Source organism: Oryx dammah, unplaced genomic scaffold (genome assembly GCF_014754425.2).
Source record: "Oryx dammah isolate SB20612 unplaced genomic scaffold, SCBI_Odam_1.1 HiC_scaffold_13, whole genome shotgun sequence".
Taxonomy (NCBI): Eukaryota; Metazoa; Chordata; class Mammalia; order Artiodactyla; family Bovidae; genus Oryx; species Oryx dammah.
Window position 1 is genome coordinate 51,630,152 of NW_024070197.1, and position 69,520 is coordinate 51,699,671.

At 51.3% G+C, this 69,520-nt stretch overlaps 2 protein-coding genes across 6 annotated transcripts; both read left to right on the forward strand.

Annotated features, from left to right (window-relative positions):
• Positions 1-782: 782 nt before the first annotated feature.
• FBXO31 (F-box protein 31) lies at positions 783-42,980 on the forward strand. 5 transcript variants are annotated; one of them, XM_040253946.1, is made up of 12 exons: positions 783-1,150; positions 13,549-13,620; positions 16,717-16,803; positions 23,248-23,316; positions 23,828-23,904; positions 28,718-28,885; positions 29,458-29,532; positions 34,228-34,337; positions 35,036-35,189; positions 36,040-36,407; positions 37,639-37,863; positions 41,524-42,980. In XM_040253946.1, the coding sequence occupies exons 1-11, from the start codon at positions 802-804 to the stop codon at positions 37,859-37,861; spliced, it is 1,752 nt and encodes a 583-aa protein (XP_040109880.1). In that variant the 5' UTR covers positions 783-801; the 3' UTR covers positions 37,862-37,863; positions 41,524-42,980. The 5 variants fall into 5 exon arrangements, with proteins under 5 accessions (XP_040109880.1, XP_040109879.1, XP_040109882.1 ...); XM_040253945.1 differs by having other exon boundaries at positions 37,958-41,779; XM_040253948.1 differs by lacking the exon at positions 23,248-23,316 and having other exon boundaries at positions 37,958-41,779.
• Positions 42,981-48,202: 5,222 nt separating this feature from the next.
• Positions 48,203-60,734, forward strand: CUNH16orf95 (chromosome unknown C16orf95 homolog). Its single transcript, XM_040254075.1, has 7 exons — positions 48,203-48,250; positions 48,669-48,723; positions 49,448-49,588; positions 53,879-54,025; positions 54,871-54,907; positions 58,206-58,416; positions 60,408-60,734. Coding segments are annotated over exons 1-7 (612 nt in total). The 5' UTR covers positions 48,203-48,248; the 3' UTR covers positions 60,427-60,734.
• The last annotated feature ends 8,786 nt before the right edge of the window (positions 60,735-69,520 follow it).

Consider the following 69,520-nt stretch of genomic DNA (forward strand, 5'->3'; position numbering starts at 1 on the left):
TCTGGGCCTTCCCAGGGGGTTCTTTGGGGATCCTTGGGGGGAGCTCTGGAGGGGGCCTTCGGGCCTTCCCGAGGCATTCTCCGGGGGCGGGGGGCGGTCCCTCGTAGGGTCTTCAGGGTGACCTCTGGGAGAGCTCCAGTCCCGTACTCAGGAGGTGGTGAGTTCGGCCCTCACAACCGGCAGCACGCCATCTACTGCCTACCCCGTCGTGTGCGCTCAGTCGGGAAGGGGCGGCCATCGTGGGTTTGTCGGTGACATTCCTTTCCCGTGCTCTGTCAGGGCGCGCGACGGGAGGCCCGCAGTCCTCAGGTGAGCGGAGGCCGGGGCCGCCTGGGACCGGTGGGGCTGCGAGGAGAGGGACCTAATGAACCCTGAAGGGCGGTCCAGGCGGGGGGCTTTCTGGCTACGCGAGCCCAAGACTTTTCGGGTCCCCCCTAGTGGGCGGGGCCAAGCCCCAGACAAGGACGTCGGCAATGTACTAGAGGCGTGGCTTAGCTGTCGGGAGGGGCGGGGCCTCTAACCCCAGGGGCGTGCCTTGGTCCCCTGGGGCGGGGCTTGGCTCTCTGACGGGGCGGGGCGAGGCAGGGCTCTCCCAGGGGTGGTGCTCGGCTTCCCCGGGGGGCGGGACTCCGCGTTCCTGGGGGCGGGGATAAAGCTCCTTGGAGGGGCGGGAATAAGGCTCCCTGGAGGGGCGTAGCGCGGCGTGGCGGGGCCGGGCTCGCCGGCCGGGCGGGCGGGGCTCGGCTCTCGGGCGGCGCGTGCGCACTGGCGGCGGCGGCGCGGCGGCCGTCAGTCGCCGGCATGGCGGTGTGCGCTCGCCTCTGCGGCGTGGGCCCGTCGCGGGGATGCCGGCGCCGCCAGCAGCGCCGGGGCCCGGCCGAGACCGCAGCGGCCGACAGCGAACCGGACACGGACCCCGAGGAGGAGCTCATCGAGGCGGGCTCGGCGGCACTGTCCGGGGCGGGGGACGACCGGAGCGCGGGCCCCTCGTCGCCCCCGCGATGCTCGCTGCTGGAGCTGCCGCCCGAGCTGCTGGTGGAGATCTTCGCGTCGCTGCCCGGCACCGACCTGCCCAGCCTGGCCCAGGTCTGCACCAAGTTCCGACGCATCCTGCACACTGACACCATCTGGAGGCGGCGCTGCCGCGAGGGTGAGTGCGCCGGGGCGGGGCCTGGGCCCCAGGGGCTTGACTGAGAGGGGCTGGGCTGGGGTCCTCACGGGCTCTGGAAGGGCAGCTGCCATCGAACAGGGATCCAGGGGGAAAGTCCCAGCCGCCGGGTGCTGCTGTGACCCCGGAGGCCGCTGCCACAGATGCGGGCGCAGGTTCCGGGCGCGGCGGAGTTCATGGGGGTGCTCAGAGAGAGGTGAGGGGGTCCCCCAGCTACGGGGGCCAGGACGCCGAGGGCAGCTACGCGAGCTGGGGCTGGGTTTAGGCCGGGGAACTAGCTGACGTCTGTGACACCCTTCTCGGTTCCCAGCCCCTGGGGGCGGAGCTGACGAGATCGATGAGGGTGAACTTGAATAGTTAGGGGAGCCCGAGGGTTTGGACGGTCTCGAGGGCGAGGACCTGGTCTGTGAAGCGGTGGGTTGTGAGGCAGGCATTGCTGGAGGGCGCTTATGCCCCGCTCAAGGGATGCTGATGTCCGAAGTGAGGGTGGTGAATAGTTTTGTAACAAATCCCCTGAAAACAGCTTTACTTAACCCACAGTTCAGGGCTCTGTATTCATTTAAACGTTGACAGATCTCTGCTGTTCACTAAACTCTAGAGGTTCGGTAAAAAGGATAGGTAAGAAGAAAAATCAAACAATGAAGGACAACAAAGGGAAAAAAGTAAAAATTCATCAGAGGTCCTTGCTATCAGAGATAAGGCACTCTTAAAATTTTGGAAAATGTCTCGCCGTACGCACATGTGGAGTCAAGTACACATTTTTCCGTAAATGGGACTGTATCATTTATGATCTCATAGAAGATTCAGTATAAAAAAGCTTCATAGTGTTCCACTGCCTGTGTATGCCACAGGCTAGTCCTTTACTGTTAGACTTTTAAGCTTGCAGTTTTTCCTTGTGCCATCGAGACTGCCTTTGTGCATTTTATAGGAATTGATGGGACTTACATGTACCTTTTAGAACTTCTGAGACTATCTTCTTGGGGTGTAACTTTCCAAAGTGGGGTTGTGGGCACCAGGGAGGCTGTGCGTCTTGATAACACCTTACATACTCATTGCCCAGCTGTTGGTATTTACACCCCCAGGAAGACTTCACGAGAAGGCCTCTTTCCCCGAATCCTCTCCAGAGGGAGGTCAGTCAGTTCATCATCTTTCTACCATAAAGCTCAGTGGTCAACCCTCAGGATTGGTCGTCAGTGGCCAGACTCTGTTTATCTGCTCTGAGATCCTGGACATGCTGCTTCCCTGACCCAACTATTATTGGGAAGTGCTGCCCCCATAGGGTGACTTGGAGGGTAAAATGAGACGATACAGATACAGATGAAGAGATACAGATGAAGATACAGATGAAGCCCTCACACCCTAACTGGTGATGGTGCTTCATGGCCATTTTAATTTCACCTCTTTCAGAGGCAAAGAGTTCCACCTTTTCATTTGCTTTGTTTTGCATTTTGTACCCTTGTGAATCCCAGATTTGTCACAGATGTTGCTTTGAGCATTGTGAGTTTCTCCATCAGTCAGCCAAACCTGTGTGGTGGTCTCCAGGGGGTTGTCACTGGGGAAACTGTAAGATAGGTAGGAACAGAGGCTAACAAGACTTGCGTGTGACCAGAAAGCTCAGAGGTGTGCCACAGAGTAAAATTAACCAGAGGTACAGCTCAGGACAGGTTCTTATAACTTCTAGTGGAAATATGAAAAGTCCTCCTGAAGATGTAGAAAGGTGTGAGGGCAGATGGAGGTTGACTAGCCTTTCCTTTCCTGCTTTTGTGCCTCTCAGTGCAGCTCTCTGGGGACAGCAGACACCGTTGACAGCTGGGTCAAGGCCTCCTCTTCACCAAAGTGGCCTGGCAGCTGGGAGAATTCTCACTCTGAGAAATTAAAAAAATGAAAGACAAACACGATAAAGCAGACGCCTTCTTAGTCATCCCCAGTAAATAACAGTTAACTCTTCTATCATATTTGCTTTTGATTTTTCTCCTTTTTTTTTTTTTTAAAAAAAAAAGAAAGCCTTCTAGCCAGCTCTCAGATCCTTCCAGATCAGCCTTGTCTTTCCCACCCTCAAGAAGCAGCCACGCTTGTGGGTCGAGTTTACTTGTATATACATACACCTGTAACGTCCCCAACATTGTATTATGGTGCTTTAGTTCAGAAATATATCACCTGTGAGTATTATGCATCTGTCAACTTGTGTTTTTAAATTCTGTCCATGTTAATATATTTCAATCTGGTTCCGACTTCTTGAGCACTGTGTGGTCGTTCATAATTTGGAGAGGCCGTGTGTGGTCCTTTGCTCATTTTTATTTTTCTCACTGCACACAGTGTGATAATGAACGAGCTCATATGTTTCCTTGGATGCAGTTAAATTTGATAATTTCTCTGAGGAATATATCCAGAACTGGTATTGCTGGGGTAGGGGCTATGAGTTTCATAGTTTTGCTAGAAACTGGCCAGTTATCTTGTGAGGGGGTGGGGGAGTTGGGGGGGCGGTGATTTTTCACTCCAGATATTAACAGGTGTGTTTTCCTCTTTGCACACCTGTCATGAGGCATGCACAGGCAAGACACTGAAGGTAACGGGAGTGCTCTGTGCTCATCACAGAGCTGCCTTTGTGGTCTGGGTTCCTTATGTCGTTTAATCCAGCATCCCCTAAATTTTTTCTGGTTTGAACCATTTGTTTCTAAAAATCTGTGCCAATCTGGGTGAGAAACAGCATCTCATTTAATTTGCAGATGGCTGATAACTCATGAAGATGCGCATTAAAAAAATAGAATTATTGGCACTCTTTGGTTTCTCTTATTCGTGTATCCTTAATCTTTGCCCATTTCCCCCACTGTTATTCTTTTTATTATTGATTTGCAGGTTTTATTTAATCTGGATCGATTTCTGTTTAATAATATGCAAAACATTTTCTCATAGTCAATAGTCCTTTACTTTCAAACTTCACTTATAGTCACTTTTGCAAAAGTTACAGCATTAATCAAAGTTATGTACTGGTAGCTTTCGGTTTAAGTAATGATTGTCATCCCAAGGTTATGGAGGTTGTCAACAGCCAGGTCTTCAGTTTCACTTGTTTGTTCTGGTAACTTTAACTTCCAGTTCATCTGGGTCCGACATTGGATGGTTGGCAGTCCCATGTAGCATTAATAGGCATCCCATAGAGTTAGTCTAATTACGACTGGAATATGTATAAGAATAGTCGTGTGTGAAACAAGTCTCATTTCTCTGAGCCCCTAAACATCCTCCATCCTGAACTAGACATTTGGTTGTGGTGGGAGATAAGGTCAAAGTCATGGGCACAGAGGCAAAAACCAAAGTGATCCCAGCCTTGGTGAGCAGGAGGTGGGTGGTTGCAGCCTATCGGGAGTTCCTGGCTCTGAAGCCCCAGGTCCAACCCTGACACTTGTTAGTGTCCTGGGAGAATGAGTGAGGCATTAGTGAGTGTGCATGTTTACCACTCAGTGTTTGTACCTTTGCTTTCTGTGTTTTAATAATCAGTTTTCCCAGAGGAGAAGACAAGAAATCTGGGAAAGAGGGCGCTGCACACCTGTGTTTTGTTTTTAAAAATTTTTTTAACTAAAAAAATTTTTTTTCTTACCCCTGCATTTTATTGCTTCTAAGAGTTTTGGGCTGTGGGCAAGACATGCGAGACAGGAGCTCTTTTTAAAATGAGAGGATGACTTGGGGGCAGGTGGAGGGTGGTGGGGGAGGGACCCTAGAAACTTAGAGTGAGGTAGCTGTTTACAGTGCTAGTGCGAATCTCACAGTTTTTCAGTGTCCTAGCAATAGTAAATCAGCAATAATAAATCAGTAGTTTTTAGAGAATTTGGTTTTCTGAGCCCCCTGTCTAATGGAGCTGTTGAATTACATAGTTTCTTTGGGCAGGCGAAAGAAAGTTGCTACTCAGAAGCCAAATATGTGCTTCTGTTTTGGGGGCAAGTACACCAAATAAGTGATATTTCCCCTCTTCTGGGAAAGCAGAGCAGCTCTGGCCTGCAGGGCGGCGCGGGGTTGGGTGTGAGCTGTGTTCCGCCTCTCTCCGTTTCCAACCCCCGCACCCCCACCCCCACCCCCAGCCGTGTTTTGATGCATCACTCCTTTGGCTTCAGTCCTCCTGCAGTTACTTGCTTGTGGGGCTATAAATAAGCCGTCATTTCTCAGAGCATAGGGCAGAAGCCAAGTCCATTCTTTGCCTTTGACCCTGACGAGGCTTTTCTTGGTTAATACTTCACTGTTTAGTTGGTGAATTTTGAAACGCTGGCCATTTTTAACACGGTTCATCTCTGCAGCACTTTGTGAGGTCTACCTAAGGCTAATGCGTCTACAAAATTCAGACTGTGATTCCAACTCAGAACATTCAAATAATAGCAAAAGATATATTTAGAAACAAAGGAAATGCTCACACGTAAAGACATAAGAGACATAAAATCAGGTTTCAACTTTATAGTATATAATTTGCCCATTTCTTCTCTTGATGGTAAGTGCCTCAGTGACCCCTGGAATAATATTTGTATAATATTTTGATCAGTTGTAAGTCTAAGGTGGGCTGAAATTCCATCATAATTAGAAATATCCTTTTCCCATAATGTTTGAGCTGTATGACAGAAATGGGAAAATCAAAAGTAGTATTCAATTTTGTATTTGCATACAGAAGAAAACACTATTTCTGTTCTGTTTGGTATGCTGACATGAAATGTGAATAATGTGGCTTTTGATAAACATGGCTGAGCTTGGAAGGATCATCCAGAGAGGAGGTGAAGTGGGCAGGTTGTTGGCTTTGGGAATTATTTTATGGTTGTCGTTAAGCAATCCCTGTTCAGCCTGGTTGTTTGGGGGGTGTGGGGTGGGTGGTGGTGTATAAACAGACTGTCCAGGTAGTAGGAACATCCCTGTCCCAACCAGGAGAAGAGGAAGCCAGGTCGCCTCCTGGACACACAGCAGGGTTCCAGAACTGGAGGGAAGCTCTTATCCTGTCCTGCTTTGCTCAGTGACAGGACTACAGGCTCTTTATTTTTGGGAGTTGCATCACGTTTGCTCCACAGAGAAACCTAATCCTTCCAGTTAGCAGAGTAGGAGGGGTACAGGAGATGCTTCCTCTTAGCGGACATCGCTAGCCTCAGAGCAGCAAGCTAGGAAGCGTGTCTGGCCCCCAGGAAGTGCTAAGCCAAGATTCCCCCTTGGCCATGTTTAACTGGACAAACATGGGTGCCTTGCCAGGAAGAACTGCTGGGCTGTATTCACTGTTTCACTGCGTTTACAAAGTGGTTACGTAATGCAGTTGAGGATCTTGGTTTGTCTTTCTGGCTGGAAGGAGTGTGTCTTTGGGACTTTGGAGGAACCACTGTCCTCTGAGAAGCCCAGGACTGGTCCAGGAGGTGGCCTGGGTTCTTACTCATGAGTCCGCATCCTTTGCCAGTGATGCCCTCACTGTCTGCCCCGTGGTGATGGGCAGGGGAGGAACCCGGAGTAGCCAGCAGGCCTGCTTGCTGAATATTAGTGGGGTGTCGAGGAGTGTCTGAAATCTGAGAGGAGGTCTGGGGGGACGTGATGGCAGAGTCAGACTCCTGCTTACCCCCAGTCTCAGGAATGGGTGCTGAGACCCAGCAGGGGTGCGTGTAGCAGGAAGAAGTGTCTAAGAATGACAAATGGGCCTCAGTGGGAGTGGGGCTCCCTTGGCCAGTGGGTGCCCGTCATGGAGCTGGACAGGGTCAGCATCTTCTGTCTGGAGGGGCAAGGCTCCTGTTGGCACTGAGGCTGTTTATCTTTGCAGAGGTGGAGCTGGTTGGGAAGAAGTCTCATTGACTGTGTAGGTGGTATCAGCTGTCCTGGGGAACTGTTTGCATTGCAGCCCGAATATTCTAAGTGTTTAATAGGAAATGCCCATGGGCTGCATCTAGGTTTGGTTTTTACATTTGTTCATCCTGAGATGCTGCTGCTGCTGCGTCGCTTCAGTCGTGTCCGACTCTGTGTGACCCCAGAGATGGCAGCCCACCAGGCTCCCCCGTCCCTGGGATTCTCCAGGCAAGAATACTGGAGTGGGTTGCCATTTCCTTCTCCAATGCATGAAAGTGAAAAGTGAAAGTGAAGTCGCTCAGTCGTGTCCGACCCTCAGTGACCCCATGGACTGCAGCCTACCAGGCTCCTCTGTCCATGGGATTTGCCAGGCAAGAGTACTGGAGTAGGGTGCCATCGCCTTCTCCGATCCTGAGATGAGCTGGCTGCAAAGTGCTTTTCCAGATATGCTACATTATTATTATTATATTTTTAAAAAAGGCATTTCATGCAGTTACAGTAACAGCTAAGAAAAGCAACAAGCTGGGGGACACACAGGAGTTTGGAACCCGTGTTCTGCTGTTGGAGGGGTGTCCTCAGAGCAGGAGGCCTGAAAGTCAGTTGCCTGAAACCCCCCACTCCAAGCCTGATGGACCCCCTCTTCTCTACCAGCTCCCATCCCTGCCTCTGTCTCCTTTTTCAGCCTCAGAAATTCCAACCATACTTTATTAAGGGTTATAATTATCCCCTAATCTAGTGCAAACAAAAATGAACTTCATTTCCAATCAGTATTACCTTTTGGTTTTATTTGGGGAACTGAGTTTATAGCAGGTGAGAGACAACCCAGCTGCATGCCCCCAGCTCCCTTCCTCCCACTGCTGCCTTCTGGGGGCCACGGCTGGGCCCCCCCAGCCTTTCTTCTGCCTTTGCTTTGCCTGGCAGTGCAGTGGCCTCCGCACTGGACCCCCTACCTGTGCCTCCAGGTGTGTCTCTGCCGGCTCCACCCACAGGTCACCCCATCTGGGCGCTTTGCTGCCTGCGCAGTGCTCCTGTGTTGCCCTGGACCCCCACCTCCGTCTCTGGAGCAGCAGGATGCCCCCGTTCCCACTCTCATCCCATGTGCCCCTCGCTTGCATCAGAGTTGGTCCTGGCTCTGTGGCCATCCAGCGTGGCAGAGCCCTCCTGAGTGGCCTTTATTGGAGCATGGGCTGAGTGCCCTGTAACTGTGGACTCCAGGACTGGTGCAGCCCGTAGAAGGATGTCGTTAACTTTGTCACCTTTGATTCTGACATAGAGTGCCTGCATGTCCTAGCCACGGGAGGCACAGATGCCAGCTCTGTTCACCTCTGTCTTTTCTTCCAGGGTCTTGGGAAGTAGCATATGACCCTTGGGTTTTCCTGTAGAGGCGAGAGAGCGGAAAACAGAGAAGGAGGAAACCATCATCCGTCCCCACCCGTGGAGACAGAAAAGGCCTCCTGCACATTAAGAAACACGTCTGTGGTGGGGGGCTTGGGTAAAACCCGGACAGGGAGGGACCTCACTGGACGGGAAGTGAGTGAGGAGGGCTGAGAGCCCCTGGTGGTCAGGTCACAAGAGGATGCAGCTTCAGTGTTAACTCAGCCCAGATTCCTGGCCTGTTTTTCTCTCTTGGCGAAACATGCGTTAAATAGATTTTTGGAAATTTCCTGGTTGGAATATTTGGAAATGGCAATTTAATTTTTTTTTAAGTTGTGGTAACATATACACAAAGTGAAATGTACCACTTTGACCTTTTTGAAGTGGGTAGTTCAGCGGTATTACATGCATTCATGTGGCTGTGCAGCTATCACCACCATGGCCAGAACTTTTCCATCTTGCCCAGCAGATGCTCAGTCCCTGTGACACAGTGACACCCCGTTTCCCCTCCCCCAGCACCTGGCACCCTCCATTTCTACCTTCTGTTTCTATGAATTGGGCCGCTCTGGGGACTTTGTATCAGGGGTACCATACTATGCTGCCCTTTTGCTAATGGGCTCATCTCACTCAGCACAGCGTCCTCAAGGTTCAGCCAGGCTGTGTTGAGTATCTGCCTCTCTTCCTTTTTAAGGCTGAGTAATAGGTAACAAAGCCTTCCTCAGCGATCAATGCAAAGAAACAGAGGCACACAACAGAATGGGAAAGACTAGAGATCTCTTCAAGAAAATTAGAGATACCAAGGGAACATTTCATGCAAAGATGGGCTCGATAAAGGACAGAAATGGTCTGGACCTAACAGAAACAGAAGATATTAAGAAGAGGTGGCAAGAATACACAGAAGAACTGTACAAAAAAGATCTTCATGACCAAGATGATGATGGTGTGATCACTCACCTAGAGCCAGACATCCTGGAATGTGAAGTCAAGTGGGCCTTAGAAAGCATCACTACGAACAAAGCTTGTGGAGGTGATGGAATTCCAGTTAAGCTCTTTCAAATCCTGAAAGATGACGCTGTGAAAGTGCTGCACTCAATATGCCAGCAAATTTGGAAAACAGCAGTGGCCACAGGACTGGAAAAGGTCCGTTTTCATTCCAATCCCAAAGAAAGGCAATGCCAAAGAATGCTCAAACTACCGCACAATTGTACTCACCTCACACGCTAGTAAAGTAATGCTCAAAATTCTCCAAGCCAGGCTTCAGCAATATGTGAACCGTGAACTTCCAGATGTTCAAGCTGGTTTTAGAAAAGGCAGAGGAACCAGAGATCAAATTGCCAACATCCGTTGGATCATGGAAAAAGCAAGAAAGTTCCAGAAAAACATCTATTTCTGCTTTATTGACTATGCCAAAGCCTTTGACTGTGTGGATCACAAGAAACTGTGGAAAATTCTGAAAGAGATGGGAATACCAGACCACCTGACCTGCCTCTTGAGAAATCTGTATGCAGGTCAGGAAGCAACAGTTAGAACTGGACATGGAACAACAGACTGGTTCCAAATATGAAAAGGAGTACGTCAAGGCTGTATATTGTCACCCTGCTTATTTAACTTCTATGCAGAGTACATCATGAGAAACGCTGGGCTGGAAGAAGCACAAGCTGGAATCAAGATTGCCGGGAGAAATATCAATAACCTCAGATATGCAGATGACACCACCCTTATGGCAGAAAGTGAAGAGGAACTCAAAAGCCTCTTGATGAAAGTGAAAGAGGAGAGTGAAAAAGTTGGCTTAAAGCTCAACATTCAGAAAATGAAGATCATGGCATCTGGTCCCATCACTTCATGGGAAATAGATGGGGAAACAGTGGAAACAGTGTCAGACTTTATTTTTGGGGGCTCCAAAATCACTACAGATGGTGACTGCAGCCATGAAATTAAAAGACGCTTACTCCTTGGAAGGAAAGTTATGACCAATCTAGATAGCATATTCAAAAGCAGAGACATTACTTTGCCAACAGAGGTCCGTCTAGTCAAGGCTATGGTTTTTCCTGTGGTCATGTATGGATGTGAGAGTTGGACTGTGAAGAAGGCTGAGCACCGAAATTGATGCTTTTGAAGTGTGGTGTTGGAGAAGACTCTTGAGAGTCCCTTGGACTGCAAGGAGATCCAACCAGTCCATTCTGAAGATCAGCCCTGGGATTTCTTTGGAGGGAATGATGCTGAAGCTGAAACTCCAGTACTTTGGCCACGTCATGCGACGAGTTGACTCATTGGAAAAGACTGTGATGCTGGGAGAGATTGGGGGCAGGAGGAGAAGGGGACGACAGAGGATGAGATGGCAGGATGGCATCACTGACTCGATGGACGTGAGTCTGAGTGAACTCCAGGAGTTGGTGATGGACAGGGAGGCCTGGCGTGCTGCGGTTCATGGGGTCGCAAAGAGTTGGACACAACTGAGTGACTGAACTGAACTGAACTGAACTGAATATCCCGCTGTGAGGATGGACCTGTTTTGCTTCTCCGTCATCTGTCAGTGGACACTGGGGTTGCCCCCAGTTCTTGGCTATTGTGAACAGTGCTGCTGTGAGCAAGGGTGAACACACATCTCTGTGTCTACTTTCATCTCTTTTCAGAGTGTACTAGAAATAGGGTAATAGCTGGATTCTATGTTTAATTTAAATTTCCTCAAGTCTAGCTCAGCCAGCCATTTTTCTCCCCCTTCCCAACCTTTTTTTTTTTTTTTAGACTGTGTTGCTGGTTTTAGAGTAGACACTTTCAAAAAAGACTTTTACAAGCTGCCTGATGTACTAGTTTAGCAAGGAAACTTTTTGAATTGCTGGGAATTAGAAAGCAGCTGTGGGCAGCATGGTTTGGTGTGCTAACTGTAACCATCTTGGGCAGGAGGAGGAGTTTTTCTGAGAGGGAGGCTCGGTGGTGGTGTAGGTACACTGGCCTTAACGCTACTTTATGGCATTTCCCCAGTGACTTATGGAAAGGTTTATAGAACAATCAGAGGAGGTGGAATCATTCCTAGCCACTACTTTAAAAAAAAAAAAAAAAAGCCTTTCCCATCATGTGGAAAATACCAAACATTTCTTGCAGGAACATTTGGGTCACAGTGACATTGTTCTGCTTTGGTGAATGGATTATCTTTGGGGAACATTGAGGAAAACCCACTGAGCATTGCCATATTTATTAGCACTGTGTCATACCTTTGCTTTCCTTCCGATTGTCGGTGGCCTTTTCTGTGGTTGGTTTGTCTGCTCATGCAGGTTCATCTCCTGGGTGATATTAATAGTGCCTTTTCTTGACACGTTGTGCAGAGAGATTCAGTGTTTCAGTCATCTAAAGTTCGAGCCGTCGCTGGGAGGCAGTGCGTTGTTTCTCTCAGGTTTGACGATTGCTGGACTCAGACAGGAAAACCACAGATCAGGTTGCCCGCCTTCAGCGACTCGGCCCCGGGAGGTGCATGTGGGGTGGCACCGATGCCTCTGCGAGATGCAGGCTTCCAGAGCACGTGCGGGTGCGTCTCTGATCTGTGCCCTGCATCTGACCGGCAGTGTCCACGTGTATCACAAAAGTGCAACGGGAATTTGCTGTATGGCTGAGAAACTCAAATAGGGGCTCTGTATCAACCTAGAAGAGTGAGATCGGGAGGGAGATGGGAGGGAAGTTCAAAAGGGAGGGGGTATATGTATACTTATGACTGATTCAGGTTGGGGTTTGACAGAAACAACAAAATTCTGTAAAGCAATTATCCTTCAATAAAAAAATAAAAGAATAAATGAGAGAATAAATTATTTTTAAAAAGTGCACAGTTCAGAGGAGAAGTTCAGATTCCCACCCCCTGCCCCCTAATGGGCTCCCAAACCATCATGTCCATCGTGTCTGCGAGGCAGTAAGAGGCAGGTCTTGTTGACCATGTGCACTGGTTGCTGCTGGAACCGAGGGGGAGGAGCTGTCCTTTCAGAACCACACAGCAAACAGCCAGGCTCCGATCTTGTGTGGTGACAGTTTTTGAGTGCACCGACATTGATGCAAGGGAAGGACACTGTTTTTGGGGATCACCCAAGGTGGTGACAGCCCCGTGGTTGTCAGGCGGCTGCCTGGCCGTGGTGGGAACTCATGAAGGCCGTCTGGTGTGGGGCTGAGCTCTTCTCAAGAGTGTGGGCAGACCCACTCCAGCTCGACCACCAGCCAGGGTGGAAGTGGCCCTTCCAGCTGGTCCCCCACGTGGTCTGAGAGGGTTTGGGGCCTCTTGGTTGCTGGTGGCTCATGTGACATGCAGGTGTCACCCCTGCCCCAGGTCACATACAGCATGTTTCACTATCGAGTTCCTTACAAGTTCTTGCGACTTGCATGACTCTCCGGAGTGGAGTCCACATTTTTCTTGGCAGGAGGGTAGCACATGTGCTTTTGTGTGATCACGAGGCAGGCCATGGGCTATTCATCAGCAGGGGAGGCAGGGAGACAGGCCCGGTCTCAGGGAGGTTGCCAGGTGGTGACCGCCTTGCCCCAAGTGGTTGCTTCACTGTCTGCATCTTGAACTTGGCTTGGACATTGTCAAAATCCTCACAGCCATAGAAGCATTGGGTTGATGTCAGACGTTCCACTGGAAAGACCAGGCCTTGGCAGGGGGAGGGGCCATGGTGTGACAAGGTGGACAGCCCTTTGCTGGCCTCCTGGAAGGCCTGCTGAGTCACCAACTTCTCTGAGCCTGGGGCCCCTGCCTGAGGTGGGGGAGCATGCTATCATGGAGGTGGCATAGGGTTTTGCTTCAAGGCTACCCTGGGCAGCCCCAGCTGTGTCTTCACTTCAGAGTCAGTAGCCGCGCCAAGGTCTGGGGCCTTTGTGGAAGCCTGACACCAGTGATGGTCTTATTTCCATGGGAACACACAGCATTCACTGTGTTCATGAGCTGGTTGTCTGGTTGTGGGTTTGAGCGATTAGGTTTCCAGAGCTTATCAGAATAGACAATGCAGATTGCTGTTTCATTCAGAGTGGTGCCATCTAAAAATAGAACAGTGGCTTCACCGGTGAGTGAGGTGTTGACTGAGTGTGGAGAAGGCCCGTAAAACCTCCTCAGTGGGACAAGGGTCAGGCTCAGAGAACATGGCCAAGGCTGAGGCATGCCCACCCCGCCCCCTCCCCTAGTCTTGCTATTGCTGCTGCTTTCTGATTTCTTGACTGTAATTCCCAGCAAATGTTTCTTGTTACAGAGTACGGCGTTTGTGAGAACTTGCGGAAGCTGGAGATCACGGGCGTGTCTTGTCGAGATGTCTATGCCAAGCGTAAGTTACTCTGTTGTCATCTTCCGCTGACTGCTTCCAGAGGCGGACCCTCACTGAGCAGCAACCTCGTAAAGTAAACGTGCACGGCCCTCAGCCCACGGGCCAGTTCTCAGATGCCCCCTTAAAGTCAGAGGTGACGCCGTGGAGCCAGCACAGGCATGACAGCACTGAGCAGGCGGGGGGCTCTCTTCTCCCCGTTTCTGGCCAAAGCATGACCCTGACTTTGCAGCGCAAGTGCACCAGGTGCCGTTTATCTGGGAGATGTGGCTGCCCTGAAAACAGCTCCGGGGGCTCAGAGGTGCCCCTCTCTGGGCCCTGGCCTGCAGCCTGGTGGGGGATGTGGCAGCAGGGGTGACCACGATGTGTGACAGCAGCCGGGCCCCTCCTCCCCACCCCAGCCCTGTCCTTCCTCGGCTCGCTTCCTGCAGGAGTGGTGAGCCCCCAGTCCCCGCCCCTCCCCCCATTTCTTGTCCCCACCCCTTTGCCTTCCAGAGTCACCAGCAATGCTCCCTGATGCCCAGAGCCCCTGCCCCAAGCATCTCTCCTCTGGCCTTCCCTCAGGGGTGAGGCTGTTGGCACTGATCCTACCCAGGGTCCTGCAGGGGGCATCGTGCCTCCCCACCCGGGCTGGGGTGTGATGCGCTGTTAACCCTCGGGGCTGGGTTGTAAAGGATGGTGTAAGAAAGACCTTTGGCCTAAGGGAGACCTGCTGAGTTCTCTGGAAAGGACCTTAATTATTCATCTTAAAAGCATCTTGGTAGATTTTGGTTTTCACCGTGTTTTGCGCTTTGTACCAGTTCTGCAGAGAACACTCAGACCAGGTGGTGCTTCTCCTTGAGCAGCTTCCCTAGGAAGCCAGGGCTGGGGTCCTCTGTGGGAACACCTGTGATTCAGAATGGGGGGCTTCCCGGGGGGCCAGCCCCTCCTCACGTGGCCCACACCCCCTGCACAAGCAGAGTGCGGGGAGGCAGGCCATGGGCCACAGTTGGCCCCTGAATCCAGGCTGACTTCCTCATCCCTTCAGACTTCTCTCCATGTCGATCCCATGGCCACTTAGGGGGTGTTAGATTGGCAAGTGTTCCTGGGTTAGTTTGCTCACGAGTTGGGAAATCTCCTGTCAGAGTCTCTGGGTTTTCATGGATCTTCCTCTGAGGAGCCCAGCCGCCCTGGACACGGGCAGTTCTTGGTGTTGGTGCTCAACTGTACCTTCAAGGCGGCCACGTCCCCCCTACACCCCTGCTCCCACCAGAGCCCTGCATGTCCCGGCCCTACTTCTGCTACCTCCCAGCATCCCAGTTCCCCACTTGCTAGAGGCCTGGGCTGCATCCTTGCCCACCATAGCCACCCTCCTTGCCCTCCCCACCCCCGCACCTATCCTTGGTCCTGGACTTCCACCTTCCCCCCACCCCTGTCCTTGGTCCTGGTCCCCATCCCTCCCCCCACCCCACCCCTGTCCTTGGTCCTGGTCCCCACCCCTCCCCCCACCCCACCCCTGTCCTTGGCCTTGGTCCCCACCCCTCCCCACACCCTACCCCTGTCCTTGGTCCTGGACCCAGTGCTGGTCTGCACAGGCTTTCCTGCTCCTCCTTCCCTGGGCACGTTCGCACTTTGGTTTTCTCTCTGATCTCTGCTCCATGTCCCACTCCCCAAGAAGACATGTGTCTCCAGGGGAAGTAGATCTATGGGCCCTAGTGGTCACTCCTGGGAAAGTGTAGTTCCTTCCGGTCCTCTAGTCTCAGGGGCAAGAACCATGCTCCTTTGAATCCTGCAAAGCCCAGAGTTCCAGGGGTGGAGAGCTGGTTGTGTACCCTCTCCTCCTGCCCTCTGTCCTGAGGGTGTCTCCAGGGCCTCACTCCACCCTCGGCTCCAGCGTTGCTCCCCCAGAGTTGGCGTCTTAAGTTCGGGGAGTCCAGGAGGCCACCCTCACTGTGGGCATCGGTATCTGTCTGAACCACACTGGCCGCGGTAGCCTCTGTGAGCACAGAAACGAGAGGCTTCCTGGCTTTGGGGAATGGTCAGCTGTTTCCTTGAGGGTCTAATACGACAAGTTCTTATCATTGGGCCACTTGAGTTTGTTAGGCCATTTGATGATATTATGTCAAAGTGACTTGAGTTCCCTGTAAGAGCTGTAAGTCCTGAAATAGTCCTGGAGGGAGGCTCACACCTGCCTGGTGGTGGGGCTGAAGTGCCTGGGGGTGAGCACACGTGACAAATTAAGGCCCCCATGGAGCTCGTCTCAGCTGTGGGCAAAGGGGCTGGGGGCAGCTGTCCTGTGGAGGGGATGTCTGGGCACAGTGAGTGGGCAGGTGAGCAGGAGAGAGGGGCAGTCCAGCAAGAGGGAACAGGGCCACAGCGAGGTCACAGGCAAAGCAGGACATCTGGAGAGGTCATAACTGCTTTCTCTCAACCCCTCGAAAGTGATTGCCAAGTGCAGAGGATGATTCGCATTCTGTTAACCAGCATCCCAGAGTGTCTGATCTGCCCCGGCCAGCGTGAGCTTCAGCTTCTATCCTCACAGCCCCGGAACCGTGTTTCTCTGAGTTTGCTCTGAGGGCCTCGTCCTTAGCTTCCGGAAGAGGTGGTGTAAGAAAGTCACCCCTCTCATCCTTAGATAGTAGGCCCAGCTACCTTGATTCAGGAGCAAGGGGTCTGACTGAGTTCAGGGGCTGGCAAGTACTGTCCTTCAGCACAAACAGCATGCTCAAACGCAGCAGATGAAGGACATGCCAGGTATGCACCAGGCAAGCCGGGGATCCTAGCTGGGGTACAGGGCTCCCTACACCCAATATCTGTGAGCGTGACCTCTGCCCTCCTTGCTCAGCGAGCCTGGTGATTGTGGTGGGTGATGGAGAGAGAGCCTGGGGTCGGGGGAGTCCCGAGTGGGCCTGCCATGGGGAGTTCCCAGCATGGATCACTGACTGGCAGCAACGCCTGTCACCACGATTCCTTCTGGCTGGGCCTGCCACCATAACGAGTGCCCCTGCAGGTTCCAGGGGTCGAGGACGTGAGGGAAGCGTGTGACATGGGTGAGCGAGTGGCGAGTCCTGTCGAGAAGGTGGAAGCCCCCTCAGCCCCTTGCCTGCTGTGTCTGTTCAGGTATAAACCCACGCGTGAAGTCGGGACGTTTCATGAGAATTCTGCCCGATTACGAGCACATGGAGTACAGAGACGTGTACACTTGCCGTACGTACCCCCACCCTCAACCCCACCCTGGCTTCCGCTTCTGTGGCGAGCACCGCCGAGATGCTGCTGGCAGGGCCTGTCACCCAGGCTCTGGTCCCGGCAGCGGGCTGGCCTCCTTGGCTGTTGCTGATTTTCACCTCCTGAGTGGCGGCCCCGGGGCAGTTATACAAATGGGCCGGGTTTCCGCAGCTGCTTTGGGTTTGGGGTTGTAGCAAGCACGAGCGTGTGTTGCTGTGCATTTTAACATTTATCACTTCTTGAGACAGTAGGAGTCTTAAAACCTACTTCTTCCGCGATGAAATGTGAGTGTTCACATCCAGGCTTTGTAGTCATCATGTGTTAACAGTAGACATCAATGTAAAAAGTTTACACCCACATATACACACACAACAAAAGTACACAGAAATAGTGGGTATTTCCTCCTCTGATGGGCATCATTTGAGCTCCAGACATCTTCCTAAGCCGTGTTCCACAGGGGACGAATGCTGTCTCTGTTTGTATTGGGTTGAGCCAGGATGCACTGAAAGCTGTTTTCACATTTTTGAGAAGCACAGGGAGCCCTCTCCTGCTCTTTTCCCCACCCGTCTGGGCCTCCAGGGGCCAGCGTTGTCTGTGTTGAGCAGACCTGCTCCCGAGTCTTAGAAGAGCATGAAAGTGAAGTCGCTCAGTCGTGTCCGACTCTTTGCGACCCCATGGACTGTAGCCTACCAGGCTCCTCTGTCCATGGGATTTTCCAGGCAATAGTACTGGAGTGGATTGCCATTTCCTTCTCCAGGGGATCTTCCCAACCCAGGGATCGAACCTGGGTCTCCTGCATTGTAGACAGGTGCTTTACCATCGGAGCCACCAGGGAAGTCCAAAGAGCATAGTTTTCAACAAAAACTGCTTAGAACAGAGAGAATAGAGTCATTGGTGGAGTTTTTCCTAACCCCCACCAGACTCCATGTAGCCGCCGTGTGCTGGCCAGTCCTGTTTTACTCAGGGGTCATCCCGAAGTCTGGGCAGGGCTGCCCGGGTGTGGGCAGTGTGCTCTGGGGCACTGTCTGGGCACTGTGCAGTTATAAAGCCGCCTCGTGTGTCACCCAGGCCCAGGGGACTGGTGTGGGGACAGTCGCCACATGCCCGGGCTGGGCTGGCTGGCTGAAGATGTGAGTCCTGTTCCTTTTCTGGCCCTCTTGGGAGTGGGCTCTCTGGAACACTGTCCTGGGCTGTGCTGTCCCCCCCGTGCCCAGCAGTCAGTGAGCCAGGCGGCATCTCCAGCCCCATGGGACAGATGGTGACGTTTCGGGTATCGATGAGAACAGCGGATCGATGGCGCTGGCTGTGCTGAGGGGAACCAGGTGTCACGGGCTTTTAGACACAGACAAGCACTTAGAGGTTATCATGTCACAGGGCTGTCACAGGCTTCCTCCAAGACTTACACTGTTAGGCTGATGTGGAATTCTGACACGCCTCTGGGGGTGACCGGGACCAGGAAGTGCCTCAAGTTGTTTTGAGAGGTGTCCTTTTCTGTGCCCAGAGGGTGGAGAAAAGCTTCCTGCAGTGATGAGGATGAGTCCTGAGTCCCGATGGTTCACCACGCTTCTGGGAGGCCGCATGTCGAGCGTCTGGACCAGAGCTGCGTGCACGCTGTCCCCATTGCTTGTAGCTGATGCTGCCTTTAGGACCCGGTTTAGTGGGGGACTGCTGGCGCCTCGAGCTGTGAGTGCAGTTATAAAAGCACAGTGGAACACCTGGGAGATCTAGAACACAGTGACAATAACCAGTTGTCAGCCTTGGTTGCCTTTCTCTGAGAACTGGTCTGCTATTTTAGATGGCCTACTAGAATATCAGGGGAAAATTAGCATGCGTGAAAAAAAGAAAAATCAATTTCAACTGAACTTGAGCTTCTGTATACCCAGGTATTGTTCCAGGCTCTAGTGTCCTAAGGTGTCCTAACTGAGGGCTTCTTGATATTCGTGCTCTGATGCTCTCCCGAGCTCCAGACACGTCTGCTGTGACGATGGCTTGTGAGGAGCGAGGCCCTGGGCTCTTCCTTGTCCACTTGTGCTCTGCCTAGAGCCATGGGACCTCAGATACCCAGGTTCCCTGAAGTCTTCTGGCCCTCATTCCCTTGGACCTGAGAGACACAGTCTCTCTGCAGCCTTGTGGCCCAGATCAGCTGCTCCTGGGGTGTGTGTGTGTAGCTAACTGACAGTCTTGACAATCCGTGTCTGTGAGATGTTGGGATTGTACTGGGGGTGTGTGTGTTGCCTTTATGATGGATCTAGCACGTGTGTGTGTGTGAATCGATGGTGCACTTTGAACTTAAAAATAACCTCGTGTACCTGTAGGGTTCTGGGCTTTGAGGCTCAGACCCAGCATTCTGGCAGTGCTCCAGGTTGCTCAAGTAGACATGAGGTGTTTAGTGGAACATCTCCCCCACGGGTGAGGAGATGGCCAGGCCATTTTTAATCCCCAGGTATAGGTGACACAGGGTGGAGTCATTGGAGGGGAAGTCCTCTCCAAAGCCCAGTGTGCCAAGCGGAGCAGAGAACACATTGCAGGATGGCTGCGGAGAAAGGCAGGAGACCATCGGAAAGGATAAAGCAGAAGGGTGCTCCTGGAAAGGGCTGTGGGCACTAGCGGGATGTGTGTCTGAGAGAAGAGAGTGTGTGTCTGTGGGACGTTTCTCCTGACTTTGTTCTGTATATTGATTTTGTATCCTGCCACATTATGTAATTCATTTATTCAGTCTAAGTTTTTGATGGTGTCTTTCGGGTATGGTAACATGTCATCTGCAAAATGGTGACAGCTTTATTTCTTCCTTTTCAACGTGAATACCTTCTATTTCGTTTTCTTGCCTGATCGCTCTGGCTTGGACTTCCAATCCTATCCTGAATGAAAATGGAGAGAGTGGGGATCCTTGTTTTTCAGAAGCTTTTGCTTTCCACCTTTGACGTGCTGCTGGCTGTGGGTTTGTCACACATGGCCTCTATTGTGTTGAGGTACATTCCCTCCATATCCTTTTCTCATAAATGGATGTTGCATTTTGTCAAAGACCTTTTCTGCATGTATGGAGAGGCTCCCGTGGTTGTTAGCCTTCATTTTGTGAATGTGGTGTGTCGCATTGGTTGATTTGCGGATTTTATGTCATCCTTGCCTCCCTGGATAAAACTCCCTTCATCGCACTGTGTGGTCCTTTTTGGTTTGCTGATACCTTGTTGAGGATATTTGCATCTGTGTTCAGCAGGAATATTGGCCTTTAATTTTTTTTTCTCATGGTGTTCTTGTCTGGTTTTAGAATCAGGGTCATGCTGGCCTCACAGAGTGGGTTTGGAAGTGTTTTCTCCTCTGATTTTATTCCAGCTACCAAAAGTTTCTAGTGGGTGGCAGGAGATACCGTCAGTTGCATGTAGGGTTTTCCTTTGGGCCCCAAACCTCAGTTCTGCGTGACAGATGTAGTGATTCAAGAATGATGTTACGGGCTTGTGGGTGGTGGGCCGGCCGCCCCGGGTGTGGTGGGCCATGGCAGCTGCTGGCGGGACAGCAGGGAAGAGACTGCTCAGTCTCAGCTCATGCCGAGGAGAGCTGGGTCTTTTAGGCTGGGTGTTGTCAAGTATGTTGGAATTTCCCACTTGGCTTATTAAGTGGCCCTTCCCGTTGGCAGATGAGAATCGGCTGGCCCTGACTAGGACAGTGTTTTTCTGTTAGCTCCTGGGCTGAGAGGTTCCTTAGTCATCTTGGACCGTTGTTCCTGTTTTGGTGGTGCTGGTGGGGTGACCTGAGAGCCTAGGCTGGTTTTTTGAACACAACCACACTGACCTTGGGCATCAGTGGTCGGCAGGGTCTCTGAGCCGGTGCTCCTTCTGGAAGGCCCAAGTCCTGCTTCATCGGGCTGAGAGCAGGAGCATTTTCATTGTTCTCACTGAGTTACAGTGTGGTTCTCTGGTTTCTGGTTCCTTCGCCTGTGAACTAGAACGCCTGTCTTCCCTGGATTACTAGGAGTTGGGCCCTTTGAGCACGCCTGCTTCTGGTGGAACAGCCCCTGAAGGGTCTGACCCCGTCCACTGGCTGCCTCAGGTCCAAAGCCCGCTGTCTGCACGTGGCCTGGTGTTAGGTGTGCCCCATTCAGTGTGTGTGTGTGTCAGGCGCTCAGTCATGTCCGACTCTTTGCGACCCCATGAACTGTAGCTCTCGGTTCCCCTGTCCATGGAATTCTCCAGGCAAGAATACTGGGGAGGGTTGCCATTCCCTTCTCCAGCCCCATTCAGTAAGTGGGACTGAATCCCACTTTACTCTCCTGACTTGAGTGGTCAATACGTGTTTGGAGACAGTGGAAGGAGGGCTTGTTGAGCTGGGGATCCTCCTCCAGGTGGGGAGCCCTGGGGTGTGTTGAGCACCTGGGCCAAGAAGTGCTGGGGACTTTGTCCTAAACCTGAGGGCCCCTCCTCTGCCTGAGGCAGGGTGCGGGCGTGGGTCAGAGGTGAGCCCGAGGGCAGGTTCTTGAGCTTGTCCGTGCTTGTTCTGTCCTGTGGCCGTGCCGCCTTAGAGCCGGCCTCCCAGCAGGCCCAGGCACAGGCGACCACCGTGCACACGGGGCTGCCCTCCCCGTTCTCACTCTGAAGTTTCATGTAACTCAAGTGGACGCTTCAGCCTGAGGGCCGCTGGGGCTTGTCAGGTCGCTTCTGGACTAACCCTGAGACTTTCTGAAGAATACGTTGTAAGGCACAGGCATCATGTTATCTTAGGGAATCGAGTGCCTCTGGGCCAGTACACTCCCAGCCCACCTGACGCCGGTGGTCTCTGACTTTCCCTCCAACTGTCCTGGGGGCCCAGGCTGGGTTGGCCAGCCTCGTGTTGGCAGGAGCCAGGGGCACACCCGTGTGTGCTCACCTGTGTAGAGCGTGCAATCCAGAGGCAGCTGGTGCTCTCGGCACACATGGGAGGCTGGACTCTTTTTTTCAGAGAGATGCTGCTTTTAAAGCAGAAGAAGGAACTCCCTTTTGGAAACTGCCAAGTTGGTGGCGGATTCTTTGAACAGACTTTCCAGGGGCTTCGGGATCAGATTGATTGATGTTGGAAAGATGGGAGACCGGAGACAAGAGAAGCCCATGCTGTATGGGCCCATTTGATTTTTTCTCCACAGTTCTATGGCAACATTTTAAAAACATAACAGAAAAGTAGAGAGAATTGTGCTGTGAGCACCCACTCACCGGACTCTGTAGCTCTCTGCCCTACCTCACCCCCACACATCTGTCCGTCCATCCATCGTATAATGTGCTGTGTTTCTAGGTAAGTGGCAGACGTTAGTCTGTTTTACCCCTAAACACGTGCGTGTGTGCTGCACCGTCTGGAGCTCAGTATTTGCTTGTGACTCTGACCCCGCTTATTATTGCTTGTTTAACAAACACAAAACCTATCAGGGCACGGCCATGAGACAACCACTGACTTTAATGTGTGTCTTGTAAGCCGACTCAGAAGACGCATGTCCTGAGGCTGCAACCTTAGGGAGGCTGGTGGAACATTTCCACCAGTCTTCTGCACGCCCTGCGGGCTTGGGATGGTGCTGGACCCGCTTTCCCCTTCCCTGTATGCCAGACTAAGTGGTGGCCGCAGAGCTGCTGTCTGCACTCAGGTCCCTCTGGACCTGCTGCCTGGCCTTCCTCCCTGAAGTCGTGACGGTGCAGCTCCTGCACTATGAGACCATCCACAGCTCCCACTGGGTGTTAGCCAAGGTTTTCAGACGCAGAACCCGTTCCTTCATATAGAAAGAGAGCAGTGTAAGAAGTTGGGTTGCACAACTATGGAGACCCTGACCAGTCCCAGGATCTCCAGTCAGCAGCCTGGAGACCCAGAGGAGCCAATGGTGTAGTTCCAGTTCGAAGTCTGGCAGGCTCCAGACCCAGGAAGATCCCATGTTTCAGTTCAAATCCGAAGGCTGGAAAAGACCAATGTCCCAGCTCAACACAGTCAGCCAAGAGAAAACTCCCCTGTTTGTGGGAGGGTTAGCCTTTTTGTCCACTTCAGGAAGAGCCCGTGATTAGAGTTTGAAGTTAGAAAAGACTGATCTCCCAGCTTTCAGCCAGGCAGGAGGAGCTCCGTCATACTTACTGGAGCACCAGCCGTCTTCTGCTCAGTCCTTCAACTGATTGGACACGGCCTACCACACGAGGGAGGGCCATCTGCTTTCTCTGTCAGATGGCAGATTGAAATGTCACCCTCATCTAGGAACACACACACACCAGAATAATGTTTGACCAAGAATGTCTGCCCACCCCTGGCCCCCATGGGCAAATCCAATTGTCAGATGAATTCTAGCACCGCACACTGGCTGTGGTGAGACCCCAGACCCTGCAGCTGGCAGGCAGGGCCCCACATGAGCTGGTTCACTTCTTTGTGCAGTTTGCTCCTCTTTTCACGTTCTCACTTTTCACTATTCACTCCACAAATACCCATGCAAAGGAAGCGGAAGTGAGGGACTTTTCCCAGGACATCTGCTGCACCGGCCGTGGCCATGCAGTGGGATCTCAGGTGGCCTCAAGTGCCCTTTTCTCTCGTTGCCCCTGGTAAATATACATGCATTGCTTTTGAAATAAGGCAGGAATATGTTTTGTTTTTAAAGAAGGATGACCCGATTTAAATCTTACTCTACAGCCCCGTGACATTTTGGACTCCACCCCTGGTAAAGAGTCCCATGCTTACTCCATCGTGGAGACTGATGGGAGGCTCATCACCTACCAGAGTGCCCACTGCATGTCTTTCGAAGCAGCAGTTCTTTGTCACTGGAGCTGATACGCAGAGGCCAGGTCTCGAAATGACCCCGTTATCATGCTTTCTAAAGACATTTTTACTCTTAGAATGATTTAGGAACTTGTAAGGTTTACTTGAAGCCCCATTTGTTTGCATGGCTCTCTTGTGAGCCTTCATGAGTGACCTCTGCACAAGTCCCACCCCCTGCCAACGCCCTTCCCTCCGATTACTGACTCTGCATAGAGGCCAGCTGACTCTACAGTGAAGTCCTGTCTTCTCTCTCTCCCTGTAGTGCTTCACCGATACAGACACATCCTGGGCTTGTGGCAGCCAGATATCGGGCCGTACGGAGGACTGCTGAACGTGGTGGTAAGTCTGAAGAGCCTCGGGCCTGGATTCTTGTGCATGGGACTTTGTCCACCTGCCCGAGGGGCAGGCCAGAGCGGTTCCCGCCTGACATAGTCCCAAAGACTCACCGGGCCAGGTGTTATTTTCTAAATGAGCAAAGATTCGTTCTAAGTAGTTCTTGGCCTCCACCACATGCAGGGACTTTGTGATTAAAAATGCTTTACCTGGTCCCTGCCTCTTGGACACCAAGGGCCATTGATTGTCACAGGCCCCAGACACTCCCATCTTGGGTCGTGCACAGGCCCTTTGCCCTAAATCAGGGTCTGAAAGGGTAGGAGGCAGTGTGGGGCCCTCAGAGGCTGGCCCTAAATGGAAGGCCCTTGCTGGCTCTGCTCCAGGGTCTGTGTGTCACGTGCGTGGGGTAGTGGCAGGCACCTGTCCCTCCTCTGCAAGCCTGCCCTCTGCCTCCTCAAGCAGCATTTTAACTTCCCTTTATTCAGCCTTTATGGCTGGTCCCAGCAGGAGTGGCTGTTTGATATAAGCTCCTTGGTGGTAGCCAGGAGAAAAGTCTTTTGGTTTTAATCTTTATATGCTTGCCTATCTTATGTAAAAAACTAGCTGATCAATTTTTGGGTCCGTTTGAAAAAATTCAGACCTGACTTTCCTTGGCTTTAACTGGAGTTGGCATCAGGGAGGATACGGCCCTTGCTGGTGTTCTTGCTGACAGGACTACAGCCTCTGGGACAGAAGCCGGGCGGGGCCTTGTACTCATCGAGCTCCAGGCGGGCGCCCAGGCCGCAGTGTCACTGTGGCTGGCAGTGCAGGGAAAACCAAGCCAGGGGTCCTCCTGGCAGCCTGGGGTCCACCTCTGCTTCCGTCTTGCTGCACATACACCCGGCGGGCCAGAAGCCGGAGTGCAGGGTCACGGCTGGCGGGTCTGCCTTGCTGCGGCTCTCAGGGTCCCAGGAGCCAGGTTCGCATGGACTGCCAGCTGACTCTGGTGGCCCTGGGTTTTGCTCACCAGGCGAGGTTTGCTTAGGGATAAATATTGCCTCATATTCCTTATAATGCAGTGGAAACATCTGTTGAGAAACTCACTTCACATTTGTTCAATATTAATACCGCCAGGGAAGCCTTGCTGTTAGAATGTTCTCCTGGGGACAAGCCAGACAGCTCCCAGCGTGGGCACATCCTCTCCTTAGCTTCAGTGCGAGAGGGGTCATTGTTTTTCTTACTGGCAGTGAGTAATAGGGCTTCTGAAAGCAGGGGATAATCAGGGGAAAGTGGGGCCCATGACAGAACACCGCCAACTAGCCCTCCTCTCAGATGATTAGTGGCTGAGTTCCGTCCTCCTCTGTCGCTGGAACCAGAAGCTGGGGACTCAACACCCCGGAGGAGGCAGGACTGGCTGGGGGGCACCGTTGGAGCGACAGAGGCGCCCGCCCTCCACGAGAACGCGTGCTTGCTGAGTATGGTGCCGGGACTGTCCCCTCTGTCCCTGTCGCCGCTTTTATCTTGTGGCACTCTAGACACACAGGGCGGCAGGGTGACGCCCAGATACCCACCTCCTGGCAGCTGCCTGGTGCCAAATTCACGGCCCCTTTGCCTTTTCTTTTCAGTATTTTAATGCAAACCCTAGGCCCCTGTCAGTCCGTGCTTGTGCTTCAGTGCGGGTCTCTTAACTGCAGCACCCACACACGTGAGGTTCTGCCGCAGCTCAGTGCAGCGGCACTGGTCCCCGGGTCACCTGAGGCCCCGTCCACACTCAGGGCTCCCCGCCTGTCTCAGAACCACCCTCAGCTGCTGGCTCATCCGCCTCAGGACCTAAGCCAGGCCCTCCTGCCGCTCGTTGGTTTTGGCTCCTGAGTCTCCCCTGGCAAGAGCGGCGCCCCATTTCTTCTCAGGTCGGCTGCCCTGTTGGGGATCGCTCTCTGAATCACTCCGGCTTCTTTCTTGTGTCTCTGGGCTTCTTCCCTTGCCCCACCCCCCATGCCCACTTCAGAGCCGGACACTCTCTCTCAGAGGCTTGCTTGGATCCAGGTCTCAATGCTGTATTTTCTATTGAAAAATCAGTTAATTTCCTCAGCTTGGCTTAGTATAGTCACCAAAACTGTGAGGTCTGTAAAGTGTATTTTGTGGCGATTTGAGGCACAAGTAACATTGTGGAAGGAGTCCCCCTTCTAGTTAGTCAAGGTACCCATTACCTCACAGTTTGATCCCTTTGCAAGGGGTGGGGAGAACTGTGATTTCTGTTTCTCAGCATATTTCAATGATGTAACAGTGTTACCAGCTTTAGCTACCACGTTTCATGTTGGATAAACTACTTAAATTAGTTATTTAATTAATAATTAATTAATCGTGGGAGAAAGCAATGGCAACCCACTCCAGTACTCTTGCTGGAGAATCCCACGGATGGAGGAGCCTGGTAGGCTGCAGTCCATGGGGTCGCAAAGAGTTGGACACGACTGAGTGACTTCCCTTTCACTTTTCACTTTCCTGCATTGGAGAAGGCAATGGCAACCCACTCCAGTGTTCTTGCCTAGAGAATCCCAGGGACAGGGGAGCCTGGTGGGCTGCCGTCTCTGGGGTCGCACAGAGTTGGACACGACTGACACGACTTAGCAGCACCAGCAGCAATGGCGGGAGAGACCGTGCTCGTCCTGCCGCTCTGGGTCCCTGCAGGACTGGGCTGTGGATGTGGCTGGTCCTCACTGTGGGGCGGGGGGGTTCAGTTCAGTTCAGTCACTCAGTCGTGTCCGACTCTTTGCGACCCCATGAATTGCAGCACACCAGGCCTCCCTGTCCATCACCATCTCCCAGAGTTCACTTAGACTCACATCCATTGAGTCAGTGATGCCATCCAGCCATCTCATCCTCTGTCGTCCCCTTCTCCTCCTGCCCCCACTCCCTCCCGGCATCAGAGTCTTTTCCAATGAGTCAACTCTTTGCATGAGGTGCCCAAAGTACTGGAGCTTCAGCTTTAGCATCATTCCTTCCAAAGAAATCCCAGGGCTGATCTCCTTCAGAATGGACTGGTTGGATCTCCTGCAGTCCAAGGGACTCTCAAGAGTCTTCTCCAACACCACAGTTCAAAAGCATCAATTCTTAGGCGCTCAGCCTTCTTCACAGTCCAACTCTCACATCCATACATGACCATAGGAAAAACCATAGCCTTGACTAGACCGACCTTTGTTGGCAAAGTAATGTCTCTGCTTTTGAATATGCTATCTAGATTGGTCATAACTTTTCTTCCAAGGAGTACCATCTTTTAATTTCATGGCTGCAGTCACCATCTGTAGTGATTTTGGAGCCCCCCCAAAATAAAGTCTGACTCTGTTTCGACTGTTTCCCCATCTATTTCCCATGAAGTGATGGGACCAAATGCCATGATCTTCATTTTCTGAATGTTGAGCTTTAAGCCAACTTTTTCACTCTCCTCTTTCACTTTCATCAAGAGGCTTTTGAGTTCCTCTTCACTTTCTGCCATAAGGGTGGTGTCATCTGCATATCTGAGGTTATTGATATTTCTCCGGGCAATCTTGATTCCAGCTTGTGCTTCTTCCAGCCCAGCATTTCTCATGATGTACTCTGCATAGAAGTTAAATAAGCAGGGTGACAATATACGGCCTTGACATACTCCTTTTCCTATTTGGAACCAGTCTGTTGTTCCGTGTCCAGTTGTAACTGTTACTTCCTGACCTGCATATAGGTTTCTCAAGAGGCAGGTCAGGTGGTCTGGTATTCCCATCTCTTTCAGAATTTTCCACAGTTTATTGTGATCCACACAGTTAAAGGCTTTGGCATAGTCAGTAAAGCAGATATAGATGTTTTTCTGGAACTCTCTTGCTTTTTCGATGATCCACCAGATGTTGGCAATTTGATCTCTAGTTCCTCTGCCTTTTCTAAAACCAGCTTGAACATCTGGAAGTTCACGGTTCACATATTGCTGAAGCCTGGCTTGGAGAATTTTGAGCATTACTTTACTAGCCTGTGAGATGAGTGCAGTTGTGCGGTAGTTTGAGCATTCTTTGGCATTACCTTTCTTTGGGATTGGAATGAAAATGGACCTTTTCCAGTCCTGTGGCCACTGCTGAGTTTTCCAAATTTGCTGGCATATTGAGTGCAGCACTTTCACAGCGTCATCTTTCAGGATTTGAAAGAGCTCAACTGGAATTTCATCACCTCCACAAGCTTTGTTCGTAGTGATGCTTTCTAAGGCCCACTTGACTTCACATTCCAGGATGTCTGGCTCTAGGTGAGTGATCCCACCATCGTGATTATCTTGGTCATGAAGATCTTTTTTGTACAGTTCTTCTGTGTATTCTTGCCACCTCTTCTTACTATCTTCTGCTTCTGTTAGGTCCAGACCATTCTGTCCTTTATTGAGCCCATCTTTGCATGAAATGTTCCCTTGGTATCTCTAATTTTCTTGAAGAGATCTCTAGTCTTTCCCATTCTGTTGTTTGCCTCTATTTCTTTGCATTGATCACTGAGGAAGACTTTCTTATCTTTCCATGCGATTCTTTGGAACTCTGCATTCAGATGCTGATATCTTTCCTTTTCTCCTTTGTTTTCGCTTCTCTTCTTTCACAGCTACTTGTAAGGCCTCCCCAGACAGCCATTTTGCTTTTTTGCATTTCTTTTCCATGGGGATGGTCTTGATCCCTGTCTCCTGTACAATGTCATGAACCTCATTCCATAGTTCATCAGGCACTCTATCTATCAGATCTAGCCCCTTGACTCTCACTCCCACTGTATAACCATAAGGGGGGTTAGGATGGGGATACTGTGCCTCACGCACCCCACCCTCACCCTCGTGTGGACCTGCACACAGGTGGATGGCTTGTTCATCATTGGCTGGATGTACCTGCCTCCCCACGACCCTCATGTGGACGACCCAATGCGGTTCAAGCCCCTGTTCCGAATCCATCTGATGGAGAGGAAGTCGGCCACGGTGGAGTGCATGTACGGCCACAGAGGGCCCCACAACGGCCACGTCCAGGTGAGGCCAGGGCTCCTCGCTGCGCCTGGGGCCCAGTGCCAGCTGCCTGCCAGGGCCTTCCCAGCAGTGCCCCCGGCCCGGGCCGGTCAGCAGGAGCGGGGGCTCAGGCTTGGCCCAGGCGTTCTGGGTGCTGTTGACGCTGCTGCCCTGCCTCAGAGATTCACTGGCTGGAGCCATCCCTGCTTCTGCCTCCACTTAGAAGAATTGGTCCTTCCAAGCGAGGTTCTTTTCTCCTCCTTTGCAAGGGTGTCTGCTTGGAATAAGGCGTTTTACTCTCGGGTATGGGCCTGGCAGATAGCCACCCGTGAGTGAGTGAGCGAGCCCGCATCCTCGCTGCCTCAGGAGGAAAGTGCGGCTCTGGGACACCCCCTGGGAGCAGCAATGCCTCCCCTGGGAAGGAAGCCTATGCTCAGGTGGTCTCGAGTACCCTTCTAGGACCGCCTGTGATCTGGTGGGCTCTGGGGCCCCCAGATGATGGGGGGCATGGGAGTGGGAGGGTCTGGTGCACCCCTGCTCTCATGGGGCTACCGGGGCTCACTGGTGACCCTCTCTCCGTCTTACGGACACTCAAGATCGTGAAGAAGGACGAGTTCTCCACCAAGTGCAACCAGACGGACCACCACAGGATGTCTGGCGGGCGGCAGGAGGTGAGGCCGACCCTGCTGTCCCGGGGGGTGACGTGAGGGTGGACGTGTGAAGGGAGGCCGCGTCCTGGCCTCATCCTCATGGTGTGGATGTGTGTGCCAGGCTGAGGATAAACACGCCGAGTAGAAGTGGTTCTCTGACTGCTTCTCCATCGCCCCTTGACAAGAGGCCCGAGGGCTGTGGGGTCTCATTGCAGGTGTGAGTGGTGGGGAGACCAGAGGCTTTATCAGGGCGAACCCCTTACAGCCAGAGGCTGGGCTGCCTGAGGTGCTGGGGGGGTCTGCCCCAGAGTCCCAGGGCGGGGAGCTCACCACCTGGCCCACGGTCGCTCTGCCCGTCTCCGCGGCTGGCCTCTCCCTGCTGGCTCCTTGTGTTCCATCTCTCCACCTCTCTTTGTCTCTCTCTCCAAGTGGGGAGTTAGAGGATGGGGTTCTTCTGTGGATTCACTTGTCAGCTGAGACATCCCCACTCTTAGCTGAGTCTTGCCGAACTAAAGAGTGGTTTCAAGCTCCAGGGGGAGAGGAATCCTGACGGCTCTGAAGATAAGGTGAAAGCCTGAGCCACCCTGTGCTCTGATGGTTGATAATCACGTAAAATTCTGGGCCACAGTGGTGCTTCCCAAAGGAGTGGAGGACTCCTGGTGGCCTCAGAGGGCAGGAGGGTAAATTTATCACTGTGCTTATCACTGTCTCCAGGCGGAGACCTGTCCTTGGCTCTGAGCCCTGGCCCCTACAGGCCCTGCTGGCTCTCACCCCTCCCTCTGCTCAGGGAGGAAGCCCCACCCCAGCCCTTCTCTGCCCTCATCAGTGCCCAAAGCCTGCTCTGCATAGACTGCATCCTCAGGCTTGCCAACACCCCGCCCCCTCCTCCCCTTCCCCATGCTCTGGGTTACCTACCAGCTTTGTGCCACTTCCAAGGCCACGTCCAGACTGTCTTGGCCCTCTTGGGACTGGGTTGTTGCGCTTGCTCCTTACCTGCCCCGCCTGAAGCTGCGGCCTCATCTCTGGGGCCCCCAAGGGTAGTTCAGGGCCTTGTCTGCCCAGATCCCAGCTGTGCGCCTGTTGTCTAACTCCCACTGCAGATGGTGCCTGCTTTCTTCCTGGATGGGATAGCAAGGCTGAGCCACCATACCCACCCCCATCTGTCTAGACCCCGCAGCCTGAGGCTTCTGGAAATTGGGGGTTGGGGGGAGCTGTGAGGAGGAGCAGGGATGGGAAAGGGAGGAGAAGGTGGCGGGTCCCACCTGCGGCGTGCTCAGCCATGCATAAAGCCTGTGGCTCTGGATGCCCTCAGTTGCACACAGTTGCTTTTATTTTGCTTTCCTTTGTCTTACATACTTTCTCACCGCCTTCCCAAAATGATACTTCCTGAACTGTCACCGTCAGATGCAGAATGGTCAGAATCCAGAGGGAGAAGAGTGCTGACATGGCCTCCACCAGGGTGGCCTCTGCAAGTCCATTCTCCATCATCCCTTGTTTCCCTTGGCCTTTGTGATGTCACTGTGGTCTATCTAATTTAGATAGTTTTTCTGTTTTTTTCTTTTTTGTTTTTTAGCTTAACTGGTATTCCAGAAACATTTCCCAGTCTCATTAATATTCTTTACAAACTGTTTTTTTTTTTTTTGGCTGTGCTGTGTGACATGCAGGATCTTAGTTCTCTGACCAGGGATTGAACCCATGTCCCTTGCTTTGGAAGCACAGAGTCTTAACCACCGGACGGCCAGGGATGTCTCTGCAGACTTTAGTTTATGCAGCATTCCATCCATCATCTTGCTTTGGTGTAACAACCGTAGGTGTGTGACTGTTCTGCAGTCGGATGTGGGGTTTGTGCTCAGCTGTTCCCCTGTCATCTTTTGACCACATGCTTGAGGGACCTGCCCTCCAGGAGCCTCAGCCCTTGTCTGTAAAACGGGGCCCTGAGATTGCCTGTGGTTATGGGTGATTTGGAGCATTGAGTGGTCAATGGCTTAGAGGCAGGCCTGGTTGGAGCCGCCCAGGAGAGACGCTGGGCATTATTTTCGTGACTGCTGCCTGGACTCTGCAAAAGTGGGATTGTATAAAAGGCTCTGAAGGTACTCCAGATTATACTTCAGACTGTTTTCCCACGTTGTTAGTTTGCTGGTTCCTGTTTACCAGCCCACCATGGTGCGTGGGGCCTTCTGCCCTGCTGCACTCCTGCCAGCCCTGATTGGCTGTGGCAGAGATGAGACCGGTGAGCATGTGGCCTTGGGTTATTAGCTTTAATTCTGTCACCTGCTAGCTGTGTGGCTCTGGAAAGTTCTGTAGACCAGGGAAGGTGTTAGCACCGAGCTCCTAGGCCGCTGTGCAGAACGAGGCGATGGTGGTGGGGTGTTGGCCATGGTGAACCAGCCCTGCATCTGTAATGGACTTCTTCTCTGATATGTTTTCTGCCCCTGTGTTTTTCCTTGTGGATACATATCTGATGAGATAATTTCATAGTGAGCGTGTCTGTTCTGAGTAATTGGGTCTGGTTGGTATTCCTAATGACTGACCTCATGCGAAGGAAATAAGATTATGACAGTTCCCAAGCCAGTTTCTTGGCTCTCAGCTCCAGTCTGATTATGTGATGACAGCACTGAAATCCTTGCTCGCTACATTCCCTCACCTCCATCTTCATCTGTTATTTCTCTATTTGATTTTTTTTTTAAGGGCCTTTCCTCCGTGAGTTCAGCCACATAAGTGGGAGGTTTTGATTTTGATGAAGTCTAACCTGTGAGGTTTTTTCTTTTGTGGTTATTGTTTTACCCCCAGACTGCAAAGAGAGTGTGTTTCTCTCTATGACTGTTTTTAGGAGTTTGGTAGCTTCATGATACGTTTAGGTCTGTGACCTGTCTTGAATGGTTACTGTATGTGGCGGGGATCGCTTCTTTGTTCCCTGTGGTTGTCCGGTTTGTGCCCCATTTGTGGAAAAGAAAGACTTTTTCCCTGTTGGGTGGCTTGGATGCTGTGGTTGAAAGGCCATTCCTGAGACACACATGGGTGTTTCTAGTCTCTCTCTTTTTTTATTTGGCAGCACCGCATGTCTCGCAGCATCTCAGTTCCCTGACCAGAGAATGAGCCTGGTCCATGGCAGTAAAAACCCAGAGTCCTAACCATGAGGCCACAGCGAACTGCAGCCAGGTCTCTCCTTAGCTCTGACCTCCCGCTCAGCCGCCGTCTTGGTTATTGTCGTTTTGTAGTGGGTCAGTCACATTAGCGTGCATCCTCTAGCCTTGTTCTCTTGCAGGGTTTCTCTGTATGTTCCAAAGGGATTTCAGAATCAGCTCAGCAGTTTCTCCAGAGAATCTGATGGGATTACGGCTGGCCTGGTGTTGAGTCTATAGGTCAATTTGAGACAGTTGCTGACCTAATACTGAGTCTTTCGGTCCACAGGTGTTTTTGACCTGTGGGCCTCTTCACCCCCTTTCAGCAGCATCTTGGGTTTTTCAGAGTAGAAGTATCACCCATGCTTTGTGTATTTATTCCTAAGTCTGTGTGTTTTTTGCTGCTGCTACTGCTGCTAAGTCGCTTCAGTCGTGTCCGACTCTATGCGACCCCATAGACGGCAGCCCACTAGGCTCCTCTGTCCCTGGGATTCTCCAGGCAAGAATACTGGAGTCAGTTTCCATTTCCCTCTCCAATGCATGAAAGTGAAAAGTGAAAGTGAAGTCGCTCAGTCGTGTCCGACTCTTAGCGACCCCATGGACTGCAGCCTACCAGGCTCCTCCGTCCATGGGATTTTCCAGGCAAGAGTGCTGGAGTGGGTTGCCATTGCCTTCTCTGGTGTGTTTTTTGAGGCTGTTGTAAATAGGATTTTAAAACTTTCATTTTCCAATTTTGTTGTGTTAGTATATAAAAAATTCAGTTAATTATTATTTATTGACCTTGTAGGTCTAACAGTTGTTTATTTCAGTCACTAGTAATTTCTATTCTTTGCCAGGGTTTGGGTAGTAACATATTAAAGCAGTTGACAGACAGTAGCTTTTTTTTTTTTTTTTTTTTAGTAAATTGTTTTTGCTTCTGTTTGTAGAGCTAATTCTAGATAGTCACTGGAAACACTGTACTGAGTTAGGAACACATAGCTGTGGATTAGCTATGTTGAATGTACAGAATGAAGCAATGAAGCACTAAATATCCTTTGCATAGCTTGATGCCATAATGGATTATGGGGCTTCATGGATGCTCTGTTTAAAAAGCTTTCTTTTTACAAATATACTTACTGAACATAACTAGGAAGACAGGTTTTAAAAAGGAAAGTCCGCCCACACCCTCCACCCTGCCCATCCCTGTCCTGTACTCACTGGGGACTGCAGAAAGCAGACGTGGCCTGCACGGGGGTCTGATGTGCCTGCTCCCCCAGAAGCCGGACAACCAGGCTCAGCATAGATGCCTCCTTCTGGCACGGAAGCGAGGCTCATACAGCTGCCTCCCAGGCGCTCTTGACATATGCTGTGGCCCCAGTCTCCACGAGGGACGCCCATGGTCCCTATGTGTCCTTCCCGTTGCAGTTGGGAAAGTGGGGACCAGAGCCCTGGGCGCCTCAACAAGAAGGGAGGCTGGGAGCTGGGAGAATGAATGCAAGCACTCCCATCCCTCCTGCCCGGCTTACGTCTTCATGCTGTCCACGCACCATCACAGCAGGCAGCCTCTCCGTGCCCTCGTGTCGGGGTGGTTTTGTGACCTGTGTTCTCTTGGAAGGAATTCCGCACGTGGCTAAGGGAGGAGTGGGGCCGGACGCTGGAGGACATTTTCCACGAGCACATGCAGGAGCTCATCCTGATGAAGTTCATCTACACCAGTCAGTACGAGTGAGTGCAGCCCCTGGCTGGGGGCGGGCAGTCTCTCCCTCCCAGGTGCTGTGTTCACAGTCCCTCTCTTCTGGGTGCTATGAACACAGTCCCCCAGGTGCTGTGAACACAGTCCCTCTTCTGGGTGCTGCAAACACTGTCCCTTTGGGTGCTGTGAACACAGTCCCTCTCTTCTGGGTACTGTGAACATGGTCCCTATGGGTACTTTGAGCACAGTCCTGCTCTCTCTGGGTACTATGGCCAGAGGCCCTATTTCCTGACCCACTTTGGTGTCTGTTTTCTGCCTGTCTGACCCCCGTAATCCACCAGCTGTGTTCTCACAGGCCTGGCCTGTGTGTTAGAGCCTCATGTGCCCTTTCCCATGCCCACCTGGGCAGCCTCTTAGCCCCCCTTCGCTCTCATGCTCTCTGCCCTCTGACTGTCTCCTGCTGCCTCTGTTTGGCCCCTTGGCAGCCTCAGGAGTCCCCATCCCAGGGTGCTGGAGAAAGTGTGAGGTGTGTGGGCACCCATGCATTGGGGTGAGCAGAGCTCAGGAAGGAGGGGGTGCCCCTGTTCCCACTGGCCCTGGGGTGGAGAACCTAACGTGGCCCACGCTGTGCAGCACAGCCAGTGGGCGTGAGCCCCATGCTCTACCCCCGCGCCTGTGGGCTGTGCCAGTCGTGCTCTCACACTACGCTCCCCCCCCCAACCCCTCACAGCAACTGCCTGACCTACCGCCGCATCTACCTCCCGCCCAGTCGCCCGGATGACCTCATCAGGCCGGGCCTCTTCAAGGGCACCTACGGCAGCCACGGCCTGGAGATCGTCATGCTCAGCTTCCATGGGAAGCATGCCAGGGGCACGAAGATCACGGTGGGTCCCGGGGGCCACCCTGCTGGGCCCAGCACCACGTGGACGTGATCACATAATCCTGGCAAAGGGTGGCTCGGGCTGCTCCCCAGCTACTCAGACTTCCCCAGGGGGCTTGCTGGAAACTTGGCATCTTGGGCCCCACCCGGACCTGCTGATTCAGGGCCCACCTTTCAAATGATCCCCTGGGGATTCTGAACATTTCCAAGGCAGCCTTCCCTGCATAGCCCTCAGCTCTGGCCACACCCCAGGATCCCTGAGGAGGCAGAGAAGGCCCTGATGCTGGCCCCACCCCAGAGGCTCTGACTTAATGGGGGTAGGCTGGGTGCGGGGCTCCGGGAGCACCCTGGGTGACCCTCTGCTTTAGCACTTGGGCCCCCACAGCCTGTCTGGGCCTCAGCAGCCCGGGAACATGCCAGGAGGGCTGCTGAGCTGAGTGGGGGCCCTGGACGAAGGGCCCCTTGTCTCCTGTTCCAGGCACACAGTCTGGGCTGGCATTTCCGGCCGGCCCTGCCTGACTGGGGAGGGTTCACAGACCTCTTGAAGCTCCATTGCTTCAGCTGTCAACATAGGGTGGCTCCTACCCAAGGTCTTCAGTGTAGGGGTGCCTGTGGGCCCTCCCAGGGTCACCTGTGGGTACTGTCATTCCCTGTCCTCAAAGGCCTTTCATGGGAGGCTGCCTGCTCTGGGCACTGTTTTTTTTTTTAAGGACATATCAGATATTCCGACTGGTAAGGGGTCACTGCCAAACCAGTGGAAAGGCTCAGCAAATGCCCTCGGGTGGAGGCAGGACTGGGGCTGCAAGCTCAGCGCAGTCTCTGAGCCTGCTGACGGCTGCACACTGGCTCCACAGGGCGACCCCAACATCCCTGCAGGGCAGCAGACGGTAGAGATTGACCTCAGGCACCGCATCCAGCTGCCTGATGCTGAGAGCCTGCACGACTTCAATGAGCTCTCCCGCGTCGTCCTGGAGGTGCGCGAGCAGGTGCGCCAGGAGCAGGAGAAGGAGCAGGAAGGCGGGCCCGAGGACGTCGAGGGCCTCGGCCAGCAGAGTCCCCAGCCCTGCGAGGAGCCACCCGCCGAGCCAGCCCAGGCACCTGGGGACGGAGGGGCTGTGGCCGCGGCTGAGCCACCTGCCCAGTCGGGGCAGGGGCAGCCGTTTGTGCTGCCAGTGGGCGTGAGTTCGAGGAATGAAGACTATCCCCGGACCTGCAGGATGTGGTAAGGATTGGGGCATGGGCTCCCGGGGTCCCCTGCCAGACCAGCACAGAGGCAGCCTGGGTTGGGGCTGACCCTGGCATCGCACCGTGGGAAGTTCTGCCTACGTGCTCCAGGTCCCGGGTGGCCAATGCTACTCCCTGGGCTCCACACCGAGCTCCCCGAAAGGGATTTAGGCATTGGTGTGGACTTGACAGACAAAATCTATTACATCCTCTTCATGTTAATACCGTTGTGATAAAAGAGGCTGAATATGGGTTTTCCAGAGGGAGGTGTACACAATAGTGTTCCAGTGTAACTTCACCTGCTGTGAATTTTTGAAAGTCATAAAGGAGACAGATCTTTCATCCCTGGGAAACTTGACAACTTGCAGCATCTCAAGGCCAGCTCAGAGCCTTCAGGCAGAGCCGGCCTGGAAGCTCTGGTCCAGCCCCCGCTATGTCACCAGAGGGTCTCTACCCCAAGCTGGATGTTAGGGGCTTGCCTGGGAAGGGTGCGTGTGTTCCCTCTGCAGCACACGTTTCTGTGTGTCCAAGCTTGGTGCCCAGGAGCCATCTGAGCTGTAGGCCCTCAGATGCAGGGCTGCAGTCCCCTCCTGCCCAGCAGAGCCTCAGTGCGGTAGGCAGAGGTGGGGTCCTGGGCATTATTCCACACACTGGGAGGGTCAGGCCAGTCCCAACTCCTCGTCATCTGTCAGAAACACTGAGTTCTTTGTAAGAAAGACATAAACGCATTAGAGCCCGAGTCTCTAAACGTGGCTGTAACGGGTATTTGCAAGTTTTGCTTTTACGTGCAGATAAGTCATTTGAGTTGTTCACATGTGTACATGACTATCCCGGGAACTGAGGTTTCTGTTGCCTGGGTCTGTGCCGTGAAGATGTACACTTTGGGGCAGGAATACCAGGGGGAGCTGCCTGAGACCCTCATCCTTTCATTGGGTGAGTTGGTAGAGAGCTGCATTCGGTGGGGTGAGCCCAGCCATCCGGGGTGAAGCAGCAGGCCTGCTCATGCCCTCTAAGTGAACACCAGCCTCCTGGAAGGTGCGGAACCCACCAGCTGGACTCCATGGATTGCCCACTGCTGGAGGATGGTGGATGTAGCCCACGTGGGATGTCTGGCAGGGGGCAGGGGTGTTTCACAATGTCCCGGACCATAAGGTGTTGGGCCTGGGCCACCACATGCCTTCAAGAGCCCCACTCACCCTCTTTCCCCACACTCCCTTATTTTTGTTCAGTTTCTACGGCACCGGCCTCATCGCTGGCCACGGCTTCACCAGCCCTGAGCGCACACCCGGGGTCTTCGTCTTATTTGACGAGGACCGCTTCGGGTTCATCTGGCTGGAGCTGAAGTCCTTCAGCCTGTACAGCAGGGTCCAGGCCGCCTTCCGGAACGCAGACGCCCCGTCCCCACAGGCCTTTGAGGAGATGCTCAAGAACATCCAGTCCTTCACCTCCTGACGGTCCGCCTCCCCTCGGCGGGTGGCTCAGGGCTGGGAGGGCAGCAGCATGCGCTCGGGGGGACTTGGCCAACACCCGACACCCCCCTGCTCGCAGGAGCCTCGGCGCTGCCGCCCAGACGCTTTCCACAGAGCGCACCGCACACCTGCATATCTGCCAGTAGCAACAGGAAGACTGAGCATGTCTTGAAAAAAGCAACAGAACCAGAACAAACTGACCTGGAGGATGGGCCATGGGGCATGTAGGGACTGAGCTGGAGAGACTGGCCATTTTTTGGGGAGAACACAGTCCTCCTCCAGGGAGGGTCACTCCGCATGCGTGGGGGTCTGCTGCCTCCAGCTCGTGGAAGGAGTCCTGGGGGAGGCGTGCTGGCTCCACCATCCCCTCTGCGGGGAGCAAGCCGGAGAGCCACGCTGCCTTCCATGCAGCCTGGGCAGGTGGGGGCGCTGTGTGCAGAGTAGGAGCTCTGGGGAGATGGGATGGGGCTCAAGACCCACTTGGGTTTTGGACAAATGCACGTCACTCCAATCTCAGTTTCCAAGATCAGTGAATGGGGCCAGTGATACAGGTCACGAGGAGATGCCCACTGCGGGCTGTCTGGCAGCTCGGTGGCCCTGGTCCAGCACCACCCGGCCCTGCTCCCCGCAGCACAGGGTGCTTGCCTGGCTTCTCTCAGGTTTAGAACCGAGACCTGCACTGCAGCTGTTAGGACAGGCAGTCACTGCGCACCCTCCCTGCTCCCCCACGCCACACTCACTGGTGTGAGACTGTGAGTTGCAGCCGCCAGTCTCAGAACAGGAACAGGGCCCCTCAGAGATGACCCACATCTGCTCCCGTGCGTGGTTTACGAGATGCCAACTCGTGAAAGGGGCGGAGCATCAGGAGGGGTTGTGCTGGGTGTTCGGCGCCCCTCTGCAGGGGAGAGGGCAGCCTTCTGGAAGTGTCGGGGGACCAGGCCCCTCCAGCGTGGAGGCGCCGGGCGCTGACTCTTCCGCTGGCACTGTCCCCGTTGTGTGTTGACCCTGCATTTGGGAACCCCCACGAGGCCTGATCTTGCCATCCACTGAAGAATGGAGCCCTATGTGCCCAGGCACAGACCTGCCGGAGTTCTGCTCAGCCCTCCCTCCAGCCCACAGAGCATCACCACACCTGCCTGCCAGGGCCGGTGGCTCCCCAGGGTAGATGGACTCTGTTGTGTCCCAGCTTCTTGTCCTCGTTGGGTGGACTGTGCTGAGCCCTCACTCTGGGCGCCCCAGGGAGGGGGCAGCTCTGTGGTGCTTTCACGTAGAGCCCAACCTGAGGTGCCCCATGAACCGTGTCCTGTGTTTCCTGGTAGAATTCTTCCTGACTGGCCCTTTTCTCAAATAACTTCAGTCCCTGCTTCAGTCCATTTGGCTACTTGGGCCTGCCTTCCTTTGCTCAGAAGCAACAAGCTCTGGGCATGGCCCTGAAATGGAAACTGACCCTCCCAGGACCAGGACTCTGTGGGGGCTGCCCTGGGCCATCACCGGGCACCATCGGCCGAGTCTCATCAGACACACCACCGCACACCTCCCAGGTCGTTCCAGCAGGACCTGCGGTCGGGTGGGGACGTGGTCCCAGTTCCTGTATCTCTCGCAGGACTGAGCCTCAAAGCCTGTTGCCCTCCCCCCTCTCATAGCGCGGCTGTTCTTCTCTTGTGCCAAGCGTGGCTGTCCCCGATGGTGCAGCCACAAAGCCTTGAGGACAGTGAAAATGGAGGACAGCTGGGTGCTAGGCTGTTCCTCTCTAGGTTTCACCATTGTTTAAATAAAATCAAGAAAATGCGTGTTTTACCCAGAGCTAAGGGACTGTCTCTGAGGCCCCCAGCATTGTAAAGATGAGCACTTCTGATTAAAAACCAATCCCAAACTAAATGCTATCCTGCCTCTAGTGTCTGGCCTATGCATGGCTGCCACTAACAGTGACTAAAATAACCTTGGGCTGCTGGCCGCATTCATGTTGGCCTCCGTCTCGGGTGTCAGGTGGGGCCTGTGGGTAGCAGCGGCCTGGGTGTCACCGGGCAGGGCAGTAGGAGTGAAGGGCGTGGGCTTGTCATCTGCCCAGAGGTCTCCTCGTCGCCCAGCTGTACTTAGTTTACAGTTCATTATGTGAGGTGTGCAGACTGGCAGTTCTGTGCACAGACCCAGTACCGGCCGCTCCCCATCATGGTGGATGGTCAACTGGCCCAGGAGGGGAACTTCAACCAGTTAACTCACTGTAGGCAAGGATTCAAAAAGGCAGAGGGTGTTGCCCGAGGCTTTTGATAAAGCCGGTTCCAATGGGGATCTCTAATGACCCAGGTTGGGGGCTAGCCATGCTCCTGTGGGGCTTGATCTGGGGGTGGCAGGTGGACCTCGGGTGGTCTTTGGATGTTCCCCACGGTGGGCCTCACCTTCACTGCCACTTTTGGTGCTGTGAGGTTGGGTATGGGGTGGAGGGCTCCACGCTCTGGGAGTCGATTAGAAACGTGATTGGAGATTTCAGACACGGGTCACAGGGATTCTTCATGTTGGGGCTGGAGGTGTTTGGTGTGAGGCTGTGTCAAATGACCTTATTTTTTTGGCTTTATGATGTTGGCCTGGCACTATACCCGGAACTGTTCCTCTCCCTCCCCCCGTGCCTCCCGGGGCTCAGAGCTCCAACATCTAATGCTGGGTGAGAACAGGTTTAGGGGCATTGTGGTGGGAGGGTTTCACTCTCCTTCCTCTGTTGGTTCAGACTGGAACCTCGTCTGGGACAGTCCAGCTCACTGTGGCTGTGCTCCAGGCCACTGCTGCCCGGCTCCTTCCCTTGTCCCCTCCGGCCCTGACACCAGGCCTGGTGTCCCCACTTTGTGCAGGGTACCTGTGTCCCTGGCTGATGAGGAGGGTGGGAAAGCGCACAGCCGTCTAACTAGCTACATTCCCACTGCCTGCAGAACAAGCCCAGGGGTGAAGCTGTCCTGCCTTTCTCACTGACAACTTGGAGTCTTTCCCAGACGGCCAGACCCCTCTCTCAGCCAGCCGCCCTCTTGTCTGACACTTCAGGACTGCCTTCGCTTTTCAGGTTGCCTGGGCTTTCTCCCGCTGCCGCTGAAAGGTCTTTTTAGTGCTTGTGAGCCGAGCCGGAGTGGGTCAGAAACCTGCTCAGCCCCTTGTCATTTGGGGAATTCCCGAGTTCCTTCTGACTGTGGTGTCTTGAGTGTGGACTGGGAGCACTTGATTGTGACTCGGTAGCTGTGTTCTGGATCCTTTCATGTTTTAACCTTTAAGAATCCTGAGTGTTCTCATGTATCCCTCACCTGCCTTGAGGGTAAGATGCCTCAATTCACGGAGTCTGTCCCAGTGTTAACATAGGATAAGTTCTCTGTCTTCACTTTTGGGAGATCTGCAGTGTACTTTGTATGTTCTCAGAACTATTTAGACAGAGAAGAAAGCCACATGCCATCAGTTTGCCTGATACTGTGAATGGGAACCACATGGAGTGCTGTGTTATTTATAGCTCAGCGGCCGGCAGGCCAGCCTTCCGGGGCCCAGGGTCACCAGCAGTGACACCTGAGGCTCCCGCAGAAAAGTAGCCTTCTTCTGGGTCCTTTCTGTGCTTGCAGGGAGACCTGCCAGAACATGTGAAGGGATAAGAACCCTTTGCTTTTTTTTTTTTAGCCTAATTCTAATTTTGGTTGTGGTTTGAGATCATGAAGCCTGCTTGGAGAAGAAAAACATGCATCCTGTTTGATCTTGAAACCCCACCCCCCGAGTGATGAAGACAGCAGTTGAGATGGAGGCTGTGATCACTCTCAGGCATCTGCTCTGGCTTCCCCGGTGGGGCAGGGTCAGGACCCCAGGAAGGTCTGACTTGTGACCTGGACTCGACAACCTTGGGATGCTGTTTCTCCATAAAGCAGCTTTTGAAATCTTGTGTGCTTTATAGTTTGTTTCTTTTGGGTTATGATTCAGATGGAGCCTAGAGCCCTAAGGGACACGGGCTATGGATGTGGGCAAGGGCCAATCACAGGAGAGTGGTTGTTGGTCGACTGAGGGGACTGGGTCACCAGTGCGGGGGTGGGGCCTCCCCGAGGGGCCTGTGCTTCTTACACCCAGTCTGGATAGTTGTGATTTTCTCAGTTATGAAACAGAGTGGTGAGTGACTCTTGGGAACCCAGACAATGGTAGGCCCCTGGATCCCTCCGTCTGGTCTGGGACCTGTACCCTCTCCCCAGGGGTAGGGCTGCAGTGGGTTCTCTTGGTCTGAAGTCTAAGTTGCCATTTCTGAGAACCGAAGGGTAGGATACATAAGGGCAGGGATGTGCTCAGCGGCTGAGTAGACAGCTGAGGAGCTCGTTTATGTATTATTTTCACCTGTTTACAAGAGTAATATTCTTGGGAAAAATACAAATACTGTAGAAAGTAAAACTACATCACGTTCCCATCCAGCTGGGCCTGGATTCCTGAGAAGGGTTGGGGCTAAGTTCCGCCCTCCATCTGGCATGTCGCTTTATTTCCCATCCCTGAAGGCACCGTGCTCGCCCTTCCCCACTCCAGGGGGCTGCTTTGGCAGGCCTGGGGTCTTTTGCTCCTTGTGACCAGGTCCCTTTATAGCCCACCCTCTAGTGGGCTCTTCGGGTCACTGCATGCTGCATGACCCCAGCCAGCAAGGTGAAACCAACGAAGATATGCCTCTAGGGTAAAGTTTTCAGAACTTTCCCCCCACTTTGACTTGAAAATCTGTAAGTGATGGAAGGCTGCCTCTCAGGCTCCTTCCCAGGAGAGGAAACTTGGGGGAAGGAGGGCTGGTAGCTTGTCACTATTGTGGGAATGGTTGAGCTGTCCTTTTTAATTTCTTGGTGAGGTTCTTTGAGATGTAATTTATGTAAAATTTTTAGTGTAAGTACATGTCTTTAAGTTTACCAACACACAGAGCTATGAACAGGCACCATGGTCAGGATATAGAATGTTCCATCCTCAAAATTCCTGTTGCTGCCCCTTCTTAAACCATTCCTCTGTTCTCCATCCCTATCATTTGGCCTCCATCCAAACAGATGGCCCTCCATCCCTCCATCTCCATCTCCATCGTTTGGCCTTTCCTAGAATGTCCAATAAATGGAATTACTTAGTATGTAGCTCTTTTAACCTGGCTTCTTTCATTCATTATCATCTCCCTCCAAAGAGCCATTGCAGACATTTTCCCCCCAACAACCCCCATGAAGTTTCAATGCCACAGACATAGTTTATACGTATGAAAATGCATTTGTGCTTTCGAACTGGGGTGCTGGAGAAGATTCTTGCGAATCCCCTGGACAGCAAGAACATCAAACCAGTCAATCCTAAAGGAAATCAACTCTGAATATTCATTGGAAGGACTGAGCTGAAGCTGAAGCTCCAATACTTTGGCCACCTGACGAGAAGAGCCAACTCATTGGAAAAGATCCTGATGCTGGGAAAGATTGAGGACAGGAGAAGAAGGGGGCGGCAGAGGATGAGATGGTTGGATGGCATCACCGACTCAATGGACATGAGTTTGAGCAAATTTTGGGAGATAGTGAAGGACGGGGAAGCCTGGTGTGCTGCAGTTCATGGGGTCTCAAAGAGTCAGACGCGATGGTGACTGAACAACAACAAAGCACTGGTGTGGGTCTGTGTGGGTATGGGAGCCCGGGCGGATGGCCGCATCACCATGGAATGTCTCTCCTGTTCACAGAGTTCCACCATTCTATTGGAAGGCAAGCTCCCACGGGCTGCCATGGGTGTGGGGGAAACAGTGCTGAGGCCTCTCCTAGAGGATGCTTCGGTGATCTCAGGGCGAGTGCTAGAACGGGGTCCCCGGCACCTTGGGGGTGGGGGTGAGACAGTGGCACAGGCAGCTGGAAATGAGAAGACTCTCCTGGCCTGGCCGCCTGGCCTGGCCGTGCCATTTCATAGTGCCCCGATGACAGTGAGAGAAGGATGACAGTGGTCCTGTGTCCCCCCAGCAGACTGCAGGAGCTCACAGTGAAGGAGGGAGGAGGCCAAGACACTGCTGTCACAGCTGCCGAAGAGAGAAGTCTAGGTGTCACGGTTGGTGAGGTGACGACAAAGCCTGTGGGCCCACAGGAAAAGGGTAAGGTTGGGGGCAGCAGAGTTGACGGCAGGCTGGTCACCAGTGGGAACCTGTCACATCACGCAGGGCCCCCATCTAGGTGAAAAAGCGAGTCCTGTATTCAGGGCTATGACGGTGGTGGCGCCTGGTGTAACCTTGACCTGAACCACTGTGCAGCTTGGGTTCAACCTCAGAAAGACCCCAAAGTCATGGGACATGAGAACTTAAACATTACAGTTCTTGCTTAGACTTTATTTGAAAATCATGATTTCACTTAACCTACAGGATTTAGGTTTGTGAAAACTGTCACAGATCAGTTAGGCAAGATGATCCTGAAATAACAAGCCAAACTCAAAACCAAACCACAACTTTTTGGTTCTTTTCTGGGTTACCAGCAATACATGCTTTTTTAGGAATGTTCTCAAAGATACAGATACCTGTTTTCACATGGATACGTGTGAAGGAGTGAGAAGTGGCTGTCCTCCAGCTGCTGGCTGGGCTGGCACTGTGTGTGTTTTTGTTGATGTCTTCTGGTGGACATAAGCTCTGTTATCTTGGGTGATTACCTTGGGTGGGGAATTGCTTAGTCACAGGATAGTCACGTTTAGACATTGTAAATACTGCCAGTTTGCCTATATGGTTTTATCTGGTGTGTAAGGTGTGAGGGTTCCAGCTGCCTCACCCTCTACAAACTTGGTACTGTCAGTCCTTTTAATTGTAGCCATTTTTGGTGGAAATGGTGATGAGCTGCAGTTGACATGAATGGCATGACAGTGTCAAGAGTGGTGAGGGCCAGGGCTTCTGTGGGGCTTGCGGGGCATAAACCCGTCTTCTGTGTTACCACGATATTCCAGTGGGCTCAGGAGAATAGAGATGACAAGGAATCCCAAGGGCCCTCCAAGATTGGCAGAGACGAGACAGCCATAAATAAAATACGAGGCTAATGGTGAGATTCCTCTACAAATTTTGTCATTAGCTATTAAGAGACCAGTGCTGACATTGTTTATACAGATACACAGGCAGGGGGTGGTGCCCAAAATAATTAGCAGCTAAAAGACAGTATAAAATAAATAATTAGCAACTAATATAGCGGGGGTGCTGCCCAATCAGCATGGGTGCTAGCCACGAGAGCCTGCAGGGTGGGAACTGGCTGGAAGCTCAGCCCTGTTCATAGATCACAAACTTACCAGTTTAATGAAAGAGCCATGAAACCCAAGTAGTGCCTGGGAAATCCTGTTTGTCCATGGCTAGATCGCAGCACATGGAAATGTGGCCCACCAGGGCTACCGTTGCTTATGATGGTTTGATCAAATATTAGTATTAGTTGAGAATATTGAAGTCAGCAAAAAAAGGGAGTTCCTTAGTGATCTAGAGGTTAGGATTCCGGGCTTTCACTGCTGGGGCTGGAATTCAGTCCCTGGTCAGGGAACTGAAATCTCACAAGCTGAAGTGTGGCCAAAAAGAAAAAAAAAAGTTAGCAAACACTGAAAAGTTTGTTTTCAAGAGATACTACAATCAGTTCTGAATTCCACGGCCTTCGAACCCTCGGTTGCTTCAGAAACACACATCCTCAGAAGTCACAATTTGAGTCCGATTCAGCCAGTGACAGGCCAGGCGCCCAGTTAAATCTCAGCGTCAGAAAAACAAGGAAAGACTTCAAATACAAATACATCCCAGGTCCTGCGTGGGACACACTCCTACCGAGATGCTCCGCGGTTCTCGAACGGGCCCTGGGCCCGCGTCGCGCACCTCTTTCTCTCCCTCCAGGGGACAGATAACCGCGTTTACTGTGCCCGGCAGCCCCGCAGGCCCGTCTGCAGGAAACAGTGAGTGGGCTTTCCCGGGATCGGGCGGGGAAAGGTGTGTCTTCCGAGGCCGACGCCCACCTAGGCAAGGTCCAGACCACGACCGAGAAGTCTTCACCTGCGCCTAGCCCGACCTCCGCCCCGGCCCACCCCTGGCCGCCCCCGGCCCACCCCCAGCTCGCCCCGCCCCCGAAGCGGCCCGCCCCCGGCCCCGCCCGCTCCGCTGACCGCGAGCCCTGTGCCTTCAGAGCCCAATCAGATGCCAGGTAAGTAAACATGTATAGAATGCAGCATCTGATTGGCTAATAGGGAGCCAATCGACAGCTAATAGAGTGCTGTCGCCGGAAGAGCCTGGCCTCAGAGGAGCGGGAGGGCGGAAGAGGTGGGGCTTTCGAGGTCGAGGGCGGTCCGGGGGACTGACGGGGCGGTGTGAGGACCTGTGTGAGGGGCGGGCCCGAAGGAGGAGTGACACGCGTGAGCCAGGCCCTACTTTCGTCATGGCTGTCATCTTGAGCTTCGTCACCGCCCTCACCATAACTTAGCAGAATCGTGGCGGGCATTTCTGGGAGCTCTTGGGTGTCCGTTCGGTCTGTCAGCGCACACTCACCCCGAGCGCGTCATGACAGGCAGGTGCCGCCTCCCTCAGTCCTGCATGCTGAGCCTCCCTCAGTCCTGCATGCTGAGCCTCCGCGCCACACAAGGGGTCCGGCACCCGAGTCACCTGAGGGGGCCCCGGACCCCGAGTCACCTGGGGGCGCCCCAGGATCTGTGTCACCTGGGGACACCGACCCTGAGTCAGCTGGGGCACCCCAGACCCCGAGTCACCTGAGGCGATCTGGACCTCGAGTCCACTGGGAGGCCACTGACCCCAATTCTACTGGGGTGGCCCCAGACCCTGAGTCGCTTAGGGGGGCCCTGGACTGAGTCATCTGAGGGAGCCTGGACCCTGAGTCATCTGGCGAGCCCCAGTAGCCTCAGGTCACCCTGTCCCATGCTGCTGCTCCTGCTGCTGCTGCTGCTAAGTCGCTTCAGTCGTGTCCGACTCTGCTCGACCCCATAGACGGCAGCCCACCAGGATCCCCTGTCCCTGGGATTCTCCAGGCAAGAATACTGGAGTGGGTTGCCATTTCCTTCTCCAATGCATGAAAGTGAAAAGTGAAAGTGAAGTCGCTCAGTCGTGTCCAACTTTCCAGGGACCCCATGGACTACAGCCTACCAGGCTCCTCCATCCATGGGATTCTCCAGGCAAGAGTACTGGAGTCGGTTGTCATTGCTTTCTCTGACCCCGTCCCATAGTAGCTTGTAAAAGGTAGGCAGGGAAGACACCACACTACATCATATAAGCAGGAAAGGCAATTCACTGACTAATTGAGGCTGTCAGGTATGTTGTCAGGAACTGACGTATACAGATGCTTAAGGACTGTGGTCAGGGACTGTTGTCTCCATCTTTCAGCTTTGTTTTCTTCCCTTCTGGGGGCAAAATGACCACCAAGACCTCTGGAAAAGATCTTGCAACTTCAACAGAAAAGGAAATTTCCTTTCCTAGTAATTTTAACACAAAGTACCAGAATGAGGGAAGCCTGACATACTGCACCATGGGGTTGCAGAATCAGACACAACTGAATAACAACAATGAGAATGAGTTTCATTGGGTTGACTTGGGTTATGACATTCTGAGCCCGTCTCTGGGACTAACTGGCTTCACCTTCTGGGCTGGAGGTTTGGCCTCCACAAAGGAAATAACAATGCTCTTATGACTGTTAGGGGGCTTGGGTGCTGTGCAGGGCAACATCCCATATTCTGTGTTGTCAAGGATCAGGTGTGGGAGTTGAGCTCTGTGACCTGAAGCTATTACTGTAAATAGATAGCAAAATAGTGATTATTATGATGATATCACTCTTACCATTGCCATGTTAAATATGCTATTAGGAAAGCTGGAAGTTTTGCTTTGTTTTGGTTTTATGGTCACTGGACACTCTCCATATGGTGGCCAACATACTAGCAATTTGTTGTGGGGAGAATGGGGAAGAGTAATAGAATCTGTGTAGCTCCAAAAGCTTTGTCAGCCGAAGAGACAAAGCATCCAGTTTTTTTTTTTACTGCAAAGAATTTCATTAGATGTACGGTTTTGACAGTATTTTCCTTCAGAATTCTAAGTAAGCTCAGGGTGTATGATAAAGCATGTATTGTGGTTGGCAGCTACACATCTTGGAAAGTTCTCACCAGGTTGGAATGTTCCTGTCTTTCCCAAAGGTCCTAGCGTAGGTTTAGCTGGAGTGTGCCTGGTGGTGGTGATTTAGTTCCTAAGTCATATCCGACTCTTGCGAGCCCATGGACTGTAGCCTACTAGGGTCCTCTGTCCATGGGATTCTCCAGGCAAGAATACTGGAGTGGGTTGCTATTTCCTTCTCCAGGGGATCTTCCCAACCCAGGATGATTCCAGCTAAACCCTTTGAGGATGCAGGATTCCACAATAGCTCGACATATGGGAAACCCTAGACCTTAGCATGTGAGTGTGTATCTACCTGCTTCTGTTGTCATCCTCTGCCCCTCTTAGGCTCAGAATGATGACCCTTTCCACTCTTGGGGGGCAGTTGACTAGGACTTCCCTGGTGGCTCAGACAGTAAAGCATCTGCCTACAATGTGGGAGACCTGAGTTCCATCCCTGGGTTGGGAAGATCCTCTGGAGGAGGGAATGGCAACCCACTCCAGTACTCTTGCCTGGAAAATCCCATGGACAGAGGGGCCTGGTAGGCTACAGTCAATGGGGTCGCAAAGAGGCACGACTGAGCGACTAAACTTTCACTTTCACATTCCACTCTTGGGGTTTAATGATACGAGCCAGGCTGGCTCAGGCTCTCATACTAGCATCCGTGTCTCCAATGTACACAAAGTCCAGAAGTTTCTAAGCCTTCTTCTTTTCTAGGAAAAGAAGCACATTTCCAGCTTTTGGGAAAGAAGTGTGTCTCATCGATCATTCGGTAAGGAAAGCAAACCTCAAGTACTTTGCCCCAACACTGACATGCCCTTTGGTGGGGAGTAGAGCAGAAAATGTGGGTCCAGAAGCAGCATCTCATGAGAGGGTGTGTCAGCCAGTGGGGTCCATGGTTTAAGGGGCCATGCAAGCCCTGAAATCTCTATATAGGGTCACCCACTGCCTTCCCTGCCCCTCAGTGCCTCATGCTACTTTGAGACAGGGGTTTAGGAGGCATGGGAGAACCAATGCTGCCCCTCAATGTATCTGTTCTGGGCAGCTCTATCTGCTCCTGGGGAGGATGACTTTCCCTCTCCCCGAGCCTGTGGGTGTGGTGGGATCATATGGGATGGATGTGGAAGGTTTACAAACAAAGTTCTGTATGCAGACTGATGTGGACAACCGCAGAAAGAGCAGTCATCCATCCTAGAGTTGGTTGTATTTCTCCATTTTTAGAAAGAGAGATCCAAGACTTGCTCATAGTAATGTGACTGTAAGTGATTGCACATCCCAGCACACCGGGTCTGCAGGCTCTGTGGTCCCCCTCCAGGTGACTTTGGAGGATCTCAGGACAGTCTGCAGTAGCTGAGGCCCCTGTCCCTGCACTTGCCCTGGATGCCATGTCTTAACCTTGCTCCCTCTGAGTGTGGATTTACCATTCAGAGAGTGCCTTGGCTTGCATCACTAATGCAGCATCACATTAAATTCTGTTTTGTCTGCCTCTTGCTCAGATGTGTCCTGTCCCCAGCCCTGTTCATCGAGAGCCCATCTGCTGTGAGTGCCAGGCCAAATTTGGGGGCTACCTGCCAGTGCCCAGGGCTAAGGCAGCACTACCTTACTGGGTCCCTCTCTCCTTGAGACCCCAAAATCAGGTAGGTGACTTGAATCAGGGGTTCAGATTTATGGAGATATGATTGACATGTGATAAAATGGCACACATATAAAATGTCCTGTTTGATAAATCTTGACATATGCACACTCCCATGAAACCACCACCATAATTGTGATAGTGTACAGTCATCTCTAGATATTCACAGGGGATTGGTTCCAGGATGCATGTAGATACCAAAATCCAGGGTGCTCAAGACCCTTGTATAAAATGGTATAGTACAGTACATGTACACAACCCTGAAAGGTTTCCTTGTACCCTTTTCAAAATTTTATTTATTTATTTATGTTTTGCTGTGCTGGGTCTTCATTGGTGTGCTCAGGCTTTTCCCTAGTTGAGGTGAGTGGGGGCTACTCTCTAGTTGCAGTGCATGGACTCCTCACTGTGGTGGCTTCTCTTGTTGTGGAGTATGGACTCCAGTAGTTGCAGCACAAAGGCTCAGTAGATGCAGCTTGTGGCCTCTGGAGTGTGGGCTCAGTGGTTGTGGTGCACGGGCTTAGCTGCTTCCTGTCTCGTAGAATCTTCCTGAACCAGGGATTGAACCCATGAACCATGCATTGGCAGGCGGATTCTTAACTACTGAACCACTAGGGAAGTCCTCCTTGTTCCCTTTTGTAATTCCACTCAACCCTCTCTCCCCACAGTCCCCAGGCAACCATGGGTCTGTTTCTGTTACTAGATTCGTTTGCATTTCCTTGAATTTTGTATAAATGGAATTGTATAGTATGTGCTTTTTTTTTTGGTTTGGTTTCTTTTGTGGTGGTGGTGGTTTAGTCGCTGAGTCATGTCTGCCTCTTTGCGGCTCCATGGACTATATAGCCCACCAGGCTCCTCTGTCCATGGGATTTCCCAGGCAAGAATACTGGAGTGAGTTGCCATCTCCTTCTCCAGGGGCTTCTTTTGCTCAGCATGATTATTTTTGAGATTCATCTGTATGGTTGTGTTCATTGATAGTTCATTCCTTTTTACTGCTGAGTAATGTGTTGTTATATGGATAGACCATTCATCCAGTGAAAGACATGTGGATCATTTCCAGTTTTTTTTCTATTTTGTCCAACAAATAAAGCTGCTGTGAACATCTGTGTATAAGTCTTTGTGTGAACATGCCTTCATTTTTGGAGAAGGTGATGGCACCCCACTCCAGCACTCTTGCCTGGAAAATCCCACGGACGGAGAAGCCTGGTGGGCTGCAGTCCATGGGGTCGCTAAGAGTCAGACACAACTGAGCGACTTCACTTTCACTTTTCATTTTCACGCATTGGAGAAGGAAATGGCAACCCACTCCAGTGTTCTTGCCTGGAGAATCCCAGGGACGGGGGAGCCTGGTGGGCTGCCATCTATGGGGTCGCATAGAGTCTGCTCGACTGAAGCGACTTAGCAGCAGCAGCAGCAGCCTTTACTTTTCTTGGGCAAGCACCTAGGAAAGGCATTGCTACATTGTATGGGAGGCGTATGTTTAACTTTCTAAGAAACTGCCACCTGTTTTGCAAAAATGGTTGTTCCATTTTATATTCTTCCCAACAATGTATAAAGTTCCAGTTCCTTCATGTCTTCCTGAATGCTTGGCTTGGTGAGTGTTTTAATTTATGGCCATCTTAATAGGTGTTTATCTCATTGTATGTTTTTTTAATTAAAACATTTTTAAAATTTTGGTTTCAAAGATTGTGGGATCTCAGTTCCCTGAAAAGGGACTGAACCTGCACTCCAGGCAGTGAAAGTGCAGAGTCCCAATCCCTGGACCACTAGGGAATTCCCTCTCATTGAGGCTTTAACTTGTTTATTTCCACAGTTACTAATGATGTTGAGCATATCTTCGTATATTTTTACCATATGCATATCTTACTTAATTTCTGTCTGTTCAAGTATTTTGCCCATTAAAAAAGTTGAGTTGCTTTTTTTTTTTAATTACTGAGTATTGAGAGTTCTTTATATATCTGGATACAAGTCCTTTATTAGATATTTGGTTTGCAAGTTCTCCACGTTTTTGACTTGTCTTTTAATTCTCTTATCACTGTCTTTCAAAGAGCAGAAGTTTTAAATTTTGATGAAGTCCAATGATCAATTTAATAATTTAGTCTTTCCTGGATCTTGCTTAGGCATGCCTGTCCCCAGCACAGTGGTGGATCATGGTTGCCTTTTATCAGGCTGAGGATTTCACTTCTATTTCTAGTTGGTTGAGAGCTTTTATCAGAAATGAATCTTTTCCGTTTTCAGGAAGACTTTGTGTAGAGTTGGTGTTATTTTTCATTTCTAGTGGTTTTAGATGTTGGGAGAGAGGTCTTATATGGGTCTCTGTCTTATATGACAGTGCACATGGCAGAAAGTGGGTCTTTCAGAGTCTTCCAAAAGCTTACCTCCTACCTTCTCCTCCTTTTCAGGGATAAAACATTCCCAGAAGCCCAAGCTTTTTTGTCCCCTTACCCCCCATACCCTTTGTTGGCAAGTGGGGCTGGCTGATCCCTGACCTGGCCGCTTTGCATCGTAAACAAAGTTGGTTTCTTTTAACAAGAGGAGGAATGATTGCTGTGTGGGTGCCCCGGCAGTTCTCTTGTCATGTCTTTGGGACTCTCAGCAGGCATGGTTGCTCTCTTGATTCTCAACCTAGCTGTCCCTCTGGCCTGAATGTTCTCCCAGCTCTGCTCCCTGAGTCCCAGTGTTTCTTCTTTCCCAGTGGACGGTGCTGTGCAGGGAGCTGCTGTGGGCAGTATGGGGTCTTGTTGCTTCTGGTGCAGCACCTGCCATGGAGAATGGGCTTAGCAGGCATGGGTGGATTGAGTAGAAGTGGCCAGAGTATCCTTATCCTGGCGGGCAAAAGGGCCCTATTTGAGAGGGGTCCTGTGCCATGGTGACAAGGAGCCAGGGTGCAGGGAGGTGCCCGGGTCTCCAGGCCTCATCTTGTCTCCTTTGGAGGAGGTCCAGGACTCCCTTCCTCCTTCCTACGGCATTGTCTGTGCTTGGCAGCACATCTTACACCCAGGCTCCAGTGCAGTCCTCCTGTGGCCTCAGGAGGTTGCAAGGGTTACTCAAAGTAGTTTTGATTATGTTTTATAATGTGAGCTCTGAGTACATGGTTGGAAATTCCCGCAGTGCAGCAGGGGTGTGGTACACAGAACTCTCTGTCCTACACCTGTTCCAGAGGTGTCCTCATTTGGCCTTCTGGAGGTTTTCCGTGCTTGTGTTGCTTGGCTAGCAATGTACAAGTCACCCTAAGACCTTACTTGATACAGCAGTCACTGTGATAGCTCATGTGGCTGAGGGACACTCTGCTGGCAGCTTGGCCTCAGGTATCCCGATCTTGGGGTCAGTGGGCTGTCCCAGGCACTGTCTTGTGGCCATGGCAGAGATGTGAGGGCAGCTGGACACCTATGAGGTCTTCAGCCTGACAGATCTGGCTACTGTCACTTCCTACTTATTCTGTTGGCCAGTCCAGTATATGATCTGACCAGAGTCAAGGGGCAGAGTCTACTCTTCTGGGAGGAACTGCAGAATTGCAGGGCAAAGGGTGAGGCTAGGTGTGGTGATGAGGCATTGGGGTAAGGGTCTGACCCACCACAACTCATATACAAGCAACACTGCACACATATTCTTTTTTTATTTTTTTATTACCATTTTTGATGTAAATGGTAGTATGCTCTATTCACAGTGCTGCATTTCTCACTTAATATTGCATCTCTGTGCTCACTGTATGTCAGGACAGACAGATCTGCATCATTCTTTCCAAAGGCCATCCATTCCCTTTGTTCCTGTGTCCATTACTTATTGTCCCTTATTACCAGATTCTGGCTGTTTTGTCACTACAGTCAGTGCTGCACTGAGTGTTCTTGAGCAAATGCACACGTGTCTTTGCTGGATGCAGTCCCAGAAGTGCAACTGCTGGACTGAAGACTATCCATGTTAGACTCTGACCAGTGTGGTCAAGGTGCTGGCAGAGTCCTCTCTCTCACTGAGATCGCTGAGGCTCAGAGGGGCTAAATGTGGTACCAAGGGTGCTCCTGGAGGCCAGCAGTTTCAGGACGGAGCCAGGTCTCCTGACTCCCCCCATGTGTCCCACCACAGCACCATGCTCTGCAGATGTGCAGGTGGTGGGTAATGAGGGTGCTGGCCACCCCTGGGAATATCATGATGGGGGGACCTGCTCCCTCAGCCGGGCAGTCGGGGTGTCCTGTGGGAGGGGTATAGGAGAGGCACTCTCCAGGGCCCTGTCCCTGAGGCTGAGGTTTTCTAGGGTGTGGCTCCACTCCTCTTTGGACCTTTTCTTCCCTTCCTCTGTTAGATCCAAAAGATGGTCCAGTCTTATATTCCCAAAACCGCCAAGGCATGCCCCTGCCCATGCCACCGCTTTGGGGGCCACCTCCCGATGCCTAGGGATCAGGCCGTGATGCCCTACTGGGTGCCCCAGGTCCTGAGGTCTCACAAGAAGGTAAGAGGGAGGCTCATATGGCAGCAAGGCCTGAAAGTGAGGGGTGGGCCGAGGGGGACCCAGAGATAAGGGGAAGGGTGCCGGGTTCCTTCCCCACAGTGGCCTCCACTGGTGTATGGGGGTCTCCTCCAAGCTGTGGCCTAGGGCAGCAGAGAACAGGAGACCAGTGGTACTCAGGGCAGGCCCAGGTCAGGTGTGCTGGTGGTGTTGGGAAGGGTGCGATACACTGCACTCTGAGGAGGGTCTGCTGCCACCTTTCCCATCGCTTCTTCTGCCCCTCCTCCTCCCCCTCTCCTTTCTCTTCCCTCTTCTCCAACTTGCTCACCTCCCTCTCTCTTTCTCCCCACCCCACCCTGCTGCTCCTTGCCTCCCCTCTACCTCACTTCCCTTGGCCTGTCTGAGCATCCTGCACTTGTAGCCCTAGCCTGGCAGGCATGGAGCGAGTGTTCTGGGGAGGCACTGTAGCTCATGAGTGTGTGCTCACTCTTCGGCTCTGTCTGGCTGCCTCCACAGCTCTGGGTTCCAGGTCAGTTTGTGGTGGGGTATGGTTGGCCAGGCCCAGCCCCGCTCAGTTCCAGGGCCACTCTTCTCCCTTGCTTTCCGAGTGTCCTGGAATTAGAGGCTTCTTTTGCCTTCACCCACATTCCATCTGCTGGTTTTCTGTCAGCAAGTAGCAAACTGTCACCAGAATTAAAACCTAGAGGCCTTTTAAAAAGAGAACATAACTTGCATTCTGAGCTGGTCTTGGACCCCTTTCTGGGGGTCTCCAGGCTAAGTCACTGGGCACCCCTCTTGGTGGATCACTGGGCTGATGCAATTGCCCACGTTCTTATCTTTTATCCTAGGTGGTGAAAAGGCAGCAGAATTTTAAAGGCGTCCCAGGTAACTCAGTGCACACGTGTCTCATCGCCCCCCTCCCCAAGGAAGATGGGGTTCTCATGAACATCATGATGGGAATAGGGTAGACTTCTGTCATGATGGGTATAACAGAGAAGGCCACAGTCTGGCACACACACCACTTCTCCAACACCTACCCTTACCAGGCATCACTAATCACCCCTCATCTTTTCCCAGTGAACCCAGAGAAGCCTCAGACTCTACCAGTTATCAATATTGACTCTTAGGATGAAACCAATTTGCAATCTGGGGTTAGGTGGTATCTGAAGTGTATTTTAAGCTCTAATCTATAATTCATGATATGACTTGTGTATGTATGTGTTGTATATAAATATGTATTTATGACAATGTATAGGCTTGTATGTTGACATATTTCTATATTCATGTATTCATGACACATTGTATGTTCATGACACCACACTTATGCATATATTCATCATACAGTGTATACATATATTCATATGTTCGTGACAGGCATAGCATATACTTACATGTTCACACCAGTTCATAATCATGACAAGGTATGTTCACGTATCCTTATATGTGGCCTAATGTGCACGTGTCCTCACACGCTCAGTCTCAGTGCGCCAGGAGATGGTGTCTCTACTTGCACCTTTACTTTCTCCATCTCTGAAATGAGCAGAGGTGCTGTTCCTCACAGATGGTTGACAGGGCTGCTTTCTCTGCATTGCATGTGAGCAAGGGAGTGGACATGTTTTGTGCAGTCAGATCACACCCTCCCCTTTTTCAGTGCCCTTGATGGACTCTGTGGAGGAGGAACTGGAGAGAACTGAGAGGTTGGGTGTCTGACAAGGGGTTCTTGTGATGAGCAGGTGATTTGAGCGGCCCACCCAGAGCCTGGGTGTGTGCAGGTCGGGGTAGAGTGGTTGGGAAATGAGCGGCCACTACCTCTCATGCTCACCTCTTCATGGAGAAGGTACTTAACTGTTTCCTGATTTTAAAAGCACAGTTAGGAGGAGCATGAATTGTCACAGCCTTTGGCAGGAGGTTTGGAGGTATCAATCAAATTTTATAATGTGAAAAATCTTTAATCCAACAAGCCCATGTCTGGGTAATATCTGTGGGCACTCCACGCATGTTTGTCTATAGCAGTGATTTCTTTGGCGAAAAATTGGAAGCAACTTAAGTGTCTCTTGGTGGGAGGATGGACATAAATAGAGGTGCATTTGAAATGTGGCACCGGCTACCTAGAGTCCACAGCTGTTAGGGATGATGAAACGGACCCCCTAACACATTGCAATGTAGAATAACATGTCAGTGTAACCCAGGCAATAGGACTCCACTAGTGTCAATTTCAGAGAAGGCAATGACACCCCACTCCAGTACTCTTGCCTGGAGAATCCCATGGATGGAGGAGCCTGGTGGGCTATAGTCCATGGGGTCGCTAAGAGTCGGACACGACTGAGCGACTTCACTTTCACTTTTCACTTTCATGCATTGGAGAAGGAAATGGCAACCCACTCCAATATTCTTGCCTAGAGAATCCCAGGGACAGAGGAGCCTGGTGGGCTGCTGTCTACGGGGTCACACAGAGTTGGACACGACTGATACGACTTAGCAGCAGCAGTGTCAATTTAAAAATGAAAGCTCTGTTTATGTGTTGGTGAAGTTTGTTTTCGTGTGTCTGAGCTGACAGTCACAGGTAATCCTTGTGAGTGGGAAAGGGGCAGGTCAGCCCAGCAAAGAGAGGCTTTTGGGGTGTGTGTGTGTGCATGGTGAACAAAACAGACAGCAACACGTTGCCTCAAGTTTTAGGTGGAAGAGCCAGAAATCACTTTATTAAAGAAAGTGGCTGTAGAATGAGAACCACCTGAGAAACTGCTCTTCTCACTGTGTAGTCACCAATTTAGTGATTCATTTTTATTGGTTGTTTTGGCTTTGACTACTCTGCATCTTTAAGAAAGTATAAAAGCTTAGTTGTTTTATTAGTGAATCATGCATCCATTGATAACACTGTTAAAAATCAGTATTAATTTTTACTCCAGCCATGGTTTTATAGTTCAGGTGATTTATGTTAATAATATTTCAAGCCTCAAACCCATTCAAGGACAGGAATGAGAATGTGTTCACAGGACGGGAGTGAGTGCCATTCTCACTGCCACTAGGAGGTTAGGGAGCCTTCTCTTCTCTGAGCTTCATACTGCTACTGCTGCTGCTGCTGCTAAGTCGCTTCAGTCGTGTCCAACTCTGTGCGACCCCATAGACGGCAGCCCACCAGGCTCCCCCGTCCCTGGGATTCTCCTGGTAAGAACACTGGAGTGGGTTGCCATTTCCTTCTCCAATGCGTGAAAGTGAAAAGTCAAAGTGAAGTCGCTCAGTTGTGTCTGACTCCTAGCGACCCCATGCACTGGAGCCTACCAGGCTCCTCCGTCCATGGAATTTTCCAGGCAAGAGTACCGGAGTGGGTTGCTATTGCCTTCTCTGGAGCTTCATACAGAGTGACCTAAAAATAAGAGATGGTTCGTTGGCCTCAAATCCAGCTGATTTCCATTTTAGAAAAATCTGTGTTTCTGATCTTGTAAATAGAGGGCTCATGTGCTTTTCTTCTTTATGCTCTTGTGATAGAGTTTTTTATAAAGAAAATATAGTTTCTATTTGTTAAGAATGTATTTTATATTAGTATGATTAGAGTCAGGGTACTACATTTTTAGTAGTAGCATATTAATAGCATAGTAAAAATAAATAAGAGGTATAACATCAAGAGGGTCACATGTGACCAAAGCAGGTCTTGAAAAAGCTAAAGAGCATTGAGGAGATAGAGATGTTTGAATTCCATTTGTGTTTGTGGTGGTTGTTTACTGCTTATTATAGGAAGTTTCAGATACTCTGCAAAAGCCCATGTTCCCTTCCCTCGGCTACAGCCACGATCAACTGATCAAGTCCTGGATGATTTGTTTTCTTCTGTGCTTCACCCACTCCATACCCCCTCCCCCCCCAAAAAAAAAGAAAAAAGAAAAAGATTACTGTGGAGCAGATCACCACTAACTACCATATCCTTTCATTCATAAATATTTCAGTAGGCAGCTCTAAAAGATAAAGACTCAGAAAACAGAGCCACAAAGACCCACAGTTGCCCTAGAAACAAACACATAGCTGTGCTGTCTTCATCTGCATTGGCGCTGCGTGAGTGCCCACACCCCAGGGCTGCGACCTGCCTTGCTGTGACACCTGGTTCCTTTTCCCGAGGGCTCTCTCATGGGTGCAGACTCTAGAGTACCCTGTCCCCACACCCCTCGGGGCCTGACTCACTTTCTCTGCCTAGAAGCCCCTCTGGATGTGCGCTCGAGGTACAACTGCTGGCGGATCTGTGGTGAAGGGCGCCATCTCCTCAAGTGGCAGCAGCTCCAGGCCCTTCACCAGGCTGGGCCGGTGGCCTCGGGGCAGCCAGAAAGCCCCCCAGCCTCCCTCCTGCCCCTCAACCTCAGCCTCCTGACACTCCTCCATGCCCTGCTGAGGGTCATGGAGGCCATCCGGTAAGCAGGTGTGGGTGGGATAGTGGTGGCCTTGGGCTTATCTTACATCCTGGGGTTTAGTTGAGTTGAGGGTGTGGGAGAACTTGGTTGTCGCACAGCAGAGGGTGAGAGGTGGGCACCGCTCTGATTACTGTTATGTTGTTACCATCAGTTGCTTGTACCTGACACACACATCTTCTTCCAGAAAATGCAAGGGAAGAACAAACCAGATGCATCAAGGTTAGGGCCAGTGGTAGGGTGGTGGAGCATCTACCCACCTTTATTTCCTCACCTCTTCCCTGTTCTCAAGTTTCTAAATTCCCCTGCCCCCCAAAGACCACTGGTTTCAGTTTCTGCAAACTTCTGTTGTGTTGGAGTGGGAAGTAGATTTTATGCCAGCCTGACCAGTCATCCCTCTGGAGTTTAAGCACACTACAGCCTTGGGAAACCTGCTGCCTCTCTCACAGCCCGGCCCCGACTATCAAGGCTCCATATTGAAAAGCTTTCTCCAGCCTTGAACACACCTGGCCTTGCCCAGGCCTGCATTTCTCACCTGGGGCCCTACTCTGCCTCTGCCACCACCCAGGAAGCCTCCAGGGCAACCTCAGGTTCACTGCAGGGCCTCTCCTTACCTGGTTACTTGCTTTAATCCCCTCAGTAACAGCTCTCCTCCTTCTCCTCCTCTTAATGCCCCAGTTTACCCATGTCCCCAACCATTACCCCATCCATCTTCTTCTTCCTGTTTCTTTTATCACACCTATATATAAATATATACAAACACACACCAATATGTAAATAGAAGGCATGCAAATACATATCAGTATGCAAATGTGCACAGTTAGAATTTACATATATTGACTTATTTACTTTTTGTCTGTCTCCTCCACCCAGTTGTAAGAGGAATATTCCAGAAAATGTCCAGTGTCTGAAAACAGTTTCAGATGTCTTTTGCCTAGTTTTTCAGTTGTTCAAATAGGAAACCAGCTCTGTCATTGTCACTCCATCTTGTCTGGAAGTGGAAATTCCTCTCCCTGCATCCTTCCTGGCCACTCTCCTAGTATTGGGCGCTCCCTGTGGTCACATATGACACCATGATGTACATTTGCATACAGGTGCCTATAGTGGACCTGGGTTGCAGCTTCTCCAGGGCGAGTGCCCAGAGGAAGGAGCTGGCCAGGGTTCTGTCAGCTTTGCATGATCTGAATGGGTCAGCACTGTGAGACTTCCTTCTCTGTTTTTCTTTAAGTTTCATGTTTGTTTTTGTGTTTGCCAACTTGATGTCAAATTTAGCTGGACTCCCTGGTACCCACTCTGGGAAGAGCAAAGATAGAAACTTGTCTGTAGATGATCCATATTAAGTATTAATAGGTGGTCCAGGTGGGCCAAAGGAAAATTGCTAATACTTTTATGGGAGGTGTTTGCTTCTGAGCCAGGATCTTGGGGCAGAGGTCAGGCACTAACCAGCTGTTAGGAGAAATTCCTTACCTGCCTGGGGTGTATGTGGGGTGCCCTGTGAGATCCTGCAAAGCGCACACCCAGTTTATCTCAGGAGAAGCTGTTGGCCCATCTACTGGCCTGGCAGAGGCTTGCTAGAACTCAGAGGCCATAGGAGAATGGATGAGCTCCGACCCTGCCCAACAGGGAGCCCAGAAGAGTAGTGATGAGTCAACCCTTCCCTTCTGGTCTGGACTTGCTGTGCCTTCGTTTTATTCAGTTCCTTCTACAGTTCTGCAGAGCTGGTGTTCTCCTTGGAGCCCAGAAGGGGAGAGGGGGCTGAGGGGCCTGAGGGGGCTGAGTGCCTCACCTCAGGTCGCACCCTGGACAGTGAGCCAGCCAGGGTGGCTCCCTGTCTCCTGCGCAGGCCCCTCAGTGGCCGAGTGTGCATCCTGCTCTGCCGCGGGGTTTCCTCCACCCCCCACCGTGGAGAGATTCATCACACGGGTCCTACAAGGCCAGTGTGGTTTCATTTTGGGGGTCAGTTCCTAGTAATTGCTTTTCTCTTTGCTTTCTAGCCAGCTTTTTTGGGTATGAAGTTGGAATCAACGGCTCCTGTCAAGAACATCAACAAAAATGTCCATCCTCCTCAAGGTCTTTAACAAAAGCCATCAAATCAGGGAGTCTGTGATAGTCCGCTGTTCTCTCAGTCAATGCAAGTTATTTATCATCAGGTGATTTTTAGCTGTAGTGGAGTTGCTGTTAATGTGGGTGAGATTCCATTATGAATATGATCAATAAATGTTATTTGTGAAATTCTTAAAGTGATCACTTTTTAAAAAATGATTTCCTCAGATTTTCCTTTGTGAGAGTTGGACTCGTTCTCCACCTCTGTGTCCCTGTGGGCAGGGGGCCATCTCTGAACTTCTCTTCCCTTTGCAAGGACAGGAGATCCTCTGGATGAGGATCCTGAAACGGCTTTAGCATCTGTTTCATGTGGGTCTCACTTTAAGTAACATAAAATTGTATGCACTTTGTATTTTTAAAAACTGAGATATCATTCACATACCATAAAATTCACCTTTTTTGGAGTGATTTAGTTTTTTTTTTTTTTGCTATATTTACAAGGTTGTACAATTGCCACTGCTACCTAATTCCAGACATTTTCACCCCTAAAAGAAACTCTATACCTATTAAGCACTTACTCCTTGTTCCCTTCTCTCCTCACCCCTGGAAACCACTAACCTACTTTCTCACTTTTCCGATTTTGTATAGATGGAGTATGTATCCTTTGTATCTGGCTTGTTTTCATTTGGCATAATATTTTCAAGGTTCACTCACACTGTAGCTTCATTCCTTTTTTTATGGCTGGATAATAAGCATTGCAAGGACAGACCACATCTTGTTTATCTGTTCATCAGTTGGTAGACATTGGGTTATTGATACTTTTGGGGTATCATTAATAATGCTGCTGTGAACATTTATTTATGACTTTTGGTGTCAACATGTTTCATGTCTCTTGGGTATGTACCTGAGAGTGCTGGGTCGTATGGTAACTCTCTTTAATATTTTGAGGAGCTGCTTCAAGTTTCCACGGTGGAAAACACTGCCTCATTTTATTTGTTTATTTATTATTATTATTATTTTAAATTTAAGTTTATTTATTATTTTTTATAGCAAAGTTTAAAAAAGAACTTATTTGATTTTGGTTGCTCTGAGTCTTCAGTGCTGTGTGCGGGCTTTTCTCTAGTTCTGGTGAGCAGGGGTTATTCTTCATTGCAGTGTGCAGACTTCTCATTGCAGTGGCTTCTCTTGTTATGGAACACAGGCTCTAGAGCACATGGGCTTCAGTAAGGCACACAGGCTCATTAATTGTGGCTCTCAGGCCCCAGAGCCTCCGGGTTTCAGTAGTTGAGGATCACAAGCTTAGTTGCTCTGCAGCATGTAGAATCTTCCTGGACCAGGGATTGAACCCATGTCTCCTGCACTGTCAGGCAGGGAGGTCCCTGTGCACCATTTTCCATTTCATATTCCCACCATCAGTGTATGAACTTTCTGATTTCTCTGTGTCTGAAGAGACTCGTGTACTCAGGGTGTGGCCATGAGTGCTAGTTGTGGGGTGACTCTTGCCTGTTGTTTCTGCTCAGGTCAATGTGGGACCCACTCTGCAGACACAGGTGTAGTGATGTTTCTGAGTGCTTCTGTGATGCGACCCCACCATGCAGCAGTGACAGGGCCTCCCTTCCCACACCTGCACCGGGCATGCCTCCTCCTCTGAATCTCTGCCAATGTGAGAGGTAAAGCGTGCTGTTACTGTAACCTTTTAACTGGCATTGCTTAATTGAGGTGTGAGCAGCTCCTCATACGTTTGCCAGCGTTTGTGCTGCCTCTGCTGCAAGTGGTCTGTCCACAGCCTTCGCCATCCCTTCTGCCATCTCACATGGTTCCACCTGAGGACAGCTGATGATGCCAGTTACTGTGTGTACTTAAAGCAAGACAGAAGAGCGAGGCATCTTTAACTGGAATGTCCTTGGACTTCAGAGTGCAGTCCTGGGGGCTGAGGTCATGGTCAAAGGTGTGTGAGGCATGGAAAGTCAGCTAGGCATAAAGCAAAGCACATGCTAATGGGTGTGGGTCCCTGAGTCACTAAAGTTTATGAGCTCGGATGGCAAAGTACGAACCCTCATAGGCCTCTGATTGTCATCAGTTGACACAATTGGGACCTGAGACATGCTGTTTCTTAGACATAGCTTTCTTCCTCAGGAGGTCTGACTACAGAAACTGAAAGCAAAGAGATGGTCAAGTGGTGACTGTGCTAGGAAGAAAGGCAAAGCAGAAAAAAGATGGGTGGTGATTGGGTGGGGCCCCTCTGAATAGGAGATGCTAGGCGGAGGACTGAGTGGGGTGACAGTGGGGACAGAGCCCCAGACTGTGGGGCGACAGGTGCAAAGGCCCTGAGGATGGATATGCGTGGAGTATGAGGAAGCTTAGAAGCCCAATGTGACTACAGCAGAGAGTGAAGTGGACTGTGGTCAGGGATGGCGGTCTGGAGGTTAGCTCAGGCCTCGTCCTGAGGTCTTGGCATCATTTGAGGGTCTCAGGGTTTATTCTGACTTGGAGAAGCCCTTCGGAAGTACCTGGACTGAATGGCCCTAGGCTGGCTTCTAACCTGCTCCCTCTGGTGGCCATGCTGAGGACTGACTGAGGAGGGGCAGTCTCGCTACCTGGGAGGGTGGGAATGAGCCTGAGCTCCTGGTGTGTACTGAGCATGGAGACAGCAGGATTTGCTGGTAGATTGGCTGGGGTGGGAGAGCAGCAGCGGAAGGAGTGGGTGTGGTGGGCACTGTGGAGGAGCCACATAGAGGTTGCTGACATCGCTGTTAGAACTGAGTCTGTGTGGAAGGGGGAGCTGTGGCTGGAGGGGTAAATTTGAGTCACCATCTGGCTTGTTTTGGAGCCCTGGGGCTGGATGCAGTCACCTGGGAGTTGATGTTGGTGGGGAGGATGGAGAGTGCAGCAAAAGGGGGGCCAGCTCCTGTGGGTCCTGCCACCTGCCTGCTCCGGGTCATCCAGGACACCAGCAGACACACCTTCTCAACCACTGGGATTTCTGTATGGCAGAGTTGAGACTACATGCCAGGCTGAAAGACTGTCATCTGGTCACTAAAATGATACTGTTCAGTTCAGTTCAGTTGCTCAGTCCTGTCCGACTCTTTGTGACCCCATGAATCGCAGCACGCCAGGCCTCCCTGTCCATCACCAACTCCCGGAGTTCACTCAGACTCACGTCCATCGAGTCAGTGATGCCATCCAGCCATCTCATCCTCTGTCGTCCCCTTCTCCTCCTGCCCCCAGTCCCTCCCAGCATCAGAGTCTTTTCCAATGAGTCAACTCTTCTCATGAGGTGGCCAAAGTACTGGAGTTTCAGCTTTAGCATTATTCCTTCCAAAGAACACCCAGGGCTGATCTCCTTCAGAATGGATTGGTTGTGATTGACATGTCGCATAGCAATAAAAATGGGATCTGATGTCGTTACCCCTCCCCCCTCCCTAGCTTCCGCCGCCTCCTCCTGTCCCATTTCCTCTGCCTCCTCCTCTCCCCCTTTTACCCATTTTTTCTCCTCCGGCTCCTCCCAGTCGTCTTTCTGGGTAATCTTTCTGCTATCAGTGATCATGTACAAGAGGCTCTCTGCAGCCTAAGAGGGCCAGCTTTAGGACCTCACGGTCTGTGTCCTCCTGGGCAGAACTGTGGAGAACTCCCTCCCCTCCATTACCACCACCGAGGGGTTGCCATGGACAGTGGTGGCTGGCGGGCTATAGTCAGTCCATGGGGTTGCAAAGAGTTGAGCACGACTGAGCGACACACTTAATGGTAAAGGTGGTAAATTTTGTTTGTGCATTTTACTATAATAAAAAATTAAATGGAAACAAAACTGAAATCATTGGTATTTACCATTGGTGTCAATCATTTGCTTGTTGTGCTCACAGCTGTTGTCAACTCTGAGCGTGGTAGTCTGTGTCTCGTGCAGCCTAGGGGACCTGAGGGCTGGGATCTAAGAGCATGTTGGTGGAGTCAGGTAATCTCCAGGGCAGGGGGATCCTGTTGGATTGCTCTGCATATTTTACGAGGTGCCTACTATGTGCTAGGGGTCGTGCCAGCCACTCATGTGGTTCCAGCACCCAGTGTGAGGCCTCTTAATTGGCTTCGAATGTAGCTGCGGTGTTCTGAGCCACTTAACGACCTTGGGTAATGAGGTGTCTCAGGCTCAATATTTGTTTAATGCTTTATTCATGGGCACAAAACAGTGGTAACATTAACTTCAGGGGGAACTTTAATGATGTATGTGTTTGGTGAAGTCCCCAGCTCCCGACCCTTAAGGTGCTAGATCTGTTTGGGGCCATGTGAAATGTTTTGCATCACTTACAAGAAAGAAAAAAGAGGTGCTGTTTTTCTTTGGGAAAAGATGAGGTATTTCACAGCCAAACCTTGTTCTCCTGTGGAACATTTGTCAAAGACTGTAGAAAGGAAACACATGGAAATTTCCAATACTTCTTCTAAAGGAAGGAGTTGGACTTGTCACATCCCATCCACCCATCTCCCCATCTACTCACCTGTCACAGGCTGAGGCCTGCTCTATTCCACCAGTTCTGGGGTCAGTGTGTGTGTTCAGCCAGCTGGATGAGGCCAGTGATTTCATCTTTCTGAGACTTGCCAAGCGAGGCTTTGTTGGTAACAGGCTTGGTGACTAGCCCAAAGCCTGGCCTAGAGCAAGCAAGCCTTCAATGCATGTAGTCAAGTTGTAGCCATGACCAATAATAATAGTAATATATTCTGAGATAGGCACTGTTTTCACCCCATGTTACATATGAAACTGAGGTAGAGCCCTCTGGTTCTGTTTCCTCTTAGAGTACAGGTGTGAAATGTGCAGGAATCTGGCCAGGCTGGACCCTTGGAGCTGCTCCTTGCTGCTTGAATGGCTGTGACTTCTAGATCCCTGGGTACCCCCAAGAGCCTGGGATCCAAGGGCCTGCCTGAGAGGAGGCCAAAGGTTGTAATTTCCTACCTCTGGACACAGTGAAAAGATTAGAAACAGAAAGATTATCATTTCATTTCTTTTCCTATTTAAATAGCTACCTTCCTTCCTACTCTCCTCCAATCATTCCAAACAAAGTTCACTTGGGGTTTTCAAGCTTCTTCCTTGTTTCTGTCCTCCCAGGTGAGTGAGAAGCTGATTACGACCCAGGTGGGCACAAGCAACCCCTGTTTGTGCAATCCCAAATTCTTCCTTCTTAAGTAAAATTTAAGGCCATCTGAAAACGAGCTGCAGGGGTGACCTCTCAGCTTTGATTCTTGGTTGAGTTTCTGAAAGGCATATGAAGCTGAGCCTGCTAATGCGCTGAAATAATTACCCTCAGCTCCAGGGAGGTGTTAATGCCTGAGGTATTTGCTTGCCAGTTGTCTTGCAGCTAGTGAGAAGCAGTGTCAGCCTCTCCCACTTACTGTCAAGTCACAGCCTTACCATCTTTTCCAGGCTTGCTGTCAATCCCAGTTGATGGCAGCCACTTGACTCTGGTCCAGAGGATGACGTAGGTGCCTCCCACCTGTGCTTCCAGACGGTGTCCTTGGGGACAGACCTAGACAGGTGGTGGCAGCCAGCTTCCACGATGCCCAGGGGTTCCCCTTCCTGGAATTCACATCCTTGTGAACCCCTGCCCCACTCATTGTGCCATGGTTGGTCTGTGTGGCCAGTAGACTCTGCAGAAGTGATGCTGTCACTTTTAAGGTTGGGTCCTGAACAGTGCTGTGGCTTCCATCTTGGTGCCTCTGCCTCTCGCTCTCCTCCTCCCTCTGCTCTTCCTCCTCCAACTCTCTGTCTCTCTGTCTTTCTGTCTGTCTCTCTGACTTTCTCCCCACCCTTCCCACTTTTCTCTTGGATCCTTTTCTTTGTGGAAGCCAGAGACCATGTCCTGAGGAGCCCTGTGGAGAGGCCGCATGCCAAGGAGCCTCAGCCTCAGTCACTTGAGTGAGCGTGGCTGCAGGTCCTCCTGCTTGTGCGGAGCCTTCATGACTGCACTGTGCCATCTGCACAGTTGACTCTTCCTGCAGGAAAGTATCTTGGGTCTAGTAAGAGCTGGAGACATTTACTCATTTACCCACCTATGGAGTGGACAGCTGATCACGATTAAACTCAGGAATGTAGGAATGTGAGAAGATGCTTCTAGTAAATGAGCTAGAGAGCCTTCTTTGTAGCAGTTACTAAGCGTTACATCAATGTTTTGCTGTTCTGTGATGGGAAAGGGGAAGGGAAGTGAACTGATGTTTTTAAAGTGTCAACAGTAATGATACCTATCTTCACTGTTTCCCACCTCTACCTGCTTCACGTTCTTTTTCCATGCATGGTATTAATTCATCCTTCCTTTAACAGGTGAGGTAATGGAGGCCCAGAGAGGTATAGTGATTTGCCCAAGGTCACACAGCCAGGCAGTGTGTGAGTGTGGGTTCAGCCCAGCGATGTCTCCGTGCAAAGGGGTGAATAGTGAATGGAACAGATGTGGAAGGGACAGCACATCAGAGCTTGAAGGCACTGAGGCTGTATAGACGGTGATCATGTTACCAAGAAAAGAAAAATTGAGACATACTGGCTGAAAAAATATTTTTTTCTCAGGTGTATGAATTTATAAGAAAAAGGATCTTAAAAAACAGTCAAATAAATGGCTTGTTTTGAAAAGAAGAAAGTTACATGAAGAGGAAACAAAATTATGCAGACAGGTTTTTACCTATCAATGTTAGCCCATATCATATCAGAATGTTGGAAATTGGGAAGACCCTGGAAAATGGGGCACTTATGGTCATCAGGGTTACATGATCTGATTATTCCAGATTAGCTCTGAGGATTGAAGCTTTGGTCACTTTATCCTCCTGGTGAAGCAGCTGGCTGGGTTTTAGGTCCTGACTATTCCTGGGTCAATCAGACTAATTTTTGAGTAAAATTTTAATTTTTTGATAACTTCAGATTTGTCAAAACCAAGGAACATTGCTCTTAAGTAAACTGTAGATGGTATTCAGATTGTGCCAGTTTTCCCATTAATGTCCTGGGGCTCAATTCAGGATACTTTACTGTATTTCTCAGACCTTTTGAGTGAACTTGAATTTGCTCTCAAAACCTTGGACCCTGAGCTGAAGTCCTACTAGCTAATCAGGAATCCGTTCAGCTGTACCTTTAAGGGATAGCAGCCTAATAACTTTTTGTGCTTTAAGCCCGTTTCCTCCAGTGACATGGTGGTCGCAGTGGGTAGGTATATTTCATCTCTTGGGCCGATCGTAATCTGTTGGTGGGTCTGCGTAGTGTGTCAGGAATGAGGAGACCGCATCTGAATACCATGATCAACTAGCAAAGTCTTCCAGTCATGGGAGCAGAGAGGAGTGATGTGTGCTGAGTATATGCCTTCAGCCCCAGAATGTTTCACATTTCAGCATTCTGTCCCCATGTCTAGGAGCGGAAGTCATATTTGAGTGCAGAATTATGGAATGAGGTATCTCTACCATCCCAGGCACACTTAGACAAGGGTAGTGGTTGTGGTGGTGGTGATGATGATGTAAACATAGCTAGGTACCATTTATTGAGTGCTTTATAAGTCTCAGGCACTGCATTAAGTGTGCCATGCAGATATTATGCTTATTCCTTAGAACAGCCCTGTGAGGTAGGGCACGATTGTCATTCCCATTTTATAAATGACAAAATTAAGACATAGGTAAGGAATTTTTTCCAACTCCTGCAGCTCTAAGTTTCCTTTTAGAGGAATCATTGTTCTCCAGCGAGGCAAGGGTCGCCAAGTGCTGTCCATTCAGAACTTCTGTGTCTCAGGCCGCACATCACACCCTCCTCCTTAGCTGTTGATCATCACCTGACCAAGTAAACTGTTTTGGGCTTTGGCAACTGCAGCATTCTGTGGGATTTATTCAGAGGCATTTGGGGCAAGAGCAGGACTGAGTGCAATTTCACAGAGGCGACAAATAGGGAGGGCCAAGAACTGTATGCCCAAGAGAACGTCTGCAGGGTTCAGGAGTTGAGAAATGATTTCCTTAAATGGGTGATGTATATCTGTGCCAGGGATGCAGATTAAAATCTGGAGTTTTAAAGGAAAAATTGCCGTCCCCCTAAAGGAAGTTCTTCATTGATTGCAGGAAAAAATAGATTTTTTTTTCTTTTGGTAGGTAAAGTTCTCAGTAATCGGAGCCCTTACAAGGTTGTGAAACCCCATCTGCCTCAGGGCTCTCCTGGCCCCACACCTTAGCCTGACTGTTACCCCAGTTTTTATTTCCAGCCTCCTTTCCTTTGCTCACTCTCTCTGCTGAGAGCACCCTCCCTCCTTACTCTTTTCCCTTTCAGAGTCCCTTTCTTGTGGATGGCTTCTTTTCCCCAGGCCTGTCTCCCTGCAGTGTCCTGGCTGGAAGCCTCTGGAAGGCACTGTTGTATGCGATGTTCTCAGTGCTTGGCCCAGGGCTTGGGGATGAAGTGGTTCAGGAAGTTTCATACGCCGATCAGTGTCTCTTAAAAAGTGAGCACATGTGTAGCCAAGAGGAATCTTCTTTCAGCTACATCTTCAGAACTGCAGGAGCTCCTTAGACAGGAATATCTGTGGCCAGAGCAAAGATTAAAGTATCCTACTTTTGTCACACTCTTACTGCACTGTGCGCTGAACACGTGTCCTCTTATCTCACTCTCACTGAAGTCCTCTGGGCAGATGGTTTTCCCCCTTTTATCAAGGAGGTTATGGAGACTAAAGTTACTTGGCCAGGGACCCACAGCTGTCAGGAATTCTTGCTGATCCTTGAACCCAGCAGCTGCCCAGAGTGCAGGCTCCCAACCCAGAAGGATCATTAGAGTTGAGGAAGATGGTGGGGCCAGGATGCAGGCTTTGGGGCAACTTCCTCCCCACCACCTCACGGTGTCTGCCACTGCCCACCCATGATCAGAAGCCCAGGACGCTCTGTGTATCATCTCCCAAATCCTTCTCCCCTCTTGCTGGGGAGTTGTAGCCACATGTTCCTTAAAATGTAATTATAAAGACAAAATATAAAAAGTAGTTACCTAAAGCTTTGCAGAATCTTCAAAATGTATTAAAACTGTTCCACTTAATATCAGTTCAGTTCAGTCACTCAGTTGTGTCCGACTCTTTGTGACCCCATG

What these genes read in the sequence shown, in the direction of transcription:
- FBXO31 (XM_040253946.1), top strand. Translation starts at nt 802, where the DNA reads ATGGCGGTGTGCGCTCGCCTCTGCGGCGTGGGCCCGTCGCGGGGATGC. An exon ending in GCCATGCAGTGGGATCTCAG is followed by an intron (nt 23,317 to 23,827) that starts GTGGCCTCAAGT and finishes CTCTCCCTGTAG; the next exon opens with TGCTTCACCGATACAGACAC. An exon ending in TGTCTGGCGGGCGGCAGGAG is followed by an intron (nt 29,533 to 34,227) that starts GTGAGGCCGACC and finishes TTCTCTTGGAAG; the next exon opens with GAATTCCGCACGTGGCTAAG.
- CUNH16orf95 (XM_040254075.1), top strand. An exon ending in TGTGTCTCATCGATCATTCG is followed by an intron (nt 48,724 to 49,447) that starts GTAAGGAAAGCA and finishes CCTCTTGCTCAG; the next exon opens with ATGTGTCCTGTCCCCAGCCC. An exon ending in TCCTGAGGTCTCACAAGAAG is followed by an intron (nt 54,026 to 54,870) that starts GTAAGAGGGAGG and finishes CTTTTATCCTAG; the next exon opens with GTGGTGAAAAGGCAGCAGAA.